This window comes from Diadema antillarum, unplaced genomic scaffold (genome assembly GCF_040938485.1).
Source record: "Diadema antillarum isolate AM-2024a unplaced genomic scaffold, OU_Dant_1.0 seq00000365_RagTag, whole genome shotgun sequence".
NCBI lineage: Eukaryota > Metazoa > Echinodermata > Echinoidea > Diadematoida > Diadematidae > Diadema > Diadema antillarum.
The window spans coordinates 7,495-68,442 of NW_027271366.1; the positions used below are offsets into that span (position 1 = coordinate 7,495).

General features: G+C 38.0%; 1 protein-coding gene across 1 annotated transcript; it reads left to right on the forward strand.

Moving 5' to 3' along the window:
* Positions 1-36,591: 36,591 nt before the first annotated feature.
* LOC139731200 (CUB and sushi domain-containing protein 3-like) lies at positions 36,592-56,728 on the forward strand. The gene is made up of 13 exons (XM_071642083.1): positions 36,592-37,038; positions 40,851-41,063; positions 42,532-42,720; positions 42,938-43,159; positions 43,792-43,941; positions 44,933-45,208; positions 49,040-49,180; positions 51,145-51,330; positions 52,554-52,730; positions 53,325-53,402; positions 54,797-54,862; positions 55,987-56,065; positions 56,479-56,728. The coding sequence occupies exons 1-13, from the start codon at positions 36,984-36,986 to the stop codon at positions 56,726-56,728; spliced, it is 2,082 nt and encodes a 693-aa protein (XP_071498184.1). The 5' UTR covers positions 36,592-36,983.
* The last annotated feature ends 4,220 nt before the right edge of the window (positions 56,729-60,948 follow it).

Below are 60,948 nucleotides of genomic sequence, written 5' to 3' on the forward strand. Positions count from 1 at the left end.
TAAATGTCTAACAACGCAAAAATACCATGCATAATCCAGCCACTATAATCAAAATGTCTTTCTTCCATCTTAAATGCAGCAGGATTTACCGCTGCTCAGTGTAATGCTCCTACCCCATGCGACAGTTGTACCGTGGCTCCTACGGAACCAATCCCCGTAGGGAATCATGTAGTATGGGGCTGCGAGGAGGGCTACGAAATGGACGGACCTATGGACCGGATCGTATGGGTTTGCGGCCAAGAAAACAGATGGATAATGCCAGACGGACATGAACCCACGTGCAGAGGTGATCTTCCGACCTTATTTTTTTTTTTAATTATACGGTAGACATCACTTTTTCCCCATACAAAATTATTCATGTTAACCCCACCAATCTTTTTTTTTTTTTGCTCTCTATATAAAACAGAGGGAAAAATAAGCAAATTACCTTCAAACACAAACAAGAAAATATAAAACAATGCATGAATCCTGTTTTACAGCTTTACTTGCAGCAGATAAAGGGGAACAAATTTACTTGATCGTTCCCTGTAGTTGGGCCATGGGAAAATGTAAAAAAAAAACCCGAATAATAGGCCTACGCCTTGTATTTAAACACCATTAACCTCTACGGTAGGCCTACTACTGTATGTGCCCATCTGTAATGGTACATTACTCATGATAATCATAAACTCCGTTGTACAATGCAATAGCGTGACAGCAGCCATTGTTAGCTGAAATTACCTTCTTCTAAAAGATTGAAACAGGTAACAATAATCCGATAATTACCGGTTTACCTCATCTCAATAAATGCTGATTACGATACTTTCTGATTTCACTCTGAACTTTATTATTCAGATTCAGATTCAGATTCAGATTCATTTATTGTCCATAATAGGAAATTCTTCTTGTTGGCATTATATAATCTAAAACACGTATAGTCCTCTTATAGGCCCAAAGTAGCCTCGAGTATGGCTACAATACCGGTACTGAACTGCCAAAACCTTCTTAAGCATTCCTGCTGCCTTTGGTGCTTCCTCAATTGGTTCATTTCTACTGGTACACCCTCTCACACCCCTTCCAAATCACATGGAACGAAATCAACCATTACCACTTACATGCACTCCTGAAGGGAAAGGAGTTGCAAGTCCCAGCCTCCAGTCTAATCTGTGTAGGCCCGAATAATTTTAACCTCCTCCACGTCCTAAAAGATTCATCGTCGATTCATAAGCTAAAATCAGACGTTTGATAGCTTGCAAAATTAAGTATCCTAATGAGAGATTGTCGCAACTATAGGAACCTATACAGGAAAGTTAAATGAAGCTGAATAATACTTGAGTGTTTGCATTCGAAACTGGCTTAATAAACTGAGGACTAGTCCCGAGTATGCTTGTGCAGGTGTTTATGCGAAATGCGTGTTATAGCAAAATAAGCTATATTATAGTCCTTAATGAGTTCATATCACTGTAAACGTTGGAAAATTTTACTAGGCAATAAGAATTTACGTTTGTCTAAATAGTACGAAAAATACCAAGGCTTCGTTATTTGCAACCAAGCAGTTTTTTATGATGTTATAAACTTTTGCACGTTGCTGATTTCAGCTGTGGACAGGGCGTGTCCCTACCCACCTGTACCGGCCTATGGATCCGTGACGGACCCAGAGGATCTGGACCAAGTGCAACCCGGCGAAACCATCTACTATCATTGTGAAAGCGGCTATACACTGCAGGGATCCAGCGATAACACTTGTCGGGAGAACGGAGCTTGGTCCAACGTTGCACCGACCTGTGTCTGTGAGTAGGCCTACCGCTCTTGAAATAGGGCAGATTACTATATCAAAATTTATTCAAATTTATACAACACTTTTATAAATCCTTGTCTTTGATTGCTTGTTTGGTATTGATCACTTTTCCCATTTTACTATTACGTCATCATTCGTGCTTCTGTGGCTCAATTTACCGGATCCATGCGATTTGCACGCCGAGAGCACGGCACATATGCGTAAAATGCGTGAGTTTGCAGTGTACATGCGATAAAGTATATTGACGGACAGCGCGCTAGCGTGTAGCGCTCCGCATTCTCACGATCTCAGATCTTAACCCTATAAAGCCCAAGCTATTTTGACCCCTTCCAGGCCCAAGGGGGGCACATTGTGCCCCCCCCCTATATAACTTCTTTATTATATGGTGTATGACCGTCATATTTGGCACATGGGTAGAGCAACTCATACTCTACATGATCCGACATTTGAAATTTCCCAAGTTCATCCACTGAGGGCGCTGTTTACCAAAATATAAAGAAATACATAGGAAATATGCTAAAATCATGTTTTTTCTTTGTATTTCTTTATCCCCAGTATATATGTTTCTATGTCATATCAATCATTTTCATATTTACCATAGAGGAAAAGCAAGTCAACCTTCACAATTTGTAATGGTTGAAATTGCTCAAGGTCAACATGTGGGGGCGCTATTCATTACAATATAAAGAAATATATGAAACCTATGATGTATTGCTTGGAATGGGTACATATATTGGTATCGCATTTCATATTTCCAAAATATTGAAATTTTGAGTTTGAAGATTGATAATATGATAAACAAATGATATTACAGGCAAAGCTTGTGTGAAAATAATCCAAAATAAAAGGGTAGTCTTTGAAAAATGTATTTTCGATTATTTCTATTATATCCATTGTTTGATGCCTATGTCGTGGAAAAATAAAGGAAATAATTAGAAGAGCATTTCAGGGTGATTCACAACCATTATTACTTCACATTTTGGTCCTTCAGCAAATTACAGCCAAGAAAACCCCCATTTCATCCATTATTATACCGTTAACTGAAATTGGAACAGAAAATCATGCAAAATCTGACGAACATGGTTGTCAGCTTACGGTTGCCATGGCAACCAGCAATATCGAACATGGGTAAATTATATATCAAAATGTTCGCAATAAGATTCTAGGAAAAGTCACTAAATTTGGTTGAAATCAAGTAAAGGGTATGGGAGTGGCAAACGAAAATATGGTGGGGGCACAATGTGCCCCCCCCCCCTTGGGCTTTATAGGGTTAAGGCACGTTCTCTCTTGTTTCTGTATTCATGAAACATCAAATGACAAGGATAGAAATTATTGATCCATAGTGCCTAGTGAATGGATCATTTCACCTTTCTCCTCATGAGAAAAATAACCATTATTATCTAGATAGATCCTTGCCATTTGATTGGTTGTCTGCTATTGATCATTCGTCCCATTTCACTATTACGTCATCATCCGTGCGATTGTGGCCCCATTATTTTTCTGTCGTGCAACCTTGGATCCCGGCACATACTCATGTAAAACGTTTGTGTTTATTTGCAGTGTGTATGTGCGACAGCGCTGGCGTAAATCGCTTAATTATTATCACTCTCTCGATCTCAGATTCTCTCTCATTTTTAAAATTTTTGAATAATAAATGTTTTTCATTCGTGCAATGAGCAGAATTCATTTGGTGAAAGATGACATTTTTGATCCATTCAATGAGGCTTCGCCTCATTGAATGGACCATTAACATCTTTCACCTCATGGAATATTCTGTCCGTTGCAGTCATAAACATCCGTAATTTTATATTATAGCGCTTGAACAGATCCTTGTCATTTGATTAGTTGTTTGACATTGTTCATTCGTCCCATGTCATCATGACGTCATCTTCCGTGCATTTGTGGCCCAATTTAAAGTGCACTCTTGGATCAATGCGCTTTACTCCATCGCACGCACAGCGAGGGCAAGGTAGCGCTTGTATACGCATGTAAAACGCTTGCAAGCAGAGTGTAGGATTGTGCGACAGTGCGCTAGCGTAATCACTCCGTGAGCACTCTCTCGATCTCAGATTCTTGTACCCAAATTCATAAAACATCAAATGACAGGGATCTATTTTAGGCGTTATATAAAACAATTAATAAATGTTTTTCATTCTTGTAATGGACAGAATATTTCATTCGGTGAAAGACTACAATGAAATGATCCATTCAACTCCGCTGCGCCTCGTTGCATGGATCATTTCATCTTTCATCTAATGAAAAAATGTCCATCGTACTCATAAACATTTTGTATACTATAGATATTTTCCTCTATGCGGACCTAGCAACAATCTATTCCAGGCACCTCTTCCTAGTGCACACACAAACAAGATGGATTTAGAAGCTTGGAATAGTTCTCTCATACTGTGTTACATATTGATATGTCTAAGAAACCTCAGGCAAGTTTTCTGGTCATCAAGAAAAGACGGTTACAAAAATTCGTTCAATAAAAAAAAACGAAATACAAAAAAGAAGGAACAAAGACTACACACCATAATTGTTGATTTAAAGGTACCAATTATAATAAGGGGAACTGATTGTGTGGCTTATCGGTTTCATTTTTTTTTCTCTCTCTCTTTCTCTCCTATAAGTACTCAGCAAATCAGAGGGTTGATTGATGTGAGTCCTCAGATTTTACGAAAAAATAAATCAATAAACAATAATGATTTGATTTTGATAGACCCTTTATCAAACCAGACGCTTTTTTGCTTACACACAAGGGAGTGCAAGGTTGTATACTGTCAGCACGTGTTAATAAGTCCCAAGAGTCGTTTCTGACTGAGTCTCTTTGGACTATACATACTATGCTACTAAAAGAAATTAATAACTGCACTAACCTAAACAATACTTCCTGTCTTTTAAATACTTAGTTATAGATACGTGTCCTGATCGGTTCATCAAATCCATACCTATTTCCGACCACGCATGTCAGTTTCCAGTTCTTACGCGACCTAGGTTCAGTTGGGCCGAGGCGAAGTCGGCGTGCGAGTCTCAATCCTCCACGCTGGCTACGGTCAAGACTAATGAAAGCCAGAGCCAACTTAAGAAACGTGGAAAGAGTGCGCCCTACAGGGTCAACGTGTGGATTGGCGCCGCGGAAGGACGGAACTGGAAATGGTCACGTGGTACGTAGCATTGGATCTCTGTTATCATAAGCATAATTAGGTGATACGCTATCAGCGTATCACCTATTGTGATTGTCAAAATCTCTCTTTATTTCTTTTTATTAGGTGATACGCTATCAGCGTATCACCTATTGTGATTGTCAAAATCTCTCTTTATTTCTTTTTATTCTTCTTTCTTTCTGGACAATTTTGTGTCATCAATATCTCAAGAATGACATTACGGAATAACATGACATTTTCAGGGAACATGTCTCATGACAATATCTAGCCACAATAAGGTTTTCATGACAGTAACATATCTATGACGTCGTCTAGGCGCCATTTTGTGATTTTTGGACCATGTTACATGATCGATCATAACTTCATAACTAAAGGTCATTTCTGTATCATTTTTTGTGGACATAAAGTTCAGGACATGTTCTATCTTACTTCTTTTGATGCTAATTACCTAGGACATCATTAAGTGCGCGTAAGCGCGCGTCAAAATTTTAAAAGGCTCAAAACAACTTTCCAATGGGAAATCTCGAAGTTTCAGACAATTTTATGCGTTTCAAACAATTTTGCGCGTGCGTGTCCGTCCGCGCATTTTCGCGCGCACAGCGCGTCAGCAACATGAAAATACACTTTTTTTGACAGATTTGGATTCCTGATACTTTGAGCAACAATATCCATTGATTTCTAATCGATTCCTACAAATAACAAAGCAATGCACTTGCGTCAAAGTTCAAATTTCGCGTGCGCGTCTATGTGCAAATATAGTGAAAAAACATGTCTTTGTTTATTTCGCCATAGCTCTTTAAAACGTCAGGTGACCCTATGTTTTTATTGCATATTACAAAAGCATATAAATTGGACATGACGTTTCAAGTATCATTATTTCCATAATTACATTATGACGTCATCATATCGTCATCTGAAATAAAAAAAGTGGAATTAATTTTTTTGAGGTACTGTTTCTGACATTCATTTGCTCGTATCTCTGTTGTTTAAGCTCAATATTATCCCAAATTCAGATATGTTGTACTTTGAACATTTGCCTTTCAAGTCCATGTCATGGTTTTGAAATTTGATGACGTCATCATGCTTTAAATTGTGTTTAAAGGTAAAGACGCAAAATCGGACAAGTTTACGTGTTATGTCTATGGGAGGTGATTTTTTTAGAAACCATGCATTGACTTGACAACGTTTAAGCACCTTTATCTCAGCTGATTTTGCTTCATTTCCTCTGAAACTTATTTATGTTGTAGCTGTGACAATAAGCTGCAGTAATCATGCATTTTATTCTTTGAAATCTCCTCATGAGGTTGACAATTTTGCAATTTAAAACTGAAAATGAGAATGGAATGCGGACCAAACGATTCCTGATTCATCTGGCCGAGTGGTTAGAGGCGTCGTCTTAGAAACGTGAGGTTGCACACGTACGGGTTCGATCCTCACAAGAGCACGAAAGAAAATAATATTTTTTTTTTTTACTTTTTTTCTTCAATGGAGTACTACACCTTCGTCCATGTAGAAATCACGTTTGCATGTAAACACACCTATACGCACACACTCACACAGTATACCTTTGTTTTGCGTTGGAGACTGCATTACTTCGACTGCTGCAAAATTATAGTTTTGCAGGTTGGGCTTTTCAAACTGATATAGTATACTGTAACAAAATAAAATTTGTTCATATCAATTCAGTAACACAATGTAGTCGTGGTTACTTTGTGCTGATTTATACATGTAACAAGCTATACATTGTAAAAAAGGTATTCAGTCTTCTGTATTGATGATTATTTGTCAATTAGTGGTTTTTGTGGAGTTTCAGATAGTGATAAAAAGTATGGATGATAAGTGCAGCGATAATTCCTATAGTTAGTTCAAAGCTGTGTTACAGATGTTTGATACATACATTTAGCATTGTGTGTGTGTATATACGTGTGTATACAGGTTGGCCATATGACACATTCTAGACAATTACTCTTAATTGATTAGCAAACGTGATCAGCTATGGAACTGGATATGGTACTAATGTATGATGTTAATGATTCTGATTAAACTGTGACGAGTTTAAAGGGATAGCGTAACTGTGTGTAAAAATAAAGCAATTATAAGGATATTTTAGGGCAATTTGATAACCATGCCTATAATAATTTCATACAGGTACTAATGCCTGCCTCATATTCATGTGATAGATCGTCATGTCAATAGCAAACTGACAACGTACGATGAATGTGTTATATATTGAACAACTGTCTTTCAAGTCCATAACGTTCCCTATATTTTCCCGTCGAGACGTGTCGCCGAGTGGTTAAAGGCGACGTCTCAGAGACGTGAGGTTGCGGGTTTGAACCCCACAAGATCACGAAACAAAATAATTAGCTACTTTACTGTTTTTTTTCTTCAATTTTGTATTACATATTCGTCCATGTAGAAATCACGTTCGTATATAAACGCACCTATACACACACACAGACACACACACACGCCATATCCCTCTTTTTTGTGTGTTGGAGACCACATTGCTTCGACTGCAGCAACATTTTGCAGGTTGACTTTGTCAAACCGATCATAGTATGTAATGACGACGACTGAGGTGTTGTACTTTGAACAATTTTCTTTCAAGACGATGTCATTGTTTTGTAATTTGATGACGTCATTACACTGAAAATTGTGATTAAAGGCAAGGTATCAAAACCAGCCGATTATAGGTTTTATGTCTGCGGGACGTATTTTTCCCAAGTTGCCAGAAATGGCATAGCGACCTCAGTCGTTACAAGGCCGCTTTTCCGTCTAGCAATGCAATAGATGTTCACACGGCCACGTTAGTTGAGTGGGCATTGACTTTCCCCCCGTTATATCTATACATTGTTGTTGTTTTTTTGTCTTACCATTTCCGTGGATGACCCGTGGCCGAGTGGTTACAGAAACGGTTTCGCATGCACGCTCAATATAACTTCAAGGTGCCTATATCACATTCTTTTCTTTGTCGATCACAGATGACTGTCATCTGATGACCACAAGCGTATCACCTAACTCGTCCTCAATGTGACGAGTTTTCATGTCTCGTTTCTTTTTATTCTTCTTTCTTTCTGGACAATTTTGTGTCATCAATATCTCAAGAATGACATTACGGAATAACATGACATTTTCAGGGAACATGTCTCTTAACAATATCTAGCCACAATAAGGTTTTCATGACATTAACGTCTCTATGACGTCATCTAGGCGCCATTTTGTGATTTTCGGACCATGTTACATGATCGATCATAACTTCATAACTAAAGGTCATTTCTGTATCATTTTTTGTGGACATAAAGTTCAGGTCACGCTCTATCTTTCTTTCTCTGATGCTAATTACCTAGGACGTCATCTAGGACACGTAAGCGCGCGTCAAACTTTTAAAAGGCTCAAAACAACTTTCCAATGGGAAATCTCGAAGTTTCAGACAATTTTAAGCGTTTCAAACGATTTTGCGCGTGCGCGTCCGTCCGCGCGTTTTCGCGCGCACAGCGCGTCAGTAACATGAAAATGCACTTTTTTTGACTGATTTGGATTCCTGATACTTTGAGTAACAATATCCATTGATTTCTGATCGATTCTGACAAATAACAAAGGAATGCACTTGCGTCAAAGTTCAAATTTCGCCTGCGCGTCTATGTGCAAATATAGTGAAAAAACATGTCTTTGTTTATTTCGCCATAGCTCTTTAAAACGTCAGGTTACCCTATGTTTTTATTGCATATTACAAAAGCATATAAATTGGACATAACGTTTCAAGTATCATTATTTCCATAATTACATTATGACGTCATCATATCGTCATCTGAAATCAAAAAAGTGGAATTAATTTTGTTAAGGTACTGTTTCTGACATTCATTTGCTCGTATCTCTGTTGTTTAAGCTCAATATTATCCCAAATTCAGATATGTTGTACTTTGAACATTTGCCTTTTAAGTCCATGTCATGCTTTTGATATTTGATGACGTCATCATACCTTAAATTGTGATTAAAGGTAAAGACGCAAAATCGGACAAGTTTACGTGTATTGTCTATGGGAGGTGATTTTTTTTTAAACCATGCATTGACTTAACAACGTTTAAGCACCTTTATCTCAGCTGATTTTGCTTCATTTCCTCTGAAACTTTAGTATGTTGTAGCTGAGACAATAAGCTGCAGTAATCATGCATTTTATTCTTTGAAATCTCCTCATCTGATTGACAATTTTGCAGTTCAAAACTGAAAATGAAAATGGAATGTAGACAAAACGATTTCACATGTATCTTTCACATACATAAGTTTACGTTCCCCATATTTTCTCGTCGAGACGTATGGCCGAGTGGTTAAAGGCGCCGTCTCAGAGACGTGAGATTGCGGGTTCGAACCCCACAAGATCTCGAAACAATTTTTTTTATTTTACTTTTTTTTCTTCAATTTGTATTCTATATTCGTCCATGTAGAAATCACGTTCGTATATAAACGCACCTATACACACACACAGACACACACACACGCCATATCCCTCTTTTTGTGTGTTGGAGACCACATTGCTTCGACTGCAGCAACATTTTGCAGGTTGACTTTGTCAAACCGATCATAGTATGTAATGACGACGACTGAGGTGTTGTACTTTGAACAATTGTCTTTCAAGACGATGTCATCGTTTTGTAATTTGATGACGTCATTACACTGAAAATTGTGATTAAAGGCAAGGTATGAAAACCAGCCGATTATAGGTTTTATGTCTGCGGGACGTATTTTTTTCCCAAGTTGCCAGAAATGGCATAGCGACCTCAGTCGTTACAAGGCCGCTTTTCCGTCTAGCAATGCAATAGATGTTCACACGGCCACGTTAGTTGAGTGGGCATTGACTTTCCCCCTGTTATATCTATACATTATTTTTTTTTGTCTTACCATTTCCGTGGATGACCCGTGGCCGAGTGGTTACAGAAACGGTTTCGCATGCACGCTCAATATAACTTCAAGGTGCCTATATCACATTCTTTTCTTTGTCGATCACAGATGACTGTCATCTGATGACCACAAGCGTATCACCTAACTCGTCCTCAATGTGACGAGTTTTCATGTCTCGTTTTTTTTTTATTCTTCTTTCTTTCTGGACAATTTTGTGTCGTCAATATCTCAACAATGACATTACGGAATGACATGAAATTTTCAGTCAACATGTCTCATAACAATATCTAGCCACAATAAGGTTTTCATGACAGTAACATATCTATGACGTCATCTAGGCGCCATTTTGTGATTTTCGGACCTTGTCACATGATCGATCATAACTTCATAACTAGATGTCATTTCTGCATCATTTTCGGTGGACATAAAGTTCAGGTCACGCTCTATCTTACTTTTTAACGCTAGTTACCCAGGTCTTCATTACGCGCGCCTACGCGCGCGTCAAAATTTTAAAAGGCTCAAAACGACTTCCCAATGGGAAATCTCGAAGTTTCAGACAATTTTAAGCGTTTCAAACATTTTCTCGCGTGCGCGTCCGTCCGCGCAATTTCACGCGCAGAGGGCGTAACCAACATGAAAATGCAATTTTTTTGACTGATTTGGATTCCTGATACTTTGAGTAACAATATCCACTGATTTCCGATCGATGTTGACCTATAACAAAGGAATGCACTGGCGTCAAAGTTGAAATTCCGCGCGCGCGTCTTTCTGCAAATATAGTGAAAAAAACATGTCTTTGTTTATTTCGCCATAGCTCTTTAAATCGTCCGTTGACCCGATATTTCTATTGCATATTACAAAAGCATATGAATTGTAAATAACATTCCTAGTATCAATATTGCCAGGAAAACGCGATGAAGTGATCATATCGTCATTTTGAATAAAAAAAGTGGAATTGATTTTTTTGAGGTACTGTTTCTGACATTCATTTGCTCGTATCTCTGTTGTTTAAGCTCAATATTATCCCAAATTCACATATGTTGTCCTTTAAACATTTGCCTTTCAAGTCCATGTCATGGTTTTGAAATTTGATGACGTCATCATACTTTAAATTGTGATTAAAAGTAAAGATGCAAAATCGGACAAGTTTACGTGTTATGTCTATGGGAGGTGATTTTTTTTAAAAGCATGCATTGACTTAACAACGTTTAAGCACCTTTATCTCAGCTGATTTTGCTTCATTTCCTCTGAAACTTTAGTATGTTGTAGCTGAGACAATAAGCTGCAGTAATCATGCATTTTATTCTTTGAAATCTCCTCATCAGATTGACAATTTTGCAGTTTAAAACTGAAAATGAAAATGGAATGTGGACAAAACGATTCCTCATGTATCTTTCATATACATAAGTTTACGTTCCCCATATTTTCTCGTCGAGACGTATGGCCGAGTGGTTAAAGGCGCCGTCTCAGAGACGTGAGGTTGCGGGTTCGAACCCCACAAGATCACGAAACAATTTTTTTTTATTTTACTTTTTTTTCTTCAATTTGTATTATATATTCGTCCATGTAGAAATCACGTTCGTATATAAACGCACCTATACACACACACAGACACACACACACGCCATATCCCTCTTTTTTGTGTGTTGGAGACCACATTGCTTCGACTGCAGCAACATTTTGCAGGTTGACTTTGTCAAACCGATCATAGTATGTAATGACGACGACTGAGGTGTTGTACTTTGAACAATTGTCTTTCAAGACGATGTCATTGTTTTGTAATTTGATGACGTCATTACACTGAAAATTGTGATTAAAGGCAAGGTATCAAAACCAGCCGATTATAGGTTTTATGTCTGCGGGACGTATTTTTCCCAAGTTGCCAGAAATGGCATAGCGACCTCAGTCGTTACATGGCCGCTTTTCCGTCTAGCAATGCAATAGATGTTCACACGGCCACGTTAGTTGAGTGGGCATTGACTTTCCCCCTGTTATATCTATACATTGTTTTTTTTTTTTTGTCTTACCATTTCCGTGGATGACCCGTGGCCGAGTGGTTACAGAAACGGTTTCGCATGCACGCTCAATATAACTTCAAGGTGCCTATATCACATTCTTTTCTTTGTCGATCACAGATGACTGTCATCTGATGACCACAAGCGTATCACCTAACTCGTCCTCAATGTGACGAGTTTTCATGTCTCGTTTTTTAGGTGATACGCTTTTAGCGTATCACCTATTGTGTTTGTCAAAATCTTCCTTTCTTTCTTTTTATTCTTCTTTCTTTCTGGCACATTTTGTGTCGTGAATATCTCAACATTGACAGGACGGAATAACATGACATTTTCAGTCAACATGTCTCATGACAATATCTAGCCACAATAAGGTTTTCATGACAGTAACATATCTATGACGTCATCTAGGCGCCATTTTGTGATTTTCGGACCATGTTACATGATCGATCATAACTTCATAACTAAAGGTCATTTCTGTATCATTTTCGTTGGACGTAAAGTTCAGGTCACGCTCTATCTTACATTTTAATGCTAATTACCTAGGACATCATTACGCGCGCATTAGCGCGCGTCAAAGTTTTTAAATGCTTAAAACGACTTCCCAATGGGAAATCTCGAAGTTTCAGACAATTTTAAGCGTTCCGCGCGTTCGCGTCCGTCCGCGCATTTCCGCGCGCAGTGCGCGTAAGCAACATGAAAATGCACATTTTTTGACAGATTTGGATTCCTGATACATTAAGTATTAATATCCATTGATTTCCGATCAATTTCGACCTATAACAAAGGAATGCGCTGGCGTCAAAGTTGAAATTTCGTGTGCGCGTCTATGTGGAAATATAGCGAAAAACATGTCTTTGTTTATTTCGCCATAGCTCTTTAAAACGTCAGGTGACCCTATGTTTTTATTGCATATTACAAAAGCATATGAATTGAAAATAACGTTTCAAGTATCAATATTTCCCTAAATACATTATGACGTCATCATATCATCATCTGAAATCAAAAAAGTGGAATTAATTTTTTGAGGTACTGTTTCTGACATTCATTTGCTCGTATCTCTGTTGTTTAAGCTCAATATTATCCCAAATTCAGATATGTTGTACTTTGAACATTTGCCTTTTAAGTCCAAGTCATGGTTTTGAAATTTGATGACGTCATAATACCTTAAATTGTTATTAAAGGTAAAGATGCAAAATCGGACAAGTTTACGTGTTATGTCTATGGGAGGTGATTTTTTTTAAAACCATGCATTGACTTGACAACGTTTAAGCACCTTTATCTCAGCTGATTTTGCTTCATTTCCTCTGAAACTTAAGTATGTTGTAGCTGAGACAATAAGCTTCAGTAATCATGCATTTTATTTTTTGAAATCTCATCATCAGGTTGACAATTTTGCAGTTTAAAACTGAAAATGAGAATGGAATGTGGACAAAACGATTCCCGATTCAGCTTTCACATACATAAGTTTACGTTCCTCATATTTTCTCGCCGAGACGTATGGCCGAGTGGTTAAAGGCGACGTCTCAGAGACGTGAGGTTGCGGGTTCGAACCCCACAAGATCACGAAACAAAATATTTAGCTATTTTACTTTTTTTCTTCAATTTTGTATTACATATTCGTCCATGTAGAAATCACGTTCGTATATAAACGCACCTATACACACACACAGACACACAGACACACACCATATCCCTCTTTTTTTGTGTTGGAGACCACATTGCTTCGACTGCTGCAAAATTTTGCAGGCTGACTTTGTCAAACCGATCATAGTATGTAATGACGACGACGGAGGTGTTGTACTTTGAACAATTGTCTTTCAAGACCATGTCATTGTTTTGTACTTTGATGACGTCATCACACTGAAAATTGTGATTAAAGGCAAGGTATCAAAACCAGCCGATTATAGGCTTTGTGTCTACGGCGCGTATTTTTCCCAAGTTGCCAGAAATGGCATAGCGACATCAGTCGTTACAAGGCCGCATTTCCGTCTAGCAATGCAATACATGTTCACGCGGCCACGATTGTTGAGTGGGCATTGACTTTTTCCCCCTGTAATATCTATACATTTCTTTTTTGCCTTACCATTTCCGGGGATGTCCCGTGGCCGAGTGGTTAGAGAAACGGTTTTGCATGCACGCTCAATATAACTTCAAGGTGCCTATATCACATTCTTTTCTTTGTCGATCACAGATGACCGACACCTGATGACCCCAAGCGTATCACCTAACTCGTCAGCGTGACGAGTTTCATATCTCGTTTTTTTATTCTTCTTTCTTTCTGGACAATTTTGTGTCGTCAATATCTCAACAATGACATTACGGAATGACATGAAATTTTCAGTCAACATGTCTCATAACAATATCTAGCCACAATAAGGTTTTCATGACAGTAACATATCTATGACGTCATCTAGGCGCCATTTTGTGATTTTCGGACCTTGTCACATGATCGATCATAACTTCATAACTAGATGTCATTTCTGCATCATTTTCGGTGGACATAAAGTTCAGGTCACGCTCTATCTTACTTTTTAACGCTAGTTACCCAGGTCTTCATTACGCGCGCCTACGCGCGCGTCAAAATTTTAAAAGGCTCAAAACGACTTCCCAATGGGAAATCTCGAAGTTTCAGACAATTTTAAGCGTTTCAAACATTTTCTCGCGTGCGCGTCCGTCCGCGCAATTTCACGCGCAGAGGGCGTAACCAACATGAAAATGCAATTTTTTTGACTGATTTGGATTCCTGATACTTTGAGTAACAATATCCACTGATTTCCGATCGATGTTGACCTATAACAAAGGAATGCACTGGCGTCAAAGTTGAAATTCCGCGCGCGCGTCTTTCTGCAAATATAGTGAAAAAACATGTCTTTGTTTATTTCGCCATAGCTCTTTAAATCGTCCGTTGACCCGATATTTCTATTGCATATTACAAAAGCATATGAATTGTAAATAACATTCCTAGTATCAATATTGCCAGGAAAACGCGATGAAGTGATCATATCGTCATTTTGAATAAAAAAAGTGGAATTGATTTTTTTGAGGTACTGTTTCTGACATTCATTTGCTCGTATCTCTGTTGTTTAAGCTCAATATTATCCCAAATTCACATATGTTGTCCTTTAAACATTTGCCTTTCAAGTCCATGTCATGGTTTTGAAATTTGATGACGTCATCATACTTTAAATTGTGATTAAAAGTAAAGATGCAAAATCGGACAAGTTTACGTGTTATGTCTATGGGAGGTGATTTTTTTTAAAAGCATGCATTGACTTAACAACGTTTAAGCACCTTTATCTCAGCTGATTTTGCTTCATTTCCTCTGAAACTTTAGTATGTTGTAGCTGAGACAATAAGCTGCAGTAATCATGCATTTTATTCTTTGAAATCTCCTCATCAGATTGACAATTTTGCAGTTTAAAACTGAAAATGAAAATGGAATGTGGACAAAACGATTCCTCATGTATCTTTCATATGCATAAGTTTACGTTCCCCATATTTTCTCGTCGAGACGTATGGCCGAGTGGTTAAAGGCGCCGTCTCAGAGACGTGAGGTTGCGGGTTCGAACCCCACAAGATCACGAAACAATTTTTTTTTATTTTACTTTTTTTTCTTCAATTTGTATTATATATTCGTCCATGTAGAAATCACGTTCGTATATAAACGCACCTATACACACACACAGACACACACACACGCCATATCCCTCTTTTTTGTGTGTTGGAGATCACATTGCTTCGACTGCAGCAACATTTTGCAGGTTGACTTTGTCAAACCGATCATAGTATGTAATGACGACGACTGAGGTGTTGTACTTTGAACAATTGTCTTTCAAGACGATGTCATTGTTTTGTAATTTGATGACGTCATTACACTGAAAATTGTGATTAAAGGCAAGGTATCAAAACCAGCCGATTATAGGTTTTATGTCTGCGGGACGTATTTTTCCCAAGTTGCCAGAAATGGCATAGCGACCTCAGTCGTTACAAGGCCGCTTTTCCGTCTAGCAATGCAATAGATGTTCACACGGCCACGTTAGTTGAGTGGGCATTGACTTTCCCCCTGTTATATCTATACATTGTTTTTTTTTTTTTGTCTTACCATTTCCGTGGATGACCCGTGGCCGAGTGGTTACAGAAACGGTTTCGCATGCACGCTCAATATAACTTCAAGGTGCCTATATCACATTCTTTTCTTTGTCGATCACAGATGACTGTCATCTGATGACCACAAGCGTATCACCTAACTCGTCCTCAATGTGACGAGTTTTCATGTCTCGTTCTAAATAGGGCTTTCCAAAGGCGTATATAGTAAGGCATGATCTATAACGATACATGAATTATCATTTATAGATATTATTTCAGTAAATTCAAAACCAACTGTGCATTGACACGTATGAGCTATTTCTTCTCATGCACGAAGTGAAAGTGCGAACTGACTTATTTGCTTGTCATACACAGTCATCAGCGCAGAGCGCAAAGTCAAAGTTTCTTTCTTCGATCTCTATCAATTGAATTTACAGCATTATTTTTGTGTCTTCCCTCCTACAAGTTATGACTACCAATAGACAATAACCAAGAGTTGACAAAATGCTTTTGCAGAAAATAAAAGACATGAAATGACACACTGTTATGACTTTCCTCTTTGGTCATACTCGTATGTTTCCTCTCTGCTCTGTTTTTGTATGTTTCATTTATCTTTCTCTTTCAATGTACACTAATGTAATGTTGGACATTATTACGTTGGATCAACAGTAACTATACGGTTTGTATTCTAGGCCTCGAATTGCTTTAATGATATTGTGGCTACTTTAAATCAGTTTAAAAGGGCTGTACAGTACTGGTTGAGGTGGGTATTCATGTTCTTATTGACATTCCTAAGTGAGATAATGAGAAACCTCTTATGAAATATGAGAGAGCATATAATTTTAAGACGGATTCAATGTTTATTTGATGAAAATTGGTTTTCAAATGGCTGAGATATCCAAAAAAAAAGTAATAATAAGAAAAGACTACAGGCTACGCCATTTATTAGGATCTCTTTTTTTCACCTTGTTTTTGGATATCTCGGCCATTTCAAAACCGATTTTCATCAAATGAACTTTTGATACCCCTTAGAATTGCATGCTCTCTGACATCTCGTAGAGTGGTTTCTGAATATCTCGCAAAACGTTAAAAGCTAAATCCTCACCTCGACCAGAGCTGTACAAACCCTTTAATGGATCAGATTGAAAGCGATAAAGCTTTAAACACACAACATCAGTCTATCGAGGCATCCCAGTACACCAGGAATCACTCACATAATATAGACACAGAAAGAAGCGTTAGACATGTGTTACGATACTGTATCTCCTTTTTCAATTATTATTATTATTACTCTATTAATTAAAACGTTTCTGAACGATCTTTCCAGACGACACCAACATCTATCGACTGTTCTGGTCGGCGAGTAGCCCTCTGACCAAGTCTGACCTGGACTGCATTGAGCTGAATGGGGCAGAGCATTTTATGTGGACAAACGGACAGTGCGACATAGAACAGAACTACATTTGCCAACATGGTGAGGACAATACTATTACAGGATAGATCGTAATGTTTTAAAAGTAAGACAATGATTCTTCTCTCACTCGCTCGATCGATTGATCGTTGTGATATTTTTTTTTTTCACTTCTTGCCAAAGCTAAAGCTGAAAGGGATGATATAGTGTTGATTGAGATAGGGGATTCAAATTGAAACTAATTGCGAGACTATTAGAAACCACTCATGAACTAATAAAATCCGCATACAATTTTATTGGGAGCTAAAAGTTTATTGATGAAAAACTGTTTTAAAATGGCTGATATGTCCAAAGGGAAAATCAAACAAATTGGTCGCAATGAAAGGTGGAATCCCTCAAACTTGTAAAAAAAGAATTAAAAAGAATCATCAAAATAATCTTTGAACTCCTCTTAGAATTGTGTGCTCTCCCATATCATCTCTTTTAGGGGTTTCTCATTATCTCACAAATAAGTTGGAAACCTGAAGCCCCATATCTACCAAAACTATACCATCCTATTAACGCTGAGGGGGTTCTCTGGACCTTGACACCTATCCTAAGACTTCGAGTTATGAAACGTCACGCTCATTTGTGGTCTATCATTACTGCTAACCCTCTTTCTCTGCAAAAACAAACACACAGAAAAGGACCCCCCCCCAAACAAAAAAACACAAAAAACAAAATGAAGAACTTAAATGCCTTTCTCATAGGCTAATACACTAACTATCTTTCTCAACTATTTCCTATGGTACTATGCTGATGCAGTCAGTAACGTCGCCAACATGCTGAATAATTAGGGGAGAGCGGGGCAATAACGGACGTGGGGTAATAACGGACACTAGTACTTCACCATCTTGCCGGTAGGTGGCGTGATCCAGACTCCGCCCATATTTCGCTAGACGAATAACGTAGACATGTGCAAAGTGTCAGCTCCACTCGTCCTTTATTGGCGAAATTATCACAATTAACGGTAAGTAAACCCATCAAAATAAGATATTAAGCATTATATAATCGATCATAAGTATATATTGTTATCGATAATGAGTGATGACCCTATGTTCGAAAGATTTGGTGTGGATTGGGATTGTTGTCAATGAGATGTGAGCAAATATTTCCGTGATTGTTTTAGTGTAGCCAGGGATTATTAGTCGAACGTCACTTGGGGCAATGACGGACATATGTCCGTTATTACCCCAATATGTCCGCTATTACCCCCTAATTTTTTTCTCTTGAAGTTTTCTCAATCAAATCATTTCATGTGATGATTAAAATACCTATTACTGTTTTTCAGATGGTGAGAAAGTATAAAGCCACAGGGAAGAGAAAGTCGTGGACGTCCCAGGATCTTCGAGCCGCATTACGGCAAATCGAACTAGGAGAATCCGTGCGCCGAGTGGCTGAGCGATCGGGCATCCCAAAGTCCACACTCCATGATGCAAAAAGTGGGAAAAACAAGCATGCAAGACGACAGCAAGATGAATGTCACCTCGGAAAGTACAGCGTTTTTACGGCCGAACAAGAAGCAGAGCTTGCAAATTATGCAATGGAGGTTTGCCGTTCATTCTTTGGACTCTGTCCCGAGCAAATACGACACATGGCGTATGAATACGCCGAAAGAAACAAAATCAAACACCCTTTCAATCCTGTGACGAAGTTGGCTGGGAAGGATTGGTTTGCGGGGTTCCTTCGTCGAAACGCACAGCTTGCTTTGAGAACCCCAGAAGCCACTAGTTTTGCCAGGGCAATTGGGTTCAATAAAACAGCAGTTGGGAGGTTTTTTGACAATGTCAACTCTGTTCTGAGTGAGAACAACATCAGCCCTTCGCGGATCTATAATGTCGATGAGACTGGACTGTCAACATCGCCCAACATAGCAAAATCTGACAAAGTTGTGGCTGGAAAGGGACAAAAACAAGTCGGAAAGCTGACCAGTGCAGAAAAGGGGCAAACTATAACGGCGGTTGGCTGCATCAGTGCATGTGGCACATATGTTCCACCCATGTTGATATTTCCGAGGAAGAATTACACTGAAGCACTCATGAATGGATGTCCTCCGGGATCTACAGGGAAGGCCTCTGAATCGGGTTGGATCAACAGTGAGCTATTTGTCGATTGGTTGAAACATTTCATTTCGTTTGTTGGTGCTACTCCAGAGAATAAAGTCCTCCTCATCCTCGACAACCATACTTCTCATGCTACACTGGGTGCATGGAAAACCTGCCGCGACAATGGTGTCGTGATGGTCTCGATACCTCCACACACATCACACAAACTGCAGCCCCTTGATCGAACAGTATATGGCCCCCTAAAAAATGCGTTTGCCAGACAGAGCTCCAACTTCGTAAAAACATTCAAACGCAGGATCACTCCTTACGATGTTGCAAACATATTCAACAAGGCATACTCCAAGATTGCGACTGTAGACAAAGCAGTCTCTGGATTCCGATGCACTGGCATATGGCCAATAAACCCTGATGTCTTTGATGATGAAGAGTATGCACCGGCAGATACACTTATGCCTCCAGAACCTCTGCCCGTGAATACGGCTCCTCAGGTCACAGCTCCTTCCGGGACGAATGACGTTACTCCGGTCACAGCTCCTTCCGGGACAAATGACGTTACTCCAGTCACGACTCCTTCAGGGACAGACAAAGCTGCTCCGGTTACAACTCCTTCGGGAACAGACGAAGCTGCTGCAGTCACGACTCCTTCAGGGACAGACACAACTGCTCCAGTCACGACTCCTTCAGGGACAGACGAAACTGCTCCAGTCACGACTCCTTCAGGGACAGGCGAAACTGCTCCAGTCACGACTCCTTCAGGGACAGACGATACTGCTCCAAATCATGACTCCTTCAGGGACAGACGAAGCTCCCTCAAGGATGAATCTGCATGCAAATGAAGCTGCAAACCTCAATGCTACCCCACCTGATCTCCACCAGAATGAAGAGGATACAGAATCAGATTGTTCTGTAGGCGAAGGTACAGCTGAAGTCAGCATGGATACCAGTGATGATAGTCAATCCTTTTACGAGCTCTTTCCTTTGCCTAAAGGGCAAGGGAAACCATCGAGTAGGCCAAGAAAGCGTAAGGCGGGACAATCCGAAATCATCACATCCACGCCAGTTAAAATAGTTCTCATGGCAAAACAATCAAGAAAGGACAAAGTACAACAAAAGAAACAAAATCAGGCTAAGTCAAACAAACAAAAAGGAAAGATACGCCACCAGACAAACAAACAAACTGTGAAGAAACAAAAGGCGAGCGTCAAAAAAGCTGGAAAGAAGAACATGAAACCAGCAAAAAGATGGTTCTGCATCTTCTGCAAAGAGGAGTATCTTGACCCCCCTACGGAGGATTGGATTCGATGTGTCCGCTGCAACAATTGGGCCCATGAGCATTGTACAGACTACGGGTCAGGTGCAGGTTCTGGTGGATATGTTTGTGACTTATGTCGCTGATCAATCCACTCGGTACTGTTTCGGAAGAAATTTAGATCAAAATAAGTAAATCTAATTACTTTCCGGCTCTGCTGAGATGCAATGTGAACATTGATTGAGTATGTCCAGTACAGAACGATATGATTTCATAATTTCAGTTGTATTTCGAGGCAAATAACTAATTATGTGCTCACCTCTCATTTATTATTTATGAACTGCATGCATAATTAGACATATTTTTTTAATAATCAGTTTGACTGTTAGGCCTATTCGTCATTAAAGGTAGTGGATCTCATTTGCAGCCCCCCAAAAAATGATACTGAATAAATATCCTGGTAGGAAGAAGCAAACACCATTTAGAAACTCACCTGAGAAAATCAGAACTGGAAACTAACTCTTAGTTGAATTATTATCAATAAATGTGATTTTTTAATCAGTATGAGTTATACTTTAATTGTCTCCCATTGCGCGTGTGTTAAAATCAGTAAAAAACTACTTCAGATTTTTATATCGCATTTAAATGTTTTACAACCTACAACTTTGAAAATTCATACATTTTATCAGAATAGTACTTTCTTCATTCATGCCAAATTTCAAGATGTTTAGAGCTGGCTTGCAAATGAGATCCACTACCTTTAACAAGCCTTAAAATTTATGCTTTTAAAATAATTGTTGTCATTTTCAAACTTATCATTTATCCTATCCACAAATTCGAGGTAGGAGGGGGTGGGTGGTTACATCCCCAAATTAGGGGTATGAAGTTGAATTTGTTATTGTGTTGGGTTGTTTAAAGTTGTATTTTACCTTTCCGATACTATTCGTAATGTAGTTCAGCAATTTTATATCAGTTGCTTACACTTGAAATATGAATAAGAGTAAAATAGTGTAGAAAAGTGTGGAATTTTACAACTACGGCCGAATAGTTCATAATGTTTAAAACAAGCGAAATATTTGCATATAGTGTTCCCGACCCATTTTCAGAATTTCTATCATCTTGAAATGACTGTAGCCTGTAGGTGTACTGAAATTAAAAAATTTTAGGAGTCGTCTCATAATTAAGTGTACAAAATAATGTAGTTTGAATTTAAAATGATTTTGAGATGAAAAAAAAAAAATGCCCGTCTTGACCATTACACAAACTAAAAGAATGAGTCAGAGACTTGGAGATGGAGGAGTGGGGGGGGGGGGGGGGGCAGTGGCGTAGAAAGAGGGGGGGGGGGAGGCGTGTCCCTTTTTCTCCCACCCCATTATTGATCATTACGTCGGAAAAAATAATTTAAGACCTGCAGCCGTGTTACGTTCTACTTAGTCGGTAATTTTGCCAGTTCATAAATAATATGCCACCCCCTCCCCTATGGAATTCCTAGCTACGCCACTGTGGTTGGGTTTCTTAGATATAAGTTACACACATTAGAATAGTACTTGTATTTTACCATTTTTGAGTTCAGATGTGGATTAAATGCAGTTATCAACAGCTAAAAACAATACAAGGGTAAGCGTCCGTTATTCCCCTTTGTGTCCGCTATTCCCCTCATAGCTGTCCGTTATTCCCCAAAGAGGATGGGGTAATAGCGGACAATGGCAATTTCTTTCAACAAAGGTAACTCAAAATTAAATGAGCAGTTTCATCGGTTGTACATGTCACACCATGCGTATACCTAATATGTATATCCCACAAAAGAATAAAGAGTGAGGGCCCTTTTGTTGGCTCAGAATGGGAATTTTAAAAATTTGTCCGTTATTGCCCCGCTCTCCCCTATGTTAATGGTGAAACCATTTCAATCCTTTATGTCCATCTTTCAGACGAGAAAGAGAGAAACACGAATTAGCCCGAGACGGCCCACTCGTTGTGTACTGTAATATATCCTTTTTAGTCTAATTTAATTTCATTTTGTTTGTTATTCCTCAAGGTCGAACACACTAACTGTAATATGTGCGATTTGAGAGACATTTCATGGGTTACTGACTTCTATTATTGTTTTTCTCCCCTCGAAAATAAAACTTCCACAGACGGGCCATGTGAGGGCGTAAGTCATGGTCATTCTTCGACCTCGACATCAGAGTACGGTGGAAGTTGTTACGTCTTCGTATCAGACCCAACGAGCTGGAAGGCAGCCGGGGCTGCTTGTCAGTCTAACGGAGCCACCCTGGCCGCGATAGAAGACCAGAGCGCTCAGGAGGTCATCGCCGATCACCTGCGGGAGGTTGAATCCGACGCGGGAGAAAACTGGTGGATTGGTGGCTACGATGACGTTGACGAGACGGAGCGAGCTTGGTTTTGGGTTGACAGTAAGTCGGCTGATCAAAACAAAGCAGTGTCGCTGTAATCCTAATCTTCCACCCCATGCAGCGTTGTATCGTCTTGATCGCATCGATAATCATGTCCGATTTGCCACATTGATTTTATACTGGACCATGATGAAAAAGACATTGGGAAAACCGGATTTCAATCCTTCACGTAGGCCAAAGTAGTATTAAAACAATCTGTAAGTTATTTTGAGAAGATCGGCCTGAGTACTTTTTTTCCCCTCGCATGTATACATCGTGACATCCGTTTATCTTTGAAGTTTAAAATGTTAGATTAGGATGTTCGTTACTTAATTCTGCATTAGACATCTTCTATATCCCGCGTGGAATTAAACAAAAACAAAACAATCATGGGTCGTCTGCATACATAAAAGTTAAGAAGACTGAAACAAAAAAAGTTGACACAAATCTCGCTCTTGAATATGTTGCGAATCTTCCGCAAACTTAGCAGGGCTAGTTGCAGTAAAAAACTTCATTGCTCCGATTCATCTTCTAGATACCAGAGTGAACTATACTGCATGGCATGACAACCAGCCAAACAGCGCCCACTCTGGACAGTGCGTGGAGATGAACGGGGAAGACATGAACTACCGCTGGAATGATAGGAATTGCGACAGCACCCGCTTTGCTCTCTGTCAGAAAGGTATTGCACTCTCTCGACGATGAAATCAGAATAACATTAAAGAAGGCGTTTGTTGTATAGTTGCCAATTAAGAAAACCCTTCCGATATTCCCTGTCGAACAGATTCCTGTTTAAGGTCTCTCTCTCTCAAATTGGAGTAATTAATGTATTAATGATATCTTTTTCTTATATTTGTTCAAATGCTTTAAAGACTCTTTGATTTTACTCTGAATCTATGGTGCTACTTTTTTCTTTTCGTTCGAAATACATGTAACATAATATGATAAAGAATTTGGTTTTCATTGAAAAGATAAACAAGTAAAATAAAAAAGTAGTATTAGTCTCTAGACCCTAGACTGAAAACAATATTGTCACAGAAAAAAAAAATTATATCACCTTGCTTCAGAACTTGTTCGCGAAAATTCGTCATTCCGTACTCATAATGAAACCCCTTTCTTGAGAACCAACTTAATTTTGGCAAAACGTTAGTTTTCATCGCGTAAAAGCTTCATCAATAATCCCCAAAGATGGATTTCATGTTAGTTTCTATAATGACTGAATTGCCTCTAGGTACGACAGCATGCGGCGACCCCGGGGATCCGGACCACGGTTGGCGGACTCCTCGAGACCGACATACCTTCCTTGATGGCGCCAAGATGGAGTTCCACTGCGATCCTGGCTATGAACTTGACGGGCAGTCGAAGATCTTTTGCACCCCAGGGGGCACGTGGAACAGTGATAAGCCACGATGCAGAGGTATGTACCTTGTACTCTTACACCCATTGGAGAAAGCCACAGTTTTATGTGACCGTGCATCATAAAACGAACAAAAGTCGCACGCACTTATTTCGTGTGAGAGATGAAAATAGGTGATATGGGTCAACCTTGCAAATCTTGACTTTTTCATATTTTCTGAAAGAACAATTCTTCTTCTAAATTATACTAAAGTTTGGGATCATAAAACGAAAAGGAAGTTGGGTTTTTAGCAGTTATTCTGGAACACTTTTTGGTAGAATAGTGTGATTAGGTGTTTCTCGAAGAGTACTCTTTTTATTTCTTAAAACCTACTTGTCCTTGCTCATTACTTTCAACTCAAATATCTTTAGAAGAGATGACGCTACTGCTTTGGATGTTGGTACTGATCATTAACAGAATGTGTTAATAAAGCATGCACAATTTCAGCTTAATCTGATAATCCCTTCATTGTTGTTGGTCTGGTGATTATCATCTTGTTATTTGTTCCATTCATCGTGCAACTAGCACGGCTTGGTAAAGATTAAGTGCTTCAAGAAACTTTGATCTTCAGAGCCTCTTTTCTCAGTTCGCGCTTATCCAGAGTGTGTACTTTCTTTCTAATATTTAGATAGGTTAGGTTAGTCTATTTTGATTGAGTTATATATCAGTCTAAAGCGTAGAGTCTCCTCTTTCAGAATCTGACCTAAACTAAAAATCCATGTCTGGTGACTTTTTGTTGGTATTGTGGTGCAGGGTCACATATGGAGTTAAAGAAAACAGTCAATGTGCCGAAGATGGCGGCAAATTAAGAAAGGAGAAAGAGAGAAGAAAAACAACATACACACACACACACACACACACACTCACACACACACACACACAAGCACACACACTCACACGCACACACACACACGTACACACACTCACACACAGACATATTATGTGCGAGACCAGACTTGTTCAATACTTATTCAAACCTATCGATACAGAGATTAACTGGTGTTATCAAAAGTTGGTGTATCCAACATTAAACAACCGAGAAGCTTGAGTATGATTTGTAACTTTTCTTTTAGATTTAGCAATACACCCGGTATCCTTCTCCTGTCAATGCTGCAAGAATACTATAGATAGATAACGTAAACAAAAAAATAATAGTGGAAAAGTGAGCAAAGAAAATGGGATTCCATCGGGATCCCGATGGAATCCCATTTTCTTTGCTCACTTTTCCACTAATAATTTATATTCTTTCCGGTCAGTTTATTCTGTCTTTATTTGTTACAAAAAAATAATAATTGAACCCAGCCGTCACAATATTCTATGTACCTTCTCTCTCCCAATGTTATTCAATCTCTCCCCCTCTCTGTCTGTATCTTACTTTCTCATTCTTCTTTTTGTATCGTTATTCCCCATCCCCCCCCCCCTTTGCCCTCACTCACCAATCATCTGGTTGCAGCATTGACATGTGAGGGCGCTGTTCCTTCAGTGAAGAATGCGGAGGAGGTCACAGGCCACGGTAACTCCTACCGTCAGGTGGCGCTGTACAGGTGCCTGAATGGAGCCGTTCCAACAGGCTCCCCCGTGTCTTTCTGCCAGGACAATGGATCATGGAGCACTCCTCTGTTTGAGTGTCCAGGTATTATAAGCTATGAGAGCTTTTACCCCGAGTCACATCCGAAAGTATATGTATCGTTGTTTTTTTTTTCAAGGAACATGTATCAACAAAAATAGTTTCATCGACAAGAAACCTAGAAAAATCGTGGTTGCAAATATCTCTGCTTGGCTATAATCTTTGCTTTGAAGCTATGTACTTTTCGTCAGTCCTGAAAGTCCCATTTTTTTAAACGGATGGAAGACAAATCGACACCTTTAAATGCCTTGACTCATGTTCTTTTTTTCTTTTTCGATGATGGAAATCAATAAATTATTGAATTGAAATTAAATTGAAAAGGTTTACTCACTGTTTTATGCATGCATTTCTTTGAAGATTTTTCATTAATTCGTTCATGGAATTGTTCATTTATTCGTTGTTTAACACTTAGCTTTTGTTGTTTGATTTAATCTGGTGGATGTCTTTAAAATGACTCATTAATTTTATATCATTGATGTAAAGCACTTTTTAATGGATATAATGCAGTAACTATCATTCTAATCGTGTACCTCAGAGTCTGAAAGACTGACTGAATTTTAATGATTTCAGATCCTTCAACGTCAAGTAGTCCAGCTGTATCAACCTCACAGACCACACCCACCTCACAGACCACGCCCACCCTTACATCTCGCTTTACCAGGACGAGTACTTCATTGGATGACAATGGCGGTAGGGGTGACAGCGTTAATGGGCACGGTGACCAAACTTGGGATCCGCCCAATTCATCGACTGTTAGCGTTACAACCAGAATGAAGACTCCTGTTGATGTTGAGGTCCGACCATCCACACATCAGCCATTCCAGAGAGGTGGCAACAGCGATTTTCCAGACACGCCCTCACCGACTCATCGGAAGAATGGTACGATGTGTAATCTATCAATTTGATCAATCATTTCCCCACTGTTATGGTGCAAGGTAGGGCAATATATAGGTTGTTTTTTGACCACGATGAACAGTAACGTAATGAACTGTAATGTATCGGTGGCTGGACAATTGTTGTAATATCATGTACATACTCTAATTACCTGCACCACCATTGGGGCTCAATTCTGCTCCTTTTCAATTTTAGCTTTATACAGTTTAAGAGAAATATAGCGAGTAAGTTATCAAACACCTACAGTGCTTCTTCTCAAGTGTGATGCATCAGGTTGTAATGCCCTGTCTACGGGCAATCAATACAAACCGAAAAGGGGAAATTCCTATTACTATCCATGTACTTTGTACTCTCTAGCTATGTGAGAGTATACGAATTTACTAGGAATTGGTCACAGCTTACGAACGGTATCCCTCATGTCCGTGCTATATGGTAGAAATACTGTTCTTCTTACTAGACATTTCTATCAGTGTAATGACAGGACTAACAATGATAACATCTTACCCAAATTTTGTTTCCAAAACTCTTGATACTACTACGACTACTCTGTACTACAACCACACCACTACAGAGGGGTCCCCTTCGTTCGTCACTGTTTCGCTACAATCAGCAACATTTACTCCTCCACCTCTCCTCGAAGGGAACGACAGTGCCACAGGTGAGCCTTGTATTTTCTTTTTTTTGTGTGTAATATACTTCATGACATAAAGACATAATGATCAACCCATTACAACCCGTCAGAAGAATCACAGTCACAAACTGTAGGATGTCATGAAATTATAAACTCTACCACCCAACAACACTGTAATGACATGGAAATTCAGGAGTTTACCTTTCAAAGCATTTCAGCTGTTGACATCCGTTGTTCGTTTTGCTTTGCATAGAGACATAATAGTTCTGGTTGAGACCTAACTTCAGGTTTCTAACATTCTTTGGTGAGAAAATGAGAAACCTCTTGTGAAATGGGAAAGCTACAGCACGTTATTCCAAGAGGAATTGAACGGTTATTTAATGAAAATTTGTTTTGAAATGACTGAGATATCAGAAACAGATCGCTTTGTTTAATTTTGTTTTGGGATGTCTCTGCCATTCCAGAACTGATTTTCATCAAATAAACGTTAATTCCTCTTAGAATGGTATACTCTGTACTATTTCTTAATAATAATAATAATAAAGGACATTTATATTGCGCAGCTACTATAATAATATACTCTACTGCGCATTACAAAATGACATGCATACAGGAAATTCAAAGAGAAAATACATTACTTCAAGAGATGACTTTTTAACCTGGCCTTAAACTCATTGATTGTAACTGCTTGTCTTACAAACAAAGGGAGATTATTCCATAATTTTGGTGCAGCGTACAAAAATGCCATGTCACCAAGAGTAACTTTTGATTTCCCCGATGGATATTTCAATAATGTTTGATCCCGCGAACTTCGAAGATGATAAAATGTTTGAAATGATGTTTTTAACTCTACAAGCTCCTGTATGTACACTGGTGCTGTACCATGAATAGCTCTATATACAATTAGCAGAGTTTTAAATATGATTCTCTGCTTAACAGGCAACCAATGTAATGCACGAAGTAATGGACGACAATGAGAAAAACGAGGAGAATTACAAACTAATCTAGCACATGCATTTTGCACCCTTTGTAGTTTACCTAATTGATTATCAGGTAAGCCATAAAATAAGCTGTTACAATAATCCAATCTGCTTGTGACAAACGCATGGATGATTTTTTCAGTACTTTCCCGTGTCAAATGCTTCCGAATATGTGCAATATTAAACAAATGATAAAAGGAATTTTTACATACTTCAGAGATATGTTTGTCAAAAGCTAGGCGTGAATCAAACCACACGCCCAGATTCCGTGCAGAATCAACAGGATAAATATCAACATCAATCACTTTCAGGCTTTCAGTGCGTAGTTTTGAAACTTGCTGTTGAGTGCCACATTACAAATTCGGTTTTCTTATCATTAAGTAAAAGATTGTTGGATAATAACCATCTGTGAAGATGCACAATACATCGCTCTATAATGGACACAGAATAATTCTCATCTGCTGCAGTAGGTGAAAAAGATATGTACAGCTGTGTATCATCCGCATAGGTATGACACATTACTTCTGGGAAATTGTGTTGGATTTCATGGAACAACCTACTAGCATACGTAGTAAAGAGAAGGGGACCCAGGCAGGAGCCTTAAGTGGTTTCTTGGTATCTCACTAAAAATTAAAAGCCCAATCCTCATATCCACCAATACTATGTCAACCCTTTAAGCATTTCTCTCTCTCTCTCTCCCTCCTCTCTTTTTCTTGGTCATGAAAATCACGTCAGGGCCTATGTCACATAATATGATTAAAGGGTACAATGCGAGGTGATAAATATTGCAAATCAGACAGATTCGCCTCGCACACTACGGAACCATTAAGCGTGTGGTTTATCATTAACCCTCTGAGTTTTGCCCTCTGTTTTCAGATATGATTTATGCTGTAGCAGTTCTGGTCGTTGTCATCGCCCTGGTCGGGAGTTTCATGCTTTTCGTTCTTTTGAAAAGGTAGGATGAATACAGTCTTTCCGTGGCCAGCTGTGGCTTGCCAATAGACGGGTTAATTTATGAAAGTAACTATGATGCAATGATGCTTTTCTGACGTGTAAGTAACGTGAACGATTATTTGACATGTGTTAAACGAAAGCAAAATATTCTTAATAAATGTTCTCGGAATTATTAAGCTATCTATTTTCCATTTTTTTGTATTGTTATTGAAACTTTATCCGAAGAAATAACCTCAAAGAGAAAGATCTCTCTCTCAAGAGTTGCTATGACTTTGCCAGACTTCAAAGAAATCACATATCACATATATTCACATATCTTCTCAGTGTATGCCAGATTGCAATCATTGGGGATCAATGACAAATGATTAGATGTATCAAACGATATTCCCATGTTATTAGAACTTCTTTCTTGCAGCCCTCGTGACAATATGGCAATGATGTCCCTCATGGAACCTGGTATTATGATTTTGTTTCTTTCAGGCGACGTAAGTCGAAACTTGCGTCGGAGTCACTTCAAGATTCCCCTACGTACGATGTTATTGAAGACAAATACCGAGCTTCCCTCAAGTCTTCCAACTCTCTGGAAACCAACTTTTACTTGGACATGTCTCATCCGCCCTCTGAACCTGTATATATGGAACTTGGCCAGTTACATACCAGTGATCACAACGCCAACCATAGAGGGCGTGCTATCACAAAAGGAAATGTTTCTCCACTGCCTCCACCGAGGAGAAATCAGAATGGTACGGGATTCAAAGATGGGGTGACGAATGGCGGTTTAGATGAAAGGGCCAAATGTTCTCAGCTCGACCTAGCTGGTTCTGGTGAAAGGGAAAGTAACAACACAAAATGTGCTGACGAACATTTTTACTTTGAGACGAAGGATGAGGGAACTCGCCAAAGTGTTTTCTCAAAGGACTACGAAATAGTCCGTCGTCCGTCGGTCACTGACGACACGGAAATGAGAAAATCTAAACCTCATCGACCGAGTGCGAATGAATACGACGAAGTTGATGACGTAACAATGGTGTTCAATGACTTATACACGCCCGCAGATGGGGACCACGGTAAGCGAAGTGACATAGCAAGGGGAACAGTTAGTGAAAACCATAAAGCCGGTAGGCAGCGGATCAGCAGTTATGATCAAATTGACGATCCTACGTTGATATTCAACGATTTGTACGTGCCCTCCGATGAGCCACAGACTAAGACGACAGAGGGCGCTATTTGGGTGACTGACAAACAAGAGAATTTGAACTCGGAAAACCACAAACATAGTTCATCATCTTCTTATCCGTATTACCACGTGCTGGAACCCGGATCAGCATCATTTGGGCCTTATTCTAGTTCTAAAGTCTCGCCAGACAACTATGATGACAGGAACAAGGTTGCAAAGGGTGTATCAGGGAGTTCGTACTATCACACGCTGGAACCAGAACTTGAGGCACACTACAGCGATACCCCGAATACCCCACTTGGCGCTGCAGCTGGTGTTCGCGGTCGTCTAGGAGTGAATGACGCAGCGCGTCTTCCGGAGCACAGTTCTAATAGGGAAAAATTAACTAAGACTGATATTCAATGTCCGGATGTGTTCTACCACACTCTAGAGCCTGAAATGAAGTGAAAAATAATACTGTAAAGTTAGTAATCATGTGCAAATAAGTGTAACCATAGAAACAAGTTGGGATGCGGATTTGTAGGAATCCATGGCAAATTCAGTTTTTCCATTTCTCAAGCAATTGACGTTACAGTTGGCATCGTCTGGACATAAACTATAACATTGTATTCATAAGGTCCATTTTCTCGTGAAGAAGTTTTTTTTTTTTTGATTATAGCATGTCTTCCAATGCACATTGATATAAGGTTACAAACTTCTTTCTTTTACGTATGTTCTGATACACCTGCCTCACTTGAGATGAAAAATGCATTGATACCTATGTATTGTAACATCTTCTTTAAATTCATTAATATCGATATCATCCTCATCAACTGCGGGTTTGTGTGGCTTATAGATAGAAGACTTGCAACGCACGGTGACAGTTTGTGTAGACGAAGAGAAGCCTTACCCAAACTGAAAAATCAGGTTAACTCAAATAGTATTAACATGAAGAGTGGTACAACAACAACAACATGCAACTAGACGTTAAACTTTGGCAAAGAGACGTCCAACTAGCTCATGTGCCTGGAAACTTGGCTTATCTACGTACTTACGTGAGACCGGTATCAAGTAATGTTCGTTCCTTCTTATACTACTACATGACGTACGCGTGTGGAATAAAGTGCATAGGGTGCCGAAAGGTAGAATGTTCTCTGATAGTGGAACTAGATTGCTGAACTTTAAATAATATGCCCTCTAGTTGCTCTGTGCAGCGATTGTGCGGAGCGAGGTTTGCCGTCATACTAAGATGGTAACAAAAATTACCTTGTCTATTATTAGTAATGGCGGGTATTGCTCCTTGCTGAAGTAAGCAAATTCTTGATGATTATAATATATATATCTTTCGTGGCATGCCGCATCATTGTAATTACAATTACAACTTTAAGATATTTGTTGTCTTGATATTATTAGTGTTAAGTTTTGATTCTCAATTGATTAAATACATCATGAGAAGAAAATGTAAGCCCCGTACTCCAACCTGAAATCCAACAATTCCAACCTCTTTGTCCGGCATTATATTGTCATGACTTGAAGTAAGTATCTGTTAATGTGCTGATAATTCACATCGTACAGTGTTACAGAATATTCTCAATATATATAAATGACATTAATGTCTGTTCTTTATTATTATCTCGTCGTACGATGTATACTTTTGTTATACGGCTCATTATGTAACACCTACTCACAGTAATCGATAATGCTACACGATTAGTCTGACTTTGTTAACTCTTGCGCTGATTTTGAATGCTTGTTGTTTACCTGATATAATGGCTTTTCAAATATCTGATGGTAACAATATTCAAAAAGAGACGTTTCTTAACACCAGTGCTAAATATCACTGAACATATTGTTTTCACTAATTGATTTCTGACTTATAATCCACCATCAGTACCAGCAAAACTGTTTCTGAATACAGTACATACAGGGGACATAGTAAACGGAGACATGTGCAGAAGTAAGCTAGTTAATTAAGTGGATGTGATTCGCAATCAAACAGAGTCAACTCGTCTTCGGGTTGATAAAGGGTACTAACATTATGAAATTGGCTATGTTGTGTTATACCATAATTGAACATGAATACAGACTGTCATGTACGTAATCAATAATCCTAGCTGTCTTCCATATTTGTCATAGATCCATTATCATCAATGTTGATTTAATATCAATTGTCCATTTTACATCCGCCAAGGGAAGAAGATATGTTTTCTTCGGTGTTGGCTTCTTGGTTTGATTATTGTTAGTTTGTCCGTTATGTACGTGTGCAAAATGATTCAAAAAGTGTGAACGGATTTGGATGAAACTTTACAATTAAGGTTGAGAATCAAGCAAGTAACAGATGATCAAATTCAATCATCTTTTTATACTTGTGTCATTCTCAACCTTTCATGTAAGTTCTATCTAAATTCGTTCTGCTGAGGAGAGTCGGGCAGCTGGAAGTTGATGACGTAACAAAAGGCTTCTGCTCGAGTCTCTAGTTTTACTATGTTTTGTATTATGTTGTTTCTATAGCACTTAGCTTGATAATTATGACCGTTGTGTTTCTTTCTTTATTTTTTTATGACGGGGCAATTTTCACAGCAGGCTTCACATGTCAATAGCATATGCTTTTTCCTCCACACTTTGAATCTATAATGTCATGAGTATATTTGGCCATATTACATGTGCGTATATTATGTATTGCATTTACTGTCTGTTGTATACTTACCATACAAAGTAGTATTATACATATTAAAGCAATATTGTATGCTTCTCCTGCAGTTTTGTTTATTTTATAACTCAAGTTGTGGAACTAAATACATTGTATAGATTAAAATCAAATTAGTTGAAATAGTTGGGACTTTGTTGTCCCTTTGTAGGTATGACGTTCGTAAAGAGATGGATTTCAAACCTACTTAAGCAAGAAAAGCGGTTACAACGGCGTAATTACTTTATGCTGAGCTCAGAAGAAGGTTACGTGCAAATGACTAACTTGTTTTTCTTTTTGATGTCAATCACGAAATTAAAAGAAGGACTGTTAGGCTTCGTATGTCATTTCGCAGATGCATTTAAATTCTACACTTAGTCTACTCAGGGTAGAATAAATATTATGAAAAGCCAGGGAACAGATTTATTTTTTCTTCGCCAGGTTTCGATGTCAGTATTTACCACAAAACCAAAACCAAAAACTTACATCTGTTGCAAAACCACGAGCGATTGCAGGAGATAACATTTGTGACCGTGCACCTCAAAACGAACATAAAGTCGCACATTCTGATGTTGCGTGAGGACTAAAAATAAGTGAAATGGGTCAACCTAGCCGAACTTGACTTTTTCATATTTTCTGAAAGAGCGGGTCTTCCTTTACATTATGCTAAAATATGGTATCATAAAACGGGCAGGAAAGTGTGTTTTTTAGCAGTTTATCTCGAACATTTTAGGTAGAATAGTGTGATTAGGTGTGTCTTTAGAATCCCTTTTTCATTTCTGAAAAACCTTGTCCACACTCTTCACTTTCAACTCTAATAACTTTTGAAAGGATAGTGCTAATGCTTTGAAAGTTGACATCAATTATGGACATAATATGTTAATGAGGCACGCTTAATTCCAGTTTAATCTGGTAATCCCTTCATTGTTGCTACTCTGGTGGTTTACTTCCTGTTTTTTGTCCCATTCATCGCACAGCCAGCACGGTTTGGTAAAGATTAAGCGCTTGAATAGACACTGTACTTCAGAGCCTCTTTTCTCAGTTCACACTTTTCCTGAGTTTGTGCTTTCTTTCCAATATTTAGATAGGTTAGGAGAGTCCATTTGATTTGAGTTATACATCATTTTAAAGCTTAAAGTCTGCTCTTTCAGAATATGGTCTTAACTTAAAATTCATGTCTGGCGACTTTTTGTTTGTTTTGAGGTGCAGGGTCACATTTGTAAGCTTTAAGATTAACGCCTTGGTTTAGCAAATAAGGTCCCTGTGTACCATGTAACTCAGGTCTAAGAAGCAAATATGAACAAGTTTGTACCCAAAGCAGAAATTGCAGTGTCAAAGATCACTTAATTAAGATCAGGCGATTATTGGCCCTGTGTAATAATATCAAACATGGACCGACCTACCTCTTGTATAATGGAGACAACAGGATCCGTTTACTAACTCCTCTAGGTTTTTAGGGAATCCCCTGCAGCATTTAATCGCCCACGATATCGCTTATCTTGTTTTCGTTGTCTTTCCTGTTTCCCCTCGGTTTGTTTCACATGGTTTACGTAATGGCTATGACCTTTGATCCCTTCACAAAACGAACACTCCTTTCTATGTCATCATTTAGGAATCAGAGAATCGTTTAACTTATCAGCAGGACGTATGAAAATGAGCAGATAATGCATTATACTGTGTTTGATTCTCCACTTGAGAGCAAAGTGTCATGAAGAAAGTTAACATCATCAATACTCACCATCATTAATTTTAATGTTGATTTTGATATAACATGTCTTCAATACGAACATCCGTTAATCATAATGTTATCACAAATAGAAATTATTTAAGGGAGGGCTTTATAGTGTGTATCAAAGTGTATCAAAATGTAGCACTAGCTTCCAATAAACTAAAGTTTGATAAAGTCTGATAATGTGCATACGATCTGGAGCTTGTACTGAGAAGAATGTACGATTTGTTAACTAATCAGAAATCCGAATACTTCAGTATTTATTCGAAATTCTTTTCTTCCCATGAATTAGTGATAACTGCAATACTTAAACTGTAATATACAAATGGATTTCATGAATGTTAGAGGACTATGGATCTCCCACAGGATGAAGTCAAGCTACGTTACATTGGGCTGAGCTCGGTATCGTTCACATAAAACAAGGAAACACCCCCGCCCCGAAAATCACAAAATCATGAATCGAAAGAAAAGATAAATCACCGGTATATCAGAAAAGTGGAGGGAAATTATCGGTAAGATTACGTGGTGTCCCATTTCGATATAATTTTTTTTTTCGACTTCATTAGGTCATGATTCATCTTTAGCAATGCATGTTGGATTTGTGAAATGGTGTTATTGTAAATGACAGGCCTGGAAAAAAATAAATCGGATATTTTGAAGTTCTTAAAGGTGATTGCGCTTCTTTTTCACATTAGAACTAATATGCTATAGTCGTTTTTCTGCATCCAGACGTTGAAGTCACAAAAATCGTCTTCCTTAAAATTCATGTATGATAATGACAATTTTGTTTGGCAGCCAAACATTAACCGACTTCACGCACATCATAAATGATTCTCTTTCAAAGTGGTCATAGTATAGATTACAAACACTGACTTCATTCCCCGCCACTGTCTGTAGATGGTAGCAGTATATTAAACATTAACTATAAATTCAAGGCGACATGTGTTTGTGCGTTGTGTGTGCATGTGTGTGTGTGTGTGTGTGTGTGTGTGTGTGTGTGTGTGTGTGTGTGTGCGTTAGTGTTAGCATGTATGTTTTGGTATACAGTATGTAATTGCAGGACAATTCGGTGTCACACGATGATCTAAAAGTCTCAATATCTTATACTTATACATTAAAGACATAAAAAGAGGTGAAGAGGTCGAGACTTGATCAAATTTTGATTTCTTGTGACCATGTCTCCGTGGCAAGATGCAATGAAGGGATAATGAATTGCCTTATTTTCGTGTCACATCGTAATAATGTTTCTCCAAGGGAGGAATCCTTTAATAGCCAGTCACTGACCCCCCCCCCCCCCCCCCCGTCTCTGCACACGTGGTCACGGCAGGCTTCCTTAGACAAATTTATTCTTGTCCATATTTTTGGCAGAGCACTTCCTTCTTGTCTAGAGTTCAGCTGGTAGCTCACCGATACTCGTTGATTCCTGATGCTCTCTATCTGGTAGGAATAACTATTGCCCTAAGTGTTAACGTGGGGTGAAATGACTTTGTGTGTCCTTCACTTTGCGTGCCAGTTTTTTCGTTTATAAAATCGGAATGAAAAGCGAAATGAGTTTCATATGACCTTTGCTGAGAGAAGCTTGACAACATTGCAGTATCATGAATTTAGGGATAAGAGAATAGAAGAACATCTGTACTAACGTCCTCCTTGGCAGTTCAGAGTTGAACCACATTGTCTTGATTTGTTCAATGTGCGAGAACGTCTTTTCATGTTTCTGGTGTTGTTTCTTGCACATACTGAGATACATTTGAACGCATTCCGCTTTACCTGTCTTCCAATGCTGGTATCAAGTCTATAAAAGTGATTAAACGGCCTCCTTCTCAACGCTGAAATGCCGAAGCTTGTAGCAGCTTTGATTCTCGCTGTTGGCACTGGATCTTTGTGGGGTAAGTTGATAATTTTTTCCCACTTTATCCACATATTTCTGATAAGACTTCAACCTTCTTATCGCGTAAATTGTTATTCGTGGAAAAATAATATCAACCATCTAAATCATGTAAAATCACGAATTACATCTATGTTGTTATCATTACCCGTTATGTATGTCGGGCAACACAACTCGATGTTAACAATCATTAGCAATATTTTTTTTTTCGAGGTAGAGGACGTGGTCCATAGGGACAACAAAGGGCCTACTACTACCGCAAGTTCAGGGTATGTAATAATGATACGTTACGTACAATTGAATAATAATAATAATAATTGATATGATTTATATAGCGCCAAATCCACTCTGCAGAGTGCTCTAGGCGCGGAAGGAAGAGGAAAGTGAAGGAGATAAAGGACATACAAATATCAAATACATGTAATGAGTAGTCAAATTGAGGCTCTAAACAAGTGAGTTTTAGACTGCTTTTAAAGGAGTCTGATGAAGAACAACATTTTTACGACTGAAGGTAAATTATTCCATAAGGTGGGAGCAGCATGGCCAAAGGAACGTGTGCCCCATATTGTAGTGAATCATGGAATTATCAGAGAACCGGAGTTGGATGAGCGTAGAGATCTAGCAGGGATGTAATTATGGAGTAAGTCAATGTTATACTGAGGAGCAGCGCCCTGAATGCAATGAAAAGTCAGAAGTAAAATCTTAAAAATAATGCGATCTTTGACTGGTAACCAATGAAGTGATCTCAAAATAGGGGTGATGTGAGTATGCTTCTTGGATAGTGTAATGATGCGTGCTGCCGCATTTTGAAGCCTCTGTAGCATGGAGAGCTGAGTTTGTGGTAAGTTAAATAAGACAGAGTTTCCAAAATGAAAACACTTATCATTCAGTGGGATTATTCTCAGTTCAAGTGCTGGGTGGAGAGAAAAATAAGATTGCGTTAAAATGGGTCAAGATTCGTGACACCACATTTTACACAAAAAGAAACTTCAGGGTGAAGATATTCTCAAGGAACAATGCTTTTTTTAAATAATTTTCATATGGCAGAAAGCAAGGTGTTCAGAGCTACAATTTGTCGTTTGGTACCGTTCCGTTTGGAACCGGAATGCACTAGAAACACACCCTATGATTCATATATCATACACTTCATTTCTTCATAAATGAAAGCATCTATGTAGGCCCTAGACAATCCTAGGTTACTACCTGTCCATAGGACACAATGCATGCCTACATTTACAAGCAAACATAAAAGAATTTATGAGCTTTTTCAAAACAAAATATAGCTGTGATGTGATTTAATTCACACTATAATGCAAGTTTTAATGTGAGTCATTTAATTAAGCCAGCAGTAAAAAAAATATATATTCCCTGATGAGGAAGAAGAAAATACATTTTTCCCATAACATCACTGCTAACAGCGGTTCAAAATGCAGTGTTTTCTAAGTATGAAGACAGCTTGTCTAGAGTGATATGAGTTGGTCAATTTCCTTGTTTAAAGAAATCGTCAATTTCCTCGTTTGAGGGAATCAGTTACATGTTTAGAATGGCACAGTTATGAGGAAAGTCTAGATAAAACGGGAAAACAAAACAAACACGAGCATCCGTACTCGGCACTGCGTTTCCACGAAAGGCTTTCCGGTCTGCACCCAGGATCAGAGGATTTTGTCTGAAGCGCCGGAAGAATGTCAATATTGCTTTCACTCATTGCTAGATTCGTGCAAAGCATTTCCAAAGGGTGTCTTTAAAGAGGAATCCACCACAAAAAAAAACCAACAAATCTTCAAAGGAATGAGCAAACTATTCCCTACAGAACGATACAAAAATGACAAAATCGGAAAAAAAGTAAGGAAGCAATGACACTTTGAAATATCACTTTTTTTTTTTGGAAAACATTTCTTGACTAGTCCTTATGGATATTCAATTAAGCATGTTGACAATGTCATGCTCTCACAATTTTTTATTCATTTCGTAATTATACAGAAATGACAAAAATGTGATATTACAGCTGTATGAATATACAATTTACCTTCAAACCATCCAAAGTAAAAATGAACAAAAATGTTGATTCTGACATATGTTGTTTTTAGAAAATGCTTTTACTTTAACATTTTTCCAAACTTCTTACATACCAGGTATGAAAATTTTGAGAGCCTGACATCATGAACTCGCTCATTTGAATATTCATAAGGACTGATCAAAAAATAATATTTTCTGAAAAATATGTGGAAAACTAAAAGGTCATATCTTCACTCATTCATTCATTCATTCATTCATTTTATTTCCACACGGCCACTTAATTCAGCCACAAGCTGTTTTTCAACAAGTCCGTGCATGTTGATAAAAACAGTTACATCACGTAATACAAAAACATCATAATGCACAAAATCATACTAAAGAGGAAGAAGAAGATGATGAAGAAGATGAAGAGGAGGAAGAAGAAGAAAAAAACACTTGAGCTTACAGGCTACATGTCACATTCTCTACCCCCCCCCCCCCCACTGACACTACACAAAATCTATATAAGGGCTTTTTACACTTGTGTTTCTTAACCCCGGACTTTCTCTGACCCAGGACTATCGTTAGTCCCGTACCAATTTTTTCAGCTTTTTACACTAGCCAATTAGTCCCGTACTATCTCTTGTCCGGGGCTAAGGAGAAAACTGACCTTTTTACACTCGTATTTCTTAGCCCCGGACTTTCCAAACGACATGAATATTCATAATTACGCTGTGTACTGTACACGTACACGCACGCACCGGCAGCACTTGATTACCTCGTTTCTGATTGGTCAGTGAGGGTCGGACTTCGTCTCCGTCGCTTAGCCCAGGATTATTTTTTCGTTCTGTTTACACTCACTTGCTTGGCACCGCAATTGCGGTGCTAGCACCGCAATTACGGTGCTAACCCCTGCTATTTTGCAGGGCCAGATAGTACCGTACTATCGGTGGGGCTAGCCCACTTTGGCAAAAACGAGTGTAAACAGAAAGTGGGCTAAGGATAGTCCCGTACCAACGGTGGGGCTAAGCCCCCCCCCCCCCCCCCCCTTAGCCCCACCGTTGGTCCGGGGCTAAGCAAAATTTTACAAGTGTAAAAAGCCCTATACATGTTTAAACTTTTACATAATAATACACAAACAAATATACACAGAACACATGACTCCATCGCTGAAAACAGTCTCGTTAATAAAAAACAACAACTATATATTCAATTTAAATCTAGTGAAGGACATTTCTTTCAGATTTCTATGCAATCGATTCCATTCTTTAATTCCTCGAAATGAAAAACTCAGTTTCTTAATATTGGTTCGTGGTTTAAATAGCTCAAAACATTTATACACATTTCTTAAGCCATAATAATATTCTTTAAAAACAAAATGTATTATCATCTTAGCATTATCTTATTCAATTTTTGTAATTTTTTGCATCATTCTTTACGAAATAATTTTCTCTTTCTTATAAATTTAATATTTATTTTGGGTTGGACATCCTTTTTTAAGCAGAAGACATTAAAAATCTCTTTAAAAAAAAACGCCAAACAAACAACGAAGGAAACAGTATACATTTGTTAGAATGGAGGTTTCGTATTTCGGTATGATTATTAGATAAAAAACTGTTTTACCTCAGAGTAGTATCCGTCCGTTTCATGTGTTCAGGGTTTGAATTCAATATGACACGTATAGAGATTGAAACCCTTATTTTTTTTTGAACAGTAATTTGGCTTCAAATAAAAAAAAAAAAATCAACGATTATAGCTCAGGCATGATTATGAGATTGACTGGCAAATTTCACACATCGCTTTTGTCCCAACATACAGGACTGGTTATTGGACAGTGTGCCTTTCCCGCAGTGCTACCATGCCACCACTGCACTGTAGAGGGGATATCGGATGAAGGTGAATATCTACCGCAGGGATCCCTCCTGCTCTGGACCTGCGACTCTGGCTATGTCATGACTGGGGATGGTGATACTGTGGTCTGGGTGTGCGGACAGAACGATACTTGGCTTCGCCCCGATCCCATTTGCACAGGTAGTGTGATATACAAAGGTTTGGAAGTGGAAAAGAAACGGCAATGCTAAGGGTAAATTCAGGTAACATCGGTAAACATGATCGTCTGAGAACCATTGTCTTCATACTTACTAATTTTTTGTTTTTGTTTTGAAAAGACAATGACAGAGTCTTTGAACATAAGATGCATTTGAAAGGGCTATATCCGTATAAAGTAAGAAAAAATACAGAAGAAACAAATGGACCAAGCAGAACTTGCAGAAATGAGCACAATGACGGTTCTGTATATCGTATTTGCGGTAACATATGAAATAAGCATACTGAAAACTACATCGTGTACAGTGCATGCAAGACATCATTTAAATATTACAGAAACACAACTATGCTATGAAAGCTACTGCCAATCCTTCTTCTTGACCTACAACAAAATGATGACAATGGTGCATGATGACTAATTTCTTTCAAGACACCGTGCAGCATTCTAGTATGTTCTTCCCACAAATTCAATTCAATTCAAACTTTAATTTCGCTTTTTTTTTCCAACAGAATGTACAAGAAACAATATGATACGTTTTACATGCGAGTCGTTGATAATATACATAGTCAAACAGGGATAACATCATGTTCATATCTGCATGTTTAGTACAAAAAGAAACATACACTCTATTTATACACTCTGTGAAAAAAAGTGGAGGTACCCACTCAAAAGACTATGCGTGTAACATGTGGGCACCTCTGTGGGAAAGGGGGAAGGAGGGGAAGTAAAGGGGGGGGGGTGAAAAACTTACAACTACAAAGAGTGCGGGAAACTTGGAAAGTCGGGAATAGAAAAAAAAGAAAGAAAAAGAAAGAAAGAAAAAAGAAGAAAAAGAAAGCAAAAGTGTGAAAAAAGTGAACAGAAAATGGGGAGAAGAGGAAGGGAGAGAGGAAAAGAGAGAGAGAGAGAGAGAGAGAGAGAAAGCCTAAATTATTTTGATGCCTACACCAAGGGGCGAAGCCCACAGAGACAAATACAGAGACAGAGACCAATAAAAGTAACAAAGCACCCGAAATCTTAATAATCAGCGCAAACATTTGAAATCATATCTTTGAAATTATGCATATAATTACAGTATATACAGATATATATTATAATAATTATTCCCACTTAATATAACAAACTGAATTCATTCAGTTTCGCTCAATTGTACGACTCTTTTTTTTATTGTAATCCTTGCTTACGATAAAGTTTCTTTAATCTTTGTAGCTGCACTCTATAATGTAGGCTTATCACTCTTAGCTTACATATGTCAAATGTGTACTAATACGAAAGCACGTGAAGGTAAATCGTGAAATTACAAAGAGTGAATGTTTAACGTAAAAATCTCAAATTTTAGTCTATTGTAGATGGTAGCGTCTTTCAAGTCTTTGTTCCATGTTGTAATCGTACAGTATGAGGGTCATTCCCCGATGTTTTTTCTTTTGTTTTGTTTTGTTTTCCCTTCACCAGAAATATCTTGCCCTGATCCGTCCATTCCTGCGAAAGGATCAATAAGTGGAGGGCGCCAGCATTGGTATCCCAAAGGAACAAACGTGTCCTACGAATGTGATTCCGGCTACTCATTCTCGATAGGCTCTTCAGCGAATATAACGTGTGGGGCCGATGGAGAGTGGACATTCAACGGGGCAGTTTGTAAAAGTGAGTTACATTCCGCACCTTCTTCCATTGTTAGGTAATTATTGAGATAAACATAAGGAAGAAAACAATCAATGTAAACCCGTTTAAGCTCTCTTTACCATGCAACACTTTTAAGTGAGCTTTTTTTAAAATCGTTTTCTCTATTTTTCTTTCTTATCAATAACGGCAATATCTCTGATTCATACTTCGCCTTATTTTTTTCACATTTTGTTTCTAGTTGAGTGCCCTGCATATTACGAGGAGCACAACAACGTATGCTTTAATGAATTTACGTCAGATTGGGTTGATTGGGGAAGGGCCCGCGAGACATGCGACAAGAGTGGAGAGATCCTGGCACTTGCAAAGGACAGTGGCACCCATACTCATTTGGAGAGCATGGTCAGCAGTGGCAATTACTGGATCGGAGCACAGGAAGGCAGGGACTGGAAGTGGGCATCGGGTGAGATAAATTCGTCGATATTCATCATACCTCTCATATAGTTTGAAATACTTGCCACTTATTTTACCAGTTGATGCATATGTCCTTTACATTTTGAAACATGCCGGCACCTTGCGCTCCTTCAACTCCTTGATTTTTGGAAGAAACATTGGGTAATATTGTTATAAACAGCAATTATTTTCTCAAGGGAGGATATTTTGCCACTTCTTGAGAATAGATCTATGTAGTTTCTCCCATGTGTGTTATATGCCCCTGTACCATTCCTGTATGCTCATCAAACATAATTAATTCAAGGAAAAGCAAAGGTAACACACACATGCGCCCCCACGCACAGACAGACACACAGGCTTGAAACAAAGTCTTCTTTATTATAGACTTCAAATGGAGCTTAAACTCCCATGTTCCAGGTTTATAGCTGCAACGGGAAATTAGAAAATAAATAGGTTCGTTTAACTATATGAAGACAAGAAAACTTAAAATTGAAAGCGCGAGTGAAGAACCATAATGTATATAAATCTTTTGAACCGTTAGTTGTAGCTTTAAGTCCTCGAAGAACTTCTCTCCCCCATCCCCTTTATTTCTCTAATGAAGTATCTACAAGAGCATATGAATTTGGATATTTCCATGGACAGATGAATCGTATATTCAAAGACTGTTCTGGAATGAAGGTGAGCCGAACGGTCAAAACGAGCGGTGTGTGGAGCTTAGGAACTCTACTGAAGGCAGGTTCTACTGGAACGACAAGGATTGCTATCATAAACATGGCTTTATTTGCCAAGAAGGTAAACCACTGATATCATAGAAAAGAAAGGCCTTGGGCCTTATTCTTTCTTTCTATTGGTGTATTAAAATCTCTTCATCATTCATTCCTGTTGAGTGTCTGTGAATCTTGTATACGATTTCACGAATTCGCACATAGAGTCGCTTAGCACTTTACTGAGCTGCTATGACGAGAATACACGAACTCAGCACTTCTGAAGTCCACATTTTATACTATACCATTGTATTATACGCATTATAGTCATGATTATAATACATTATAAAACGGAATATATTTTGCTTTATACAGGTGGTATGATGACAACAAGTAATCAAATTCATTTGGATGGAATTGTGCAATTCACTGAGAGTATTTATAATTTTGTGACTCGTCTGAGTCACTTCTTCAGCTCCAAGTAGCTGTCGAGAATTCACCCGTGATGAATACATGAGAGATGTCAGTCGATGTGTGGACGATTTTATGTAGTTAAAAATAAGGAATTAAAGCAAAAAGCCACAAACCACACAATCCAAACCGAGCCAAACCAAACCAAACCAAACCTAAGCAAACCAAACCAAATAGATATTGAATAGTCGAAATCTAGTCCACTCAAATACTGTGTACTTCCGCAAAAGTGAGCACAAGCCAAATCAGTTGTTTGATTTGAAATAAATGCAGTTTGAATTATCAATATTAAAACATTGGGTAACCAAAACTTAGACAGAAAAGAAACACTTCAAAAGTGCTCACGCTATCAGAGCAAACAGAAATGACTTGGCCATGATATCTAGATCAGGATTGACTCTATAATTATCATAAAATGCAAAGGAAAAAGCTTTGCTTTATCATGTTTGTGATTGTATATGTTACGGCTGAGGGCACGTAACATCCGTCAAATTTATCTATCAAGCAAATCATGAACAAAGAAAAATGTCAGTGTTTGACAAAGAGATTTTAGTGGCAATAAGCACAGAGCAGTTTCTGAAAAGAGAAATAATTTTGATCTGTTTCAGATGGTCCTTGTACCGGCGATATTAATGAAGGTGACTGGTTCAATAAAACATTTAATGACAAGTGCTATAGTTTCATCGGCGGCAACTACACATGGCACGAGTCACGAGACGCCTGTACATCGATAAACGGTTCTCTGGTGGAGATTTTAGATCTTAGCACCCAGGAATTCTTGTCTTCTATTGCATCACTTTGGCAGTCCATGTATTCTTCCGAGTTCTGGATAGGAGCGTTCGAAGATACCAACGATGATGGAAGGTCTTGGTTTTGGGTGGACAGTAAGTAAATATTAATTGTTTGCTGATTCTCAGTTTGTTTGATACTTGAATACATTCAAATGACATTAATAACACCCCCTTCACACTATAATGTGACACTGAAATTTGCCCCTGAAGTATACAGTTGTTATTATACCATATATGCCATTGCGCCTATTCTCTCCTTTTTTTTCAATGCCCGCTCTCGTTCATTTGTACTTGTATATGTGACCCTTCATCATAAAACAACAAAAAGTCACCAGACATGGATTTTTAAGTTAAGAGCAGTTTCTAAAAGAGCAGACTCCCTAAGCTTTAAAATGATGTATAGTTCAATTAAAATGTACTCTCCTAACCTATCTAAATGTCGGTAAGAAAACACACACTCTGGAAAAGTGCGAACCAAGAAATGAGGCTCTGAAGTACACGGTGTCTATCTGTCTATTAATGCGCTTAATCTGTACCAAACCGTGCTAGCTGTGAAATGAAGGATGATCAGATTAAGTTGAAATTGAGCATGCTGTATGAACATATTCTTTCCCTGATAAAGGTCAACTTCCAAAACAGTAGCTTTTTCCCGTCGAAAGTTATCAGACTTGAAAGTGAAGAGTGTGCAAAGGGCTATCAAGAAATAACAAGGGTCCTCTAAGACATACCTGATCTCACTACTCTACAAAAAAGAGTTGTAGAAAAACTGCTGAAAATGGACTTTCCCATTCATTTTATGATCCCAAATCTAAGAATAATGCAAAAGAAGGGTAGTTCTTTCAGAAAGAATGAAAAGCTCAATTATGACCCCGTTGACCCGTTTCACTTTTTTTTTTGAGATTTCACGTAAAATCAAAGGGTGCGACTTTTTCTTGGTTTTGTTATGCAGGGTCACATAATAATTTATGTACACATCCTTGCAATATATTGAATACAGGTTGTATTCCAGGTTGTATGTATCCTCTGAGGTTCCCATATCATACAAGCTTTTTTTTTATTGGGACCCTCCATTAAATTTCTTTCCTTTTTCAGTTTGTATTTTGCATAACGATATTCCAAAATCTTATCATGTTTTCTTCATTTTGTTACTCACCATTACATGTACTTTGTTACTTTAGCTTTTTTGCAACTATCAAAAAAATGTTCTGCTTATACATTGCATATGTGACAGTGCACCTCAAAACAAACAAAAAGTCGCCAGATATGAGTTTTTAGTTAAGACCATATTCTGAAAGAACAGACTTTAAGCTTTAAAATGATGTATAACTCAAATCAAATGGACTCTCCTAACCTATCTAAATATTGGAAAGAAAGCACAAACTCAGGAAAAATGTGAACTGAGAAAAGAGGCTCTGAAGTACAGTGTCTATTCAAGCGCTTAATCTTTACCAAACCGTGCTGGCTGTGCGATGAATGGGACAAAAAACAGGAAGTAAACCACCAGAGTAACAACAATGAAGGGATTATCAGATTAAACTGAAATTAAGCATGCCTCATTAACACAGTCTGTCCATAATTAATGCCAACTTTTAAAGCAGTGGCACTATTTTTTCAAATGTTATTAGAGTTGAAAGTGAAGAGTGTGGACAAGGTTTTTCAGAAATGAAAAAGGGATTCGAAAGACACACCTAATCACACTATTCTGCCAAAAATGTTCAAGATAAACTGCTAAAAAAACGCACTTTCCTGCCCGTTTTATGATACCAAATTTTAGCATAATGTAGAAAAAGACCCGCTCTTTCAGAAAATATGAAAAAGTCAAGTTCGTCTAGGTTGACCCATTTCACTTATTTTCAGTCCTCACGCAAAATCAGTGTGTGCGACTTTATGTTCGTTTTGAGGTGCACGGTCACATATAATTTTCTCTGCTTATGTGATGGAAATAAAAAAAAGATGAATTTAAACTGTCCCGATTTTGTCTAAATCGCACTTTTACTGAAATTAAATCTTGTTTTACTATCAATCCTTTAATTGATTTCCTCATTAAGATCCACCAATAACTTTTTTCACAATACTATGTTATCATGAGGAAATGACATCAATTACGTGACTTGTTCCATTAAAAAATTGTAGATCTCCATTTATTCATCGATAAACAAACTCTTCGACCCCCCTGGTCATCAAATTATTAAAGTTTAAAAAAAAATCAAGTAAACATGCAGAGTGTGAGGCCTGTGAGAAACAGACACGTCACATTGTTTGTTGTTTATCTTGGACAGGATTCTAAGGAAATTTGACATTCCTGTTATTCCGCTTCCTTCAACACGTTAAAATAAGATAGAACAATAAACTGCTACCTTAAACGTAGCTTCGAAGTTTTTTTTTTTTCGGTCTACGCCTATATCATGGAGAATATGTATACATGTACATATATGTGACCGTGTATCAAAAACAAACAAAAAGTCGCACACATTGATTTTGTGTTAGGGCTGAAAATAGGTGAAATGGGTCAACCAAGCCAATCTTGATTGTTCATACTTTCCAGAAGAACAATTAGTCTTCTTCCACATTATACTAAAAATTGGAATCAACAAACAGAACAGGACATAATTATTGTGTTTGTAGCAGTTTTTTATCGAACGCTTCTTGGTAGAATAGTGTGATTTTTAATTTCTCATAGAGTCCTCTTTTCATTTCGTAAAACCCATGTCCATCATTTTGAAGCCAAAAATCTGCTCTTTCAGAATCTGCTCTTAACTAAGAACCCATGTCTGGCGACTTTTTGTTTTGTTGGTTTTGTGATGAAGGGTCATATATATATATATATATATATATATATATATATGTAACATGAAGAGTTTGTTCGCAATAACCGATAAGTCCATATTTGCCAAGTAGAGATATTTGCGATTAAAGGTCAAGAAAAATAAAAAGAATAATAAGAAAATGTTTGCTTCTTTTGACCATAACTTGAAAAATATACCTTTATATGCAGTGACCAATATATCATTTCAAAAGTATTATTTTGTACTTTATGACAAAGACCGCACTTCAAAATCTTCAAAATGAACTTATCGGTATTTGCGAACAAACTCTTCATATATATATATATATATATATATATATATATAAATGAAGAGTTTCTTGGCAAAAACCGATAAGTCCATTTTCGAAGATTTTGAAGTACGGTCTCTGCCAAAAAGTACAAAATAATACCTTTTAAATGATACATTGGTCACTACATATAAAGACACATTTTTTAAGTTATGGTCAAAAGAAGCATTTTTTTTTTGTTATTCACTTTATTTTTCTTGACCTTTAATCGCAAATATCTCCATTTGGCAAATGTGGACTTATCGGTTTTTGCAAACAAACTCTTCATATCCTTGCTAGCTGTGTAATGAAAGGGATAAAACTGAGGATGTAAACCTCAGGAGCAACAACAATGAAGGTATCATCAGATTAAGCTGAAATTGAGCATACGTTATTAACACAATCTGTCCATGAATAATACCAACTTTCAAGCAGTAGCATTATCCATTCAAAAGTAATTAGACTTGAAAGTTAAGAGTGTGCAAAGGATTTCAAGTAGGGAAAATGGGCCTCTATACCTCGTGATTCTACTCTCCCCTCAAAAAAGGGTTGTAGAAAATCTGCTGAAAAAAAAACAAACTTTTAATTGTTTTGTTTGTTTTGTTTTGTTTTTGTTTGTTTTGTGGATCATGGTCACATAAATGTATATAATAAATATTATATGATAAATCTTATATATAATGACTCTTGACACCTTCAGTGTCTTTCTCTTAATGTTAGGGTATCTTCGATATCATCTCAATTACACATGAATTTGTTTATTCAAAAGAGAGGACAAACTATGTATTTCGTAAATTATGTAAATTTTGTATTCGTCTCATTTAAATACAGATACCAGAGTGATAACAAGCCAATGGGACGACCGAGAGCCTAGTAATGATCATGAGAAATGCATTGAGATGCGTCAGGACAAAAGATTCCAGTGGAATGACGAACCATGTGATCACGTGAGAGGACATTTCTGCCAGAGAGGTATTCAGAAACAGAGAAAATACGGTGTAAAGGAGTCTTCATGAAAATTGAATGCATGAATCAATGGTATGCTTCTTTTTAGAAATGCTTTCAAACATGTAAATACATTTGATGATTGACTTATTGTGCTAAAGCCATCCATTAAGTAGGATATAAATCCTTTAAAATAATATTTCTGAAAGAAAGGAATAAGAGAAAAGAAAGAGTTATTACCTGAAAGAATTTTGTGTGATTCAGTTCACAAATCTGCCGTTAATATGAGAACTAAAAATTGTTCTTGAGAGCTATGAAAGCCCCATCTCATTTTGTTTGACTTACGCAGTGTACGGTGTGTGTGTGTGTGTGGGCCAACAGACCACCAACAGACTACATTTGCAATAGTGCTTGCAATGCCACGTTCCTAAACAATCATCGATTTATACCGTATATAGAGGGTAATTGTGACTGTGCACCTCAAAACGAACATAAAGTCGCACCCAATGATTTTGCGTGAGGACTGAAAATAAGTGAAATGGGTCAACCTAGCCGAACTTCACTTATTCATATTTTCTAAAAGAGCGGGTCTTCTTTTACATTATGCTAAAATTTGGTATCATAAAACGGGCAGGAAAGTGTGTTTTTTTTTTAGCAGTTTATCTCGAACTTTTTTGGTAGAATAGTGTGATTAGGTGTGTCTTTAAAATCCCTTTTTCATTTCTGAAAAAACCTTGTCCACACTCTTCACTTTCAACTCTAGTAACTATTGAAAGGATAGTGCAACTACTTTGAAAGTTGGCATTAATAACCATGAACAGAATGGGTCAATGAGGCATGCTTAATTTCAGTTTAATCTGATAATCCCTTCATTGTTGTTACTCTGGTGGTTTACTTCCTGTTTTTTTTTTCTCATTCATCGCACAGCCAGCACGGTTTGGTAAAGATTAAGCGCTTGAATAGACACTGTACTTCAGAGCCTCTTTTCTCAGTTCACACTTTTCCTGAGTTTGTGCTTTCTTTGTAATATTTAGATAGGTTAGGAGAGTCCATTTGATTTGAGTTATACATCATTTTAAAGCTTAAAGTTTGCTCTTTAAGAATATGGTCTTAACTAAAAATTAATGTCTGGCGACTTTTTGTTTGTTTTGAGGTGCAGGGTCACAATAAGTGTCCATCAAACTAAAGCTATACACTGATGTTGCAACAACTATACATTGTAAGGGTAACAGTTATTGTATTATTAAAGGGGATGGCTAGTAACTGATCAGTGGGAATCAGTGGGAATGCTGGAGGATGGTTGTTGCAATCCTTGTGGGATTCATTAACTTGATATATCTATTATTGTGTGAAAATTATTTGCTTCAGAATGGTCTCATATTCTTCAAATTGAAAAAACTAGCCAATGTGTAAGAATGTATGTTTACACATTTGGAGACAATTACTTCCTGGAACTATTTCTTTTTATTTTAACTGTCATATCACAAGCGGTGCACCCATGAAATTTAAGCTGAATTATGTATTTATTTTGGAGCAAGCACCATGAGCGCCTGACTTGGCGGATACCGGCGCTATACAAGACTTCATCATCATCATCATATGCAAGTAATGTGTAGTTTAATGTTTCCAGGTTAGCATGCCTGTACAGTGACGGGGCCTTAAACTGCACATTACCTGAATATGATACCATTCTGAAACAAATAATTTTCACACAACAATAGCAATATAATGTACTTTTAAATGAATCCCACAAGGATTGAAACAATCATCCTCCAGCATTCCCACTGATCAGTTACTAGCCATTCCCTTCAAATGATTTCAAAGAGCATATTCTTTGAGAATCCCTGAAACAATGTTTATTAGTATATTCTGAGTTTGGACATAAGTGCTAATAACAATGGCATCGGAATAATTATGACTAGAATGTTGTGAAACTTTTACAATCTAAAACGATACATAATCCATGGGTCAATTACTATTATGTTTGCAAGGACTGGTGGCGTGCGGTGACCCTGGAGCTCCAGGTCACGGTGTGAGGGCGCCAGACGATACGTCTTCATTCCTCGATGGCGCCACGGTTAACTTCCGCTGTGATCCTGGCTACCAGTTGAACGGCTCCGCGTCAATCACCTGTCTTACGAACGGGATTTGGGATGGTGCTAGGCCGTTTTGTGAAGGTAATCTATAGATATAAGTAGCAGTTAATTGTAGATCAAAAATGTTCCTTATTTCCCTTATGTTGGGCTTTTCCTTCTACCACCCTCAAGATGCATCGTTATAGAACATTGCTTATAAAACTTCTCAAATATTCCCGGTTTGTTTGTTCTGCATAACATAGGCCTATAATCTGTACATAAGGCATGCATCCTTTTAATGATTTGGACTATTTGTAGATTAATTCGTTATAATTTTGTCGCAAACAGTGATTGCACAATAGATGGAAATACGTCTTCCTAGTATTATCTTGAAAGCATACATTTTTTTGGTGTTAGACATTCCATCTTTTTGATAACATTAAAGGACAAGTCCACCTTCATATACATGTGGGTTGGATGAATGCAGCAATATTTGTAGAACACATCAGTGAAAGTTTGGGGTAAATCGGACAATCCGTTAAAAAATTATAAATTTTTAAAGTATCTGCACAGTCAATGCTGGATGAGAAGACTACTAGATTGTATGATGTCACATGCGTACAACGTTATAAGGAAAATATAAAGAAAATTTCACAAAACGTTTCTTTTTGAAAAAAAGTGCACATTTCCTCGACTTGTCACTGACGTATGTTAAGGGTAATATTATTCCCCTTACCTTCTGAAAGAGGGAAGTCAAGTGTTCTTTTATTATGCGAGAAAAGTGAAAATATCTTGAATTTTCCTTATACTTTCTTTATGTAGTTGTACACATGTGACATCACAAGCTGTAGTAGTCTTCTCATCTAGCAGTGACTAACAAAAACTTCAAAAATTTATAAATTTTAAACGGATTGTCCAATTTTCTTCAAACTCTTGCTGATGTGTTCTATTAATATAGCTGCATTCACTTGATCCACATGTCTATGAAGGTGAACTTGTCCTTTAAATAATACAAATCATTTTATCTGTAGACCAAAATGAGAACAGATACTACAGAAGCTGTCATGCCGGAAATAGATTTCCATGGAGGTTCAAATTCAATCAATTTCTCTATTGATCATTAGCGCTTATCGGCATTGACAGTGATAAATATCAAGAAAAAAATCACAAGCATGAAAATACGAAGAGAACCAATATATTAGGAAGAATATACATATTGAAATGATAGGTTCAGAAGTGGTGAATAATTTCGATTCTGTTTGATTTGTGATGTGGAAAGCTTTGGAATAAACTAATTCGATCTTTTGGGTCTTCATCAAGCACAGCCGTAAATTGTTCAGGAGATCCACAGAATGTTGACGATGCAAACTTCACAGTAACGTCGAGAAAATTTAGAGGTATGACGACATATTCGTGCTTGGAAGGCTTTCTACCAACTGCACCTCCCGTGAGTTACTGTCAGGCGGATGCCTCATGGAGCAAGCCCAATTTCTCATGCTCAGGTAATCGGAATTGCGTAGTTCTTTGTGCTCGGAAGACTCTCTGTAAAGGATCTTTGTATTAAGTATAATGGACACAGTTATGAAAAGTTAGAATTGAGTCCAAATGCGTTTACCCATGCAGAAAATTAGACTCAAAAGGTCCGCATAAAAGTTAAAGAACATGCTTATTAACGAAAACGGATAATATTAAATCAACCAAAAAACAAAAACAAAAACAAAAACAAAAACAAACAAGCAAACAAACAATCTGAACGACATTGAAATTAGGACAGGTTGTGCCAAGAAGATCTATCTCCTGATTCCGTAATTAAAAGAAGTTCAATGAAAATGATTATCATTACTCACGTTTCAGGAAAAAAAAAACTTTGACCTTATGTCTGCTCATTTGTTCGAGTTACGTTGGTAATACGGGTCAAATATTGTTCTGATTGGTCAGTAGTAAAGTTATGTGCTTAAGGTGCAAAATCTTCGCATTAGGGTACTGTCGTGGCGGCAAGGCTCAAATTTTTTTACATATATATGTATGAACTCAGTCAAAGTTGAAATTACATGTCCAATATGTTATCATGTTTATTTTTTTTTCTCACTTCAAAGCCATTCCTACTCTGCCGAGTTCAACGACTCCACTTCTGACCAACGGTCCGAAAACTTCACGGACATTGTCAAGAACAGGTAATATGACGATAATGAGAAAAATGTTATGGGAGCATTTACTAAGGAGAGTGAACGTCTCGGTTTTCGTTGACTTATCATTGTGAGAAAATAGAAATGAAAAACTAGGATTTCCCCTCAAAACTAAATCCAGCGGGATACAATGAGAACCCACTAGGCATGCATGACTGTATTTGATCGACCCCTGAGTAATTCCAGGCTGGCTATATAACTCTCTTTCGCTAAGCAGCTTCGCTGGTATCCTAGAAAATGTGCTTGTTTGCTGAAAATAGATCATTCAATGCATATGAATTATTAAGAAAAATAGAGAGAACAGAAAGTAAATGTGTTGATATCTTAAATCATTAAATCATGCTGCTAGACAGGTTTTCTCTATAACATTATGGGACATTAATCTTATGGGACATGAAACCATCGCATGAAAATTCTTTGGAGCCTGTAAAATAGAAATCAAGCGGATTTAGCACCTGTTGGGAAGCACCTCTTCATGAACTTCAGATATGTTTACAAAGATTATAAGGGTTGCAAAATATTACCTTATTTTTTATTTTCTGTTACTACCGAATCTCTGTGCAGCAGAACCTCATGGTCCCCTAATTTCTAACGAGCATGAATACAAATTTCGTACAATATTGTTTGTGACCGTGCATCACAAAACCAACAAAAAATCGCACCCCTGCATTTCCCTGAGGACTCAAGAAAGGTGAAACGGGTCAACGATTCGAAAGTCAATATGAGTTTTCCATATTTTCTGAAAGTGCTATCATTTTTCTACTTTATTCCAGAGTTTGGAATAAAAAAAATTAAATGGAAAGGTTGGTTTTGAGCAGTTTGTCTGTAACCTTTTTTTTTGTAGAGTAATGTGAGCAGGCGAGTCTTGGAGGCCCTTCTCAAAAATCCTTTCCAAGCTCACCACTTTTAACTCTGATAACTTTCGAAATGATAATGATAATGCTTTCAAAGTTAACATTCACCATGGACAGAATGTTGTGATAAAGGATGCCGAATTTCAGCTTCATCTGATTCTCTCTTTATTGTTGTTGCCCCTGTGGTTTACACCCTATTTTTTGGTCACATTCATCGCACAGCTAGCACAGCTTACTATAGATCAAGAGCTTGAAGAGACCCTGTACTTCAGAGCCTCTATTGTCAGTTCACACTTTTCAAGAGTGTGTGCATTCTTTCCAATATGTAGATACATTAGGAGACTCTATTTGACTAGAGTTACACATTATTTTAAAGCTTAGAGTCTGCTCTTTCAGAATCTGCCCTTTACCAAAAATCCCTGGCTAGCAAATTTTTGTTTGCTTTGTGGTGGAGGGTCACATTTATTTTGAAACACGTATTAGAGTACTGGAAATCCCCCGAACAATATATATATTTATTTTTTTCAGACGTTCTGTCCACTACTGTTGAGCAAGAAACGACCACACTAAGCCAATCACTGCCATTAACATCAGGTAAAGAATAGAAGGCAATTGTGACAGAAAGTGTTTTATCACATAAATTGATTGCTTTGATAAATGGCCTTCAATGTAACTTTGAATACAATTGAGCTGATCGTGAGATTCATGTCAACGAGTATGTTGTTTATTTATGCATTCAGTTGTCTTTACTCTTGGTTAGTATTTACCTCTCAGAAAATACAAAGTGTCTCTCTTTCATACACTTTAACCAAAGACATGTACCGAGTAAGCCTTGCAGGGTGACTATCAGTTGTGGGTACAACGGAGACATCATGGTCACGATAGATACCGACCGTTGTCTGGTTGAACATAAATGCCTGCATTTTAAGAGAGACTGCTTACACTCATATTCACACGCAACCTTTTCTTCGCAGAAAGTCATGCATGGGGAACTTTAGATTTGCGATACGAACGTTTAGACGACACTTGCGTTGGCCATAATTCCTCTCTCTCCTTATTGCGTCGTCAGAAACTTTAGTTTAAACAATACGCAAAGACGCAACTCTTATGAAAAGTAAAATGGCGCTCCCATGTGATCCGTGCATCAAGAACATGTATAGCTCTCTGCGTCATGAATTGAGCGGACGTAAAAATGGCCCGGAACCGACCGTTCAAACTCAGACGACGCAAGGTCGAAAGTCCGCGTCGCGAAAACCTAAAGGTCCCTAATACTCCAGATACCATTACTATTACTATTACTATTACTATTACTATTACTATTTCTATTTCTATTAATGTCACTATCGTAAATTATTGCTTCTTTTGACCACAACTTAAAATATGTACCTTTATATGTAGCGACCAATATATCAATTAAAAGGTATTATTTTGTACTTTATGACGGAGACCGTACTTCAAAATCTTCAAAAATGGATATATCGGTTTTTGCGAACAAACACTTCTATTACTATTACTATTACTGTCACTATTACTATTACCATTTCTATTACTATTACTATTACTATTACTATTACTATTATTACTACTATCCTAATACTCAACCCTTTTCGAAAAAGACAATGGTTTTAATATAATGAAGACAGTGATATGGAATTTGTGTCGACAAATTATATCATTCCACTTATTTCCCGTCCTGATTTCTTTCAATATACTTACAGTAATAGCTGGCACCACTATCGCCATTCTATTCCTCATCTTTGCCCTTCTGGCTGCGGTATTTGTAGTGCTAAAACGAAGGTATGTATGCTGATTTTGTATATAGTTGCAACCTAAAATGTGACGTCATCCAAATGATTGAAATACAATGGATTGAAAGTCAGGTATATTTACAATATAATAAAAAATGAAACTCAATTTTTTGCGAAAATAGAAATCCTCTTCCTCCTTATTTAATCATTTCTTGATTTACTTAAACACGTTCAATGATTTTTTTTGTGTGTTTTTTAATTGGGTAATACATGATTGTGAATTATTACACTATACAACAAAGCGAAACATAATATATGATATCATTTCAAATCTTAAAATGTATGCTTCCCATGGCATCATGATATAATGTGTAACTGAACAAGTTGAAACTTCAGCTCCAACCGTCGTCGCATGAATTGATCTAAACAACTTATTGTCTATTTACATGTTTGATTTCCTAGGAATCGCCAGGTGGTAAAGTCCGACACAATTCAATACTTGGAAGAACGGGATGGCCATCATCATACCTCTGAGAACATCTACAACCTTTCCAACTACGACGTGATCTCTGATTTGACAGCAGGAGAAACTAACCCCGCACCAAACAGCTCTCATGGTGCCGAATTAAGTGGACATGACAACTTTGGAGGCAACGAGGATGTTATGGTCGATAATGAACTGTACATTGCCACTGTTGAGCATACATGTTAGGAAAATGCGTAAAAAAAGTCTAAATATAATGCATGTATTTCACAGTGTTGTATGGAGAAACTCGCCAAACTCTAATATACCACTGTTGAAACTATTATCATCTTTTTATGTCGTTGCAAGGTGTAGATAATTAAAGACATCCTTTTCGACTGCAGGCAGCGAAAAAAATACATTACCTAAACGGTGCTAAATATGGTAAATTATGGAGTAAGCTAGTTAGTTTATTCTGGCTATATTAGAACTGTGGTTCCTTATTTCGAAAGTTCGTTATCACGATGGTTTGTTAAGCCCTATTTCACAATTGGTGTGGGCGCGTGTGCGACTATTTTGGTCGCACAACATGATGCATACACTGTAAACGCCTTTGATCTCATCAGTTCTTTCACAAATGCAACAGCTGTCGTACAACAAAAGCTAATAGAAGAGATAATTTCGACTTAGATTCAGATTCAAATTTCATTTTATTGTCTAATCAGGATATAATCTTTCTGTTGGCAGTTTTACATGTAGAGTTTTCAATATACAATTCGAATTTTAGCATATTGTTTACTTTCCTTTGACTTCCCTCTGTTTAATTTTATGACAATGTATTGTTATCTAAGGTTCGATTATCATTGTACACTCCGTTCACCTATGTCTGTGACCAAAAGAGTGATTTCTATAAAAAAAAAAAAAAATGAAATGAAAAACTGCTTTGAATTGCAATATACAGTCAAGCAGTGGATAGTTACGACTTTCTATTAGAGATGTGCTACGATAATGGTGTTAAGCATAATCGCACGAAAGACATGTCTCGATAGGTTGCGAGTGCACGGGCAAGTGTTGTATGACCTCCAGTCAATTCAATGCGACTATCGAGTCAAGCGAATTCTCGCATCAGCTCGCGCTTTGTTGTCCAACACTCTTCTATAGCCGTTTTCACATCAGCCCGATGTTTCGAAATAGCGCGCTATTTTCTGACTTTGGAAGTTAAAAAATATCTCGAGCTTGGATTTTTATCGGGCTGATGTGAAAACGCCTAATAGGACAACCGCACAACAGGTCGCACAACCCAATGCGAATGAAACAATCCCACCAGGTCCCGTCTGGATTTTAAATAGTGTTTACAGTTCAGATTTGACCAGTCAAGACCAAAGAGTATAGAAGCTACACTAAAAGAGGGCTTACTGCCGCTCATGGGCAATATAGAGGCGACATTAGGTAACTGACCAATAGAGGGCTTATATTGCGTGATCATAGCAGTGTCGTTATAGAAGTGAATTCTGTCTCCCTTTTATTTCTTCACCTCTTTAGGGGGTATACAGGGGAAGAGATGTGCTTAGGACCTCGTTTTGTCGTACAGAAGTATCATTCCTTCTAATCATGAATGCATTTGAAGAAATGCCATTTATTCTCCAATATGCAGTCCCACAAAGTTTGAGCTAAAGTAGCCCGACAGAGAAAGAGATAGACGACATTTTGTCAGCTCAAACATAAACTTTGAGGCACTACAGATTGGAAAGTGATGACGTAACTTCAATCTTTTTTTAACTTATCAACAGAAAATATGCTTCTGGTGATATTTTGGGGTCTAAAACACAATTCTACCTCTGTGTGCCTAATTAAAATGAAGAAAACGTAAGGAAGGCACAGTTCGCTCCATACGCCCACGTGTTAAGAAGCTCGCGGAATTATTACTAAAATGGCCGCCGTTGGGCTACATGTGGGCTCCATGGCGTACTACACCCATTTGCGTGCGAAATCACGAGAGTACGCCCTCTTAGCTTTAGCTTCTATACTCTTTGGTCAAGACTACCTCCAGTTCGAGCGACCGCCAGCAACAACTACTCGCAAATCAATTGATCGGTCTGCAACACCCCATGTAAGCTAAGCTTGCAGGTGGTTGCAAACTGATCTGAGACCAATTTTGAAAGGAATATTACCAAGGAAGGGTTTGTTGGTTTTGTTATTTGATATTATTAACAAATTTTAATTCATTTTCGTACTATCGAATCTTCCGAATGACGAACAATACACACAATGATACTTTACACTTGATAAAGGGCGAGGAGCCCGAAAACTTGTATTTTAAAAAAATAAACTTTTGGTATTGAGTAAGGCACCACAGAAAAACCTGATAGAGAGATATCTTCGTCGCGACGATGTCGCATTGTGCATGTTTGATGATTTGCATATGAACAGGCGTCACGTGCATATGAATAAGCAACCGTGCATATGAATACACGTACTTTCTATTCATACCTTTGTTTATTCGTCCCGACGATAAGCGACGATAGAGAAAGGATTCCCTTTCACTAATCGTCGCTCTTCGTCCCGACTTACTAGCTATTTTCAAAGTTCGGCTTCTATTGTGCCTTGCGTTTCTTTTGTTAAAAACGTCGCATATCGTTCCCGACGAATCATTGTTCAACCGTCGGGAGACGTTCTGACTATATGGCTTCGTTTCAATGCCGTTCGTGTTCAAGTTTATGTTTTGTTCAGCTTTACTTGTCACAGCGTAAAGCCTGTTATCCGTGTGATCTAAAACGTTGCATATCGTCCCGACGAATTACCATTACTGTACCACCGAAATTCCGTCTCTGTTCCATCGTCGAGCAACGTCCAAAACGCGTGGCTACAGCTAATCCGCTGGGTGATATGATTCGCAATGCCGAGAACGACAATGAATGGGAAGTTTTGTGTTTTCACGAGAAAAAAAAAAAGTATTCTCGCTGCTATAGATAATTGTGAATAACAGGCTGACTTTCCGTCTTTTGTGCAAATGGTAGTTACGGCGATGGGAAAGGAGACTTGACCGCAGTCGATAGACATTGAATTTGTATTATCTTGTCTTTACGCGTAGGAAACACGGCGGAGAGATTTTGTCCGGTTTACAAACGAAAACTTGACCATCGTTGCAAAACTTATTTGATGGTCGCCGTTCGTTGTCAAACTCCGACAACTCCTGTCATATTTTTTGCTGTAGAATACATTGATTTTTTTTTTTTTTTTTTGTTATTTGACACAACATTGAATCAAATATTTGTATTTTAACAACGTGTTTACCTATTTATTCTGTTGCGGCATTTACTTCAACTGGTCGTCGGCCTTCGCGTGGTTGTAATCATTGTTAACATTTATGTCGTCTTGTAAAATCTTAGAGCGGGCGGAGAGATTCTGTCCAGCGTTCAAACGGGAATTCGACTGCAGAACTTGTTTCAGCTGTCAATCCCTGCTGACTGTTCTCATTGTTTGTTATGCTAAAAAAGGGATATTGATTTCATGTTGTCAACATACCAAAAATGTCAGCTGCATTCGCCTTCTAACCTTACTGTAAAGGCGGATTTTTTTCACCCACTTTGCGCAACCAGAAACTAGCGCAAAAAGAAAATTATGCGAATGTTTTCACTTGCCATTATGTTTCAGGAGATGATGTCTTGGTTTCGGTAAAATACGAAACTCTCTTTCACGGCCAAGTGCGAAGAATTGGTCACTAAGATGGTTGATGGTAGCTACGACGACTTGTAAGGAAACTTGACTGTTATCGAATTAATTGCTAAGCTTCAGGTGGAGAGATTTTGTCCGACTTCCAAACGGGAACTAGACTAACATTCTTATACTAATTTCAGCTGGTTGTCTTTCTTTGTTAAACTCCGTTGACTTCTGTCATTTTTGTAGCTGCATAGAATACATTGATTTCTGTGTTCTTTGACACATCATTGAATCAAATCTGTGTATTTTGATACCAGGTTTACCTTTTTACTTTGTTGCGGCATTTACTTCAACTGGTCGTCGGCCTTCGTCATGGTTGCAATATAATTGTTAAAATTTATGTCGTCCTGTAAAATTTTAGAGCGGGAGGAGAGATTCCGTCCAGTTTTCGAACGGGAATTCGACTGAAGAACTTGTTTCAGCTGTCCATCCCGCTTTTGTCGATCCCTGTTAACTGTTCTTATTGTTTGTTATTCTTAGAAAAAGAAACAAAACAAAGAAAAAATTGATTTCATGTTGTCAACATACCATAGAATGTCATCTGCGTTCGCCTTTTAACTTTACTGTAAAGGCGGATTTTTTTTTTCGCCCACTTTCCGCAACCAGAAACTAGCACCAAAGGAAAATTATGCAAATGTTTTCACTTGCCATTATGTTTCGGGAGATGATGTCTTCGGGAACACACACACACACATACAAAATAAACCACACACACACACACACACACACACACACACACACACACACAC

Excerpts from the sequence above, each read along its gene's own strand:
- LOC139731200 (XM_071642083.1), top strand. The coding sequence starts at position 36,984 with ATGCCGAAGCTTGTAGCAGCTTTGATTCTCGCTGTTGGCACTGGATCT. Across the intron at positions 45,209-49,039 it reads GTCTTGGTTTTGGGTGGACA|ATACCAGAGTGATAACAAGC; the intron begins GTAAGTAAATAT and ends ATTTAAATACAG. Across the intron at positions 49,181-51,144 it reads AGGACATTTCTGCCAGAGAG|GACTGGTGGCGTGCGGTGAC; the intron begins GTATTCAGAAAC and ends TATGTTTGCAAG.